We start from the raw sequence: 72089 nt of genomic DNA on the forward strand, positions 1-72089 counted from the left end.
TGTCCTTCCATTTTAAGACACCGCATTTCTCAAATTACTGAACAGCTGATAAATTGTTCAAGAAAAATGACACAACTCTAAATAGTATTTTCTTTTATGATTTAATTTCACAATTTATGAAACAAATGCAGATAAAGGAATGTTGCCACTTTACAGCTATTTTAAAGTAATAGATTTTTTTAAATCACGCTTGTAGTATAATTTTTGAGTGGTAGTACAACGCATTACTCATTTTGAAAACTTATGTTTTGCTCACCTGTAAAATTACACTTTTTCGATTTGTGCCATTTTTCTTGCGAAGGTGCGATATACAAAGAGATTTACTTATGAATGAGCATTGTTTCTATTACTTCTACACAGAACAAAAGATAGAAGTTCAAAACTATGCTAAGCATGTATGAATGTTGTTCTGAACTGTTTATGGTGTATCTAAAATTCTGTTACCTGAAACTCTTTGACATACATTATTATGAACTTGGTCAGAAAAATGTTTCTGAGAGCACTGTAAGTAACTACATTTTATTATTATTATTATTATTATTATTATTATTATTATTATTATTATTATTATTATTATTATTATTATTATTATTATTATTATTAATTTCATAATTTGTGTCTACATGGATTTTATTGCATTTTACTTAGCACAGTTACTGACAATCGAAAGACACTGCATTAATGTTAACCTGTATTTGACCGATGTTATGTGAGAACTAGCCTTCGACTATATAGGGTCTTCGCCCCCACAGCCCCGCAGTTGCTCGGCCTACGGTCTTGCACTTCTCATATCACTAATATATCTCTAATCTCAAGGGATTTCAAAATATTGCCATCTTATTATAATAATTGCAATTCCTACCGTTTTTCTTCCCACCTTTTTCTTCCCTAATAAGAGAAACATAAAAAAATACATCTTTAATTAATATGTCTCTACTCTTAATGATTTCTAGACGCCAAATGATTTTAACAATTACAACCTCCACCCTTTCTTAATTCCCGCCTTTTTTCTCCCCTTGCAAATGATACACACTCACACACAACACACACACATATTGTATATATATATATATATATATATATATATATATATATATATATATATATATATATATATATATATATATAGTGGCGTATTTACGATTTTGTTTCGGGGAGGGCTTTGCTAACTTTCGGGGGGGTTGCCTGAAAATGTGAAAATTCTGCAAGATATTTCATATAGTTTACTATAGTAAGTAAGATTTCGGGGGGGCTTAGGCCCGGAAGCCCCCCGAAATATGCCACTGTGTATATATATATTGAAGTCTAAATACCAAATTTCATGTCTCAACGAATTTCAGGATATGAAAATCCAGTTATAGCAACGCTAACCCCACTGTTTTTTTTTTCTTTCTTTTTCCTTTTGTCGTCCTCTCTAGAGCAAACATCAAAACATGGTTAAATATGTATCCAGGGCCGTCGCCTGGATTGTAAGCGCCCGGGGCGAGAATTCCAAGGGCTCATTCACTGTGTTATGAGAAAAAAAAAAAACAGAGTTTATTCTGTACTCCTAGATTTAAATATCGAATGTGAGATCATAATGTAAGATAAAAGAAGTTAGTATTATGTCTTTCTTTCAAAGTGAATGACTTTTGTAGTTAAAACATAAAAGTTACTGAAAACATGGTTTTGAATTATTGAAATCTAGTGCTATTCTTGTTTACTTTGAACTTGACACACATCAACATGGTAATAGCATAAAATATACAAATAATGATACAAATATTAAATTCCATGATTAAAAAGAAAATTTTTCTCACAGAGGGCTAGATAGAGTTCCAGTTGAATAATCCTAGACGATGTTTTACATTACTGGTAGTTGTCAAGTTCAATACTCTATCGGGGGTCCCGCAAGGATCTAATCTAGGTCCCCTGTTGTTTCTTCTTGTTATTAATGATATTCCTCTGTGTATTAAAACTTCTCAAGTTCTTCTCTTTGCCGACAATCTCAAATTATACTCCGAAGTAAGTTCAATTGATGACTGCATGAAACTTTAATAGAATCTACAGAGTTCAAATATGGAGTGATAATTAATTAGTTCTGATTGTGTCCAAAATGTAAATCTGTATCTTTCACGAGGAAAGAAAACCCAATTAACTTTACTTATATAATAAGTGGCATTTCCTTGTATACTATCAAAGATCTAGGAGTTACAGTATATTTGATAGCAAACCAACCTTTGCTCAACACATTGACGCAATAACGAGTAGTTCTTATAGAAACCTAGGTTTAATTTATAGAATAGGGCAGGATTTCTACAAAGAATCATTCATAAGGTTATATTTTTTATATGAGAGGTCAGAATTAGAATACTGTTGTACTATTTGGACACCAAATGTCACTAAATACTCTAATGCAGTAGAAAATATACAGTTTAATTTTTTGAAAATGCTTGCAAACAAGAAAACCGGTTTCTACTTAAAGTATGTCCCCTATGAAGACTTAGTAACGAATTTTAGTTTTCAAATATTAGGAAAAAGGATATGGGTGTTTGATCTGTTGCTCTTAGATACATAAATTATTAAACGGTACAATTGATTGTCTAGAATTAGTTTCAGAAGATTATTACGTGTCCCAATAGGTAAGACTAGAACAGCAAACACTGGGATATTCTGCTGTAGAAAAAACAATAACTAACATATTATGTAAGTCTTCTTTGTGGAGAATGTGTGCTTCACATAACGAAATAATTAGATTTCATGTAGTACATGTATTTATTATGTACGAAAACAACTTCAAAACAATTGCCAGGCAATAACTGCTAAATAATTAAACGACTTATATTTATGTATAATAGTGTATGTTAGATATTTATGTACACGACACTATAACTGGGCATTAAGCCTGTTGTGTTGTCCTTATGAAATAAGTAAATAAATTTTACTTACCCGTGGCCTGATCATTATTAAAATGTATGAAGTAGCATTATTTAAAAAAATATTTACCAGCATAATGTGAATTCCTTAAGTTTGTTCATTGTCATCCTGGCGCCCCTCTTTCCCTGGCCCCCTGCCCCCCCTGGGGCACGCTATGGCCCTGTATATATCAAATCATTTTAAATCAGAAGTCCAATACCGAATTTCATATCTCTAACATTCAGTAAGATATGGACATTTTATGAGAATAATTTCCACCCCTCTTTCCCGTCGAATTTTCAAACATCCTTACTCAGTGGGACCTTACGTCACAATTCCTATACCCTGTCCAAAATTTAAAGTTTCTAGCTTAAACGGTTCAGCCTGGACGTTGATGAATCAATCAGTAAGGACTGTTTTTTTTTTCATAGACTAGATGGAGATCTAAAAACTATAAAATACGTTTTTATAATTATTAGTTTCAGAGCCGTAGCTACAGGGGAACGAGCGGGGCCGTTGCCTCGGGCACTGATAACAAGAGGGCACCGGACGAACAAGCAGAAAAAAGAAGTGTTCGAAAAGAGTAGATGAAACGTGCCCCGTAAAAGAATTAGCACCCTAGTAAAACAATAGTGTCGATTTTTTTTTAAAGTGAAAATTTACTTCTCTTTGCTAGCAACTCAAACGTTTCTATAAGAGTACAAGTTTTTAATTATTATTTGTTTTAAAAACAGTATGATTACGTAATGACAATGTGATATACAAGGTACCGAGTAATGACTTAATGTTATAGTGTACGCAGGTGCGTTTTCAAAATCAGAAGCAGTCAAAGTTTGAAATACGTTTTCGGTGTTTTAATGGTCATGAGTTTATTTAGTTTATCTCACTTTCCTACCCATCGGATTAATCATGACAGTGAGAATGAAGGTATGCAAGTGAGAGGAATGAAGGAACATACGCAATCTGTTGTTTGCTCGGGAACATTAAAAGTGAATGTAAACAAAGGGAATAACCGTTTCGAACTTGAAGCAGTTCTAGAAAAGGGGCTTAAGGGGTCAGAACTTTACCCAACGAATTTCGTCTTTATCAAAGACTGATTACTACTAGTGATTTTTTTATTCCGTTAATACATAAAATGCTTCCAATTTGAAGCACTCATGCTGCCCTCAGCGATGGTCTAGTGGCTAGCACGTGTGCCTTTGGTGTACTGGGTCCCGGCTTCGATTTCCGGTGGGATAGCCTTTGGAATTCTAACTGTCCTCGATGTTTCTGTGTTCGTGTCCCTGTCGTTCTAGGTTACTGGGAAAAACGAGTAAAAATTGAGTAAAATTAAGTAGAAAACTAGTAATAAGTAGTAAAGCAAGTTAATGAGGTACGTTCGGTGAATGAGTTAACTTTAAAAAAAGTGGCTAAGCCTTTGGCATGGAAGACCTGGGTTCGATTCCCAGTGGGAGTTCATGTGGTTCGGATTCCACGTTAATCAGTAGGTTCATGTCTCATATAGCCTCGCTGCTGAAAGGGACGCTAAACTCAACTTCCATTTCTCCATCTACTACTTGTATCAGCAGGTTTTTTCCTCTGTGTGTGTGTGTATGTATGTATTTGTATCTAGTTTTGTAATAATTTTTCTATCAACATACATACAAAACATACACACACATTATACTGTATACATGTATAGAAAAAAAAATAAGTATTGTGTTATTGTATTTTTAAAATGTTAATTAATAATAAGCAACTTTAAATTCAGAACTTTCATTCATTAGGAAATTAAGTAATTGTTGTATTTTCATATATGTAGTAGCCAAACTATATTTTGAATTTTAAATACAAATATATTCTTTAGCTCCATTGATCAATATTGAGAAATTCGCAAAGAAGGATCCTTCTGAGTTTGTATTAACTAATAATTAATTTTGTGAGTAACATTAGGATTGTAAGGTGGGAGGGGAATAACTCAGGACTTTTGTAGGCAGCAAAATTGAGTCAACCGGACGCCAATAAACCAAGCTACGCCACTGAGTTTTAGTAAACCAAACTCTTAAAAAATAGCTAAAAAACATTGATAATAAATTATTTATGCTAAATGTAGTGTCCTGTATAATGAAATGTTCGTAGAAGACAAAGGGTCACGTATATATTTTCATGTTAAGGAAGAAAATAATGTTAAATTCTGTATATTTGACGTCACTCATTGCGATTGCTGACAATGCACTCGTGAGATCTGCTGCACTCTGCACTTGCGCTTATCAGTCAGAGAATTTCTTAATGGTTAATTTTCTATAACGAATGTGTTATATAAATAACGTGTGATCATGTGGAGACTGAATGGGATGGAACATGAAATACGATAATCATTCATTACTTAAATCCTACGTAATATTAATAATTTATCTACATTTGCACTAGGTCGGTAGGGAAGCATTCAACATTTATTTATATTTTTTCTACCGTGTTTATGAGATATTGCAATAAGTTTAGATATTATTATATTACAAATATTATTATAAGTTACGAAACTGGCCTGTTATTAATATGTTCTTTGACCACTTCGCCTAAAATAATTTATTTTGTCTACGGAAAGAAAAATCTACGATACCATACAGTTCTACAATGACTGGGGAAATGTCCGAAGATGAGGTATATACTAATCCAGGTTGTCTCAATCTATTTTATATCATGACTTCCCCCTCCCCTGCATCACGTTCTCATGTTTACAACCCCATCACTTACGTATGTATTTGTGCGTAGGATCCATGTTGATCTTTATTTTAGTATGTAGTTTTTGTTGCTGTTGTTGTATTTGTAATTTTCTTCTATTCCAATACACAGTCAATGTTGTATTTGCAATTGTTTTATGTTTCAATATGCGGTTTATGTTGTATTTGTAATTGTCTTGTGTTTTCTTTATGCAGTATATGTTATATTTGTAATCGTCTTGAATTTCAATATGCAATTTATGTTGTACTAGCAGCGTTCACCCCGCTTCGCTGCGGTCACCCCGGAACGCAATAAACTTTGTTACTTAGATAATTTTTACTTTTTCGCTTTCAAATTGCAGTAAATGTTAACATTATAGCGCCTGTCATTTATGTTAACCCGCCGAGTGACACGGCCATGCGGGTTGCATATAAATACGTTTATTTTTACCTATGATGAACTAATAACAAAGGATTTGTACGTATGGACACTTGAATGGTCAATTATCTCAAGACACTGGTAATTAAAAATTAAAGTGATATGATAAAAACCATCTAGGGTCCAAATCCTAATAACCCCCCAAAAATAAAAGAAATTGGTTCAGCCGTATTAGCGTGATGAGCTAACAAAGGATTTGTGCGTTCTCTTTTATATAATAGATATAATATGTTTGTAATTGTCTTGTGTTTTAATATGCAGCTATGCTAAATTTGCAATTGTCTTGTATGTCAATATGCAGTTTATGTTGTATTTGTAATTATTTTGTGTTTTATTATGCAGTTCTTGTTGTATTTGTAATTATTTTGTGTTTTATTATGCAGTTCTTGTTGTATTTGTAATTATTTTGTGTTTTATTATGCAGTTTTTGTTGTATTTGTAATTGTCTTATGTTTCAAAATGCAGTTTTTCGTCAGTTTCATTCCTCTCCTATTTCAATGGTTTGCAAAGGTTTATTTAATAGTTTATAGTTTGGTGTAATAGACTATTGTCTGCTGTATTTGGCAATGGGTATAGACTTAAAAAATATGTCTATGTAAATACGAAATTCAATTTTTTTGAATTCTAAATTGTAATTCGAACCACAAGTTGGGTTTGTAAAAGAAGGATGCATCTTTATCGAAAATCAACAATCGTTGTGAATATTCAACGAGTCTGGGTGTGTTAACAATGCAGGTTAGTAATGTGTACATATACGAAGTAGATGAAATTTAGAAATATTCAGTGGTGTAGTCAAGAGTAGGGATTTATGGTAAGTCCCAATATTTAGTAGAGAAAGGAGGAGAAATTAATATCGTGAAAAGTACACGATTAGGATCACAATTGTTACATACAGAAGTATTTTTTTTTTAACATGGAAGTAATAAGTACCATCCTCCTGGTACAAACTTTAGTGTAGTTCTACAAAAGTTATTGTTGCAAATGAGATAATACAAATTTGAAATGGGGCCTATTTTAAGATATTGAAAAGAAGCTTTGATATATCGTTAATTCTCTAAATATTTATGTCCATATATTCCAGTCCTTAAACAATGAGCTACTTGTCCACCAAATGTGGCTCAGGTCCTGCCAGTAGTGATCAAGAAATTAACAGTATTCAGTAACAATTAACTGTATTCTACTACTTTACACATAATGCAAAACTTGTTTGTGTTGGTCACTATCAGTTAAGTGGACAACTTACAAAAAGTAGGTAGATTTACGAAGTTAAAACTGTTATAGGTTATAACATAACTCATTTCTGTAGTAACTGTTATTATCGAAGTATTGGTTTGTGGCTTGTAAATAAATGTAATCTTTGAGTTTTATGTCCCACTCTTATGCCGGTTAGGCTAAAGGAGACGGTGATGATGAGTAATGAAGAAAATGGTGGAATGAAGAAAGTGGGAGAACCACGAGGAAACCCACGCACACGGTGTTTGTCCACCACAAAGTTCACTTGGTGGGTCTGGGATTGAATCCGGGACCCCAAGCACCAGAGGTGAACGTTCTACCACTGAGCCACCGCAGCTCCCTTGTAAATAAATGTAGTACAATTTTTTTCTGCAATATCAAACATTACATGTAATATGATTAGCATACGTGGAAAATCCGGGTTCAATACCTGGTGGAGGCTGATATAGTTTGGATTCCACATTAAGCCGCATTTAGTCTCATATAGTCGTTATGCCCGCTTTCTCTCTTTCCTTTATTGTTCTTCCTAAGCATAACGACCGTAAAAATTATTCTGAATGAATTTCTATGAAGGGAAACTGATGACGTGCATAGTTCAATGTGTAGCTGGTGTCAAACCTACAGACGTAAATTTAACGTTAATAGCATAAGAATATCATGGCTCACGTTCCAAGATAGACAAGTGGCCAGTTTATAGAATAGTATGCAATACACATCTTATTGGAAAATGCAGGTTTCACAAAAATTAGGCCAAGTTAGCCAAGTGGCCACTTAGCAGGTTTTATCTGTATACTAGTCACATTTGTAGCTCAAGTGATGTCATCCTGAAATAATGTATTATTTCTTTACAGGGGTGCTTCAGTGAGCCATATTGTACAATAAACACAACTGCCATCTACTGGTATAAAACATGAACAGTCGTGCGTACGTGTTTATAGTATTAAGGCATTGGAGCTCCGACCCACTGACATGGCAGTCCAGTCCAAGCTGATAAAAAAAAAATACGATTTTCAAAATTTGGCCTAGGAGACCTGGGTTCGATTCCCGGCGGGAGCTCATGTGGTTCGGATTCCACGTAAATAAGTATGTCCACGTTTCATACAGCCTCGCTGCTGAACGGGACGTTAAACTCAAAATCAACTCAACAATTTTCAAAATCTATGGATTAGACGGCTTCCGAAAAACCTCAATCTTCACTTCCCTGGTTTCGAAGATAAATCAACTTCGCTATCGATGGCAATGCTCATTAGAGAAGCATGAGGTGATAACCTAAAGATTAATTTTAGCAACGCTCTCAGAGAAGTTACTGGAACTTTGCTTCAAAATATGATTGTCATCAGGGATGTTGGAGGAGCGCATGTTGATATTACGGATGCTAAACAGGTAAGTGGTATAAATATAGGCTAACAACGATGACTGAGTTAATTATGGATATGATCTGTTGGTACATTGCTGAAACCAATTTTTGATGGTTGGAAACAAGAAAATATCGTTGAGGCCTAGGTCTGATGAATAAAAAGGACTCGGATTGACCCCGCGAGGTTCAATATTCTCACTGTTCAGAAACTCCATTGTTTGGGCTTTATGTTAGAGTTTGCATTGTCATGATGTAAAATGATCATGCATTTGAGATTATATAATATAAGTGTATTGACTGTTCTGGCAAACAAATGGTAGAAGAGATGTGTCCAGATTTTCATTGAAGAATATAGCCACTTTGATCTCTTCTTAAGTCAATCATTTTCTGGATATGTAGGGATCATGAAATGTAAAATCACAGGTAGTTTTGTTTGTAAGGATCACGCTAGCGGAATTTATAATATTGTAATGTTCAAAGGTGTACCCGTTACTCCATATGATAACTCTTGAATGGAAGCTACTTTTTGAATGCGTTTTACTCAATAGGTAGCTAAAGTTTATTCAACGAACGTTCAGTACCTCATGTAAACAAATACACGTGATAACTGTTTCATTTTATTGGTTAAAGACCCTTCAAACGGTTTGGGTACAAAACCTCGCGGCGACAACCCCGCGGACCAAAACCTCGCCTGGCCAAAACCTCGCCTCCCAAAACCTCGCGGCCCAAAATCTCGCCGGGCCGAAACCTCGCCTGGCCGAAACCTCGCCACCCAAACCTCGCGGGACAAAATCTCGCCGGACCAAAACCCCGCCTGGCCAAAACCTCGCCGCCCAAAACGTCGCGGGCCAAAATCTCGCGGGGCCAAAACCTCGCCTGGCCAAAACCTCGCGGGCCAAAATCTCGCCGGGCCAAAACCTCGCGTCCCAAAATATCGCCATACCCAAAATCTCGTCTGACCAAAATGTAAATGTTCCAACAGATGATAAGGATGACGGTATAAAAGACGCCGTTTCAGAAAAAGTATCACGGGTATTTGACCAAGTCCCGCGATACCATATGAAAATTATATTTCTGTATTAGAGGATTTCAATGTGAAGGTAGGGCGACAGGATGTTTTTAAACTGGTTGTAGGGAAAGAAAGTCTGCATAAGGAAAGTAATGGCAACTAAGGGGGTTAGTTTCGTGAACTTTGGAACATCCAAATCTTAAAATTTCAACAAAAATCTAATAATATTTGTGAAAGTATGAAATAATATGTGAGTTTTTACGACGTCCCTTGATTATGTCCTGTAGGTTAAAGGAGTCGTAGATGACCAGGATGAAGGAAACGATCGAATAAAGAAAGTGGGAGGAAACGGGAATAACCCGAGAAAGCCCACGCACACGATGTTTTGTATCTTCTTCTTCTTCTTCTTCTTCTTCTTATTATTATTATTATTATTATTATTATTATTATTATTATTATTATTATTATTATTATTATTATTATTTGTAACGTGGAATTGCATATTAAGAAACTCATTGGGTAAATTTTAAAGAAAAGTTTCATTCGCGGCGAGGTTTTGGCCACGCGATGTTTTGGGTGGCGAGGTTTTGGCAACGCGAGGTTTTGGCCCGGCGAGATTTTGTCCCGCGAGGTTTTGGGCGGCGAGGTTTTGGCCACGCGAGGTTTTGGCCCGGCGAGATTTTGTCCCGCGAGGTTTTGGCCGGCGAGATTTTGGGCGGCGAGGTTTCGGCCGCGAGATTTTGTCCGTATCCCCCTTCAAACATCCATGCGGCAGAAGAAAACAGTCCATTATTAAGTAAGCTGTTTTTCAATGTTTTTGTTACTTATAGGGCTCATTACCGGAAATACAATTTCCTTACAATTAAATAATAGAAACAACACTGTATCTAAAAACTAAATTGAATTAATCCAATAAAAGAGAATACGCATGCGTAGAAAGTAGCTTTGACCCACCTTACGCTTGAATCACAGTTTACAACATGGCCGCCTGCGGGAAATATGTAAATCATGGACAGGGTACAATCACGTGCTTCTCGAAAGAAGCGCTGAACGATAGCCAATCACCCGATGACTGGCGGAGTAATACCATTCTGAAATGTTTACATCAGGATCAGAAGGTTCGTTGAATGAACTTTAGTGCTATTATCTCGGTCAAATTCATATTGGAGTCAGTCCGTTAAAATCAAAATGGGTAACGGTGACTGGCCACATCCCATAAACGTAAGCCCACACGATAACTCATGAACGAAAGCGAACTTTTCAATTCTTTTTTCATAATAGATTGCAAGAGTAATTATCTCAATCTAGTTCGTTAATGGAGTCAATCCGTTAACATCTTAACGGGTAACGGCAACTTACGTCTGTCCGTTAGTCTACAGGATAACTCTTGAACAAAAGCGAATTTTTGAATTCTGTTTTTTTTCTTTCTTTATGCAATAAATAGCTAAAGTGATTATCTCGGCCGAGTTCGTAAACGAAATTAATCCGTTATCATCTTAATAGATAACGGTGATTTTAACTGTTTCTATTCATATCCATACATGTAAGTCGACACGCTAACTCTTGAACAAGAGTTATTTTTTTTAATTTTTGTGCAATAGATAGCTAGAGCGATTATATTGGCCGAGTTCATTAATTGCGTCAATCCGTTAACATCATAACGTAACACTGTCCGTTACTTCACGCGATAAATGTTCTCCGAAAACAAATTATTAAATTCTGGCTTCTGCAATAGATAGTTATAGCAATTATCTTCTCCGAGTTTGTTAACAGAGTTAATCATTTAATATCTTCACTAGTAACGGTGACATTTAACACTGTCTATCCATACCCTATATATGTAAGTTTCGCGTGATCCTTTTTACTGTCTTTAATAGTTTATTATTATTATTATTATTATTATTTCATGATTACCAGTCATAGAACTGTTTAAAGTTACACTACTGGAAGAATATAGTCTTATTTACAGAGCAAAGGTTTTCTATGATGCATACAACAACAGAAGAGTTGATTATTTTGAACGTTAAGAGTGATCTTTTATTTCAACGTTCGCTTACGAGGGATGATCGAAAAAAAAATTGCAAAGCATAAAAGTTTTATATGATTCACTGTAATTTATGTTATTCACTGAAAATTTATTTGTAGATTAATAACATGTTTGTCTTGGTGCATGTTTGAAGACTACGGATTCTGATCATGTATACCCGAGAAGTGGACATTAAAAATTATTCTGAAAAATTGATTAAAAGTAGAAGTGAGATCAGTGGTGCGGTTCTTGTGAGCCAAAAACACTACACCTGCTGACATTCATGTAGGCAGATTATGAAGGTGTATGGGAAGGGTTAAATTTCAAAGCAACATGTATGGAAGTGGTGTCGTGCCTACAAAGAAAAACGGACCAATGTTGTTACTTGTAACTCCGGAAACAATGGTAGGCTCAGTACTTCAACCACTGACGTTTGCGCTTGGAATGACTAGAGCAGTGGTTCTTAAACGTTCCGATAACGCAGACCCCCTGTTCATACGGGAAGTGATCTGCGGACCCCCAGTTCATTCGGGAAGCGATCCGCGGACCCCCTTGCAATGCTATCTGAAATTTCACATGATATCAAAAATATACTAATTAGAATTATCACTGACAAGAAAAAAGATCAAGAAAAATAATGCAATAAGTAATTTATTCTAAAGATACATGATTGTTTCCAAGTGAACGAAATTTCAATTCAAAATACCGTAACTTTCAAGACTACTTTTTTTTAAAAGGAAATTCACTTCATAAGCAACGTTCTCAAATGTGGGGACACTAATGTGAGGAATGAAATTCTTTGTGTTTCCATAATTGCATTGAAATCTAGAATAATTTTTGTCACCATCAATCTTAGGTCTGATTCCACATTAAGACGATTTCGCTTAAGGATTTCGAAGATTTTAATACTGCAAAGAGCAGAAAAGGTCTGTTCACATAAGTAAGTGGTAGAGAATAGGGATGGCCAGAACCGGTTCCTAGTGGAACCGGTTTTCGGGTCTGAACGGATCCGGTTCTAGAAGATCCGGTTTTTCGGATCCAGGTCTGGAACCGGTTTTTCGGATCCAGGTCTGGAACCGGTTCTTCGGATCCAGGTCTGGAACCGGTTCTTCGGATCCAGGTCTGGAACCGGTTTTTCGGATCCAGGTCTAGAACCGGTTCTTTGGATCCAGGTTTGGAACCGGTTCTGAAACAGAACCGGTTCCTCGCAGAACCGGTTCCGCTGGAACCGAAACTTTGTGACCATCCCTACGCTAAACCCGAGCTGCTGGCAAGCTGTGAATAGTATGCTAGATGAAATGGTAGAAGCGACAGGCAGGCGCCCAGGCGGCGGCAGCTTGTCTAATTTGGCTAAATAAACTGGGTAACTGGCAAACTCATTGGTTAAACAAGCAAACTGGCCAACTCATTTGGCTAAACACCCACTGGTGGACCAAAATTTTTTTCTGGGGGCACAAGCGGGTCTGGGCGAGGAAGGCACAAGCGCATGGTCCTCTTTGCATTATTTTCGAAGGTGAACTTTATGCCTCCTTTACGGGTCTTTGGGGGCTTTCGGATCCAGGTCTGGAACCGGTTCCTAAGATCCGGTTCTGGAACCGGGTTTTCGGATCCAGGTCTGGAACCGGTTCCTAAGATCCGGTTCTGGAACCGGGTTTTCGGATCCAGGCCCGGAACCGGTTCTGAAAACCGGATCTCCAAGAACCGGTTCCGTGCGGAACCGGTTCCGCCGGAACCGGAACTTTGTGGCCATCCCTAGTAGAGAAAGGCATCAAATGTTACAATGCCTTTTTTAGACAACTCTTCGTACTCACAGAAACCAATCTGACTCACACGCAAACCAATCTGACTCAAAAGTTACTCGCAGTGGCGGATCTAAGAAAATATTTTGGGAGGTTTTTGTCATCTTCTCCCTGAAATTCCGAGGCGTCGCACAGTTAATGTACAACTGATTTTGAAAAAGTGACCTAACAAAAAAGAAATTTCTCTCACTTGAAGTAGTCCTATATAGCGTTTGACCAACTTCAGGGCAGAAATTTAGTAAAATAGGAAAACTTACAAACGTAGGTATAATTTCTAATTGCTTTGTTTTTAGTAACTGAAAAAGTACTTCTTGCGTAACAGCTGTGAGTTTCATTTTATTACAACACGTCTCAATTTTTAGGCACCGCGGACCCCACTTTGAGAACTACTGGACTAGAGCATCCCTTCTACAGCCTTTACCTAGTGTCCAGTTTCTTTCATCTTTTCTCTGTTCTACAGCAAAAAGTTACTGGCCACCATTATCTGGCATGTGACTATGCCAAAATCGCTGCCTCATGGTGGTTACGAAAACTTGAGATAAAAGTGCAAATGGTATAGAAAACCTTATCTGCCGTTGTGATAAGCGGTTGAACAAAAACTGGGATTACATCGATGATGTTGTTGAGTGCCCTCTATCATCAAGTATTAAGAACTTCCAGCTATGTTTTACACATAAGCCATAATAGGCTTTGTAACTTTGGTTTTCGATCACTCCTCGTACTATAATTTGGTTTTTTTTTTTTAAATGCTATTCAAAATGAAAAATTGCATATTCAGAATTGTAATTTAATATCATTTCGAGATAACTCTTAGTTTTTAAATTTATGCCATGAAAGTAATTTTTGTGCTGTTGCTCAAAACAAAATTGATCCAGAGTTATCTGGGTGCATACAAATCCATTACGATAGCAAATTTGTAGAGGTCAAAGTTCAACCATACATATGCATTTCCGTCAATTTTTGTTTGTGTATTTGCAAGGAACAACATATTTTACGACTAAACATTACTCGACCTTAATGAAAACTCTGAAGACTTGCATCTTTTTCTTTAAAACTGTAGTGTTGATAACATATTATCAAGATGCAGCCAAAGAAAAATCGAGAGCTTTCAATTCAATGAAACATATAGCTTTACACGTAGTGATGTTTATGCTTACATATTTTTTTTTTTCAGTGGTAAATCTCCTTTTTGACTTTGAGATGCATTTGTGTAAGTCACGGCATCCTGGAAAGGTCTTAGCAATTCAGGGTAAGATAACAGTTCATTCAATCCTTACGTTTTGTGACACCTATTTTTTTCTTCTCTAGTTTATTATATAATTGGTTGATTGATTTTGTATTTACTGTTTGTCGTCTATCAGCAGCCCGGTAATAAAGAAGGAAACTTACAGTTCAAAGTGGTCACTGCAGTTCGTTCCATGCTCTTCCGCCGGGAATCCAATCTGAAACTTCGTTCATGAAAAGTACATGCGCTAACCACTAGACCATAACCTTCTCCGATGGTCTAGTGGTTAGCCCGTGCGGTAGTGGTGCACGAGTTCCCGGTTTCGATTTCCACTGGGAGAACACTGGACGCATCCGCACGGTGGTTCGGATTCCACCTGAAACAGTAGGTCCATGTCTCATGTAGCCTTGATGCTGAAAGGGGATGTTCAGCTTTAACAAACAAAACACAACTGACATGTCATGGGACAAGGGCACACCCAGAAATTTTTGTTCAGAAAACTCCAATATTACAAGATACTTCGTCTATGTAGTACTGACCGGGTCAGACTCATAAACAGGAATTTATTTCGGGAAGGGACCAAATTTTAGGGGGATCTGTATTCAATATGAGGATAAATTACATTAAAATATGTAAAATCATCCCTAAAATTAGACTAAATTTACAGAAAAGACAGGATTTCGGACAGAGGGAGTCCGAGCCCCCAGGCCCATCGTTGTGTACTTTCTTGAATCCAGTGTTATTCTACACTCGAAAAGACGATAAGTCTTAATTAAATACTTTCTCCTATATTCTCAGAACAAAAAAATATAGAATAGCTTTTATTAATAAAGAAAAGGTACAGATGAAGTATAAATTCAAATTTTTAGACTATATCAATCATTTCTCATCTAAACAAATGTAGATTTATTAAGAAAATATACAAATGTATGTCAAATTATAGTTTGTTTGTTTTTTTTTTTTTTTGGAGGGGGGAGGGCATCCGGATCTGGAAAATCCCGTGTGGGTGCCGCTGGCCTGGGATCGAATCAAAAACCCCTCGCAATATAGGTTAAAGCTCTACCACTAAATCCCTGCCTCTCTCTGGTAGAATAGGGCGTATTTCAGATCCCCCATAAAGCCCTAAGTTCTCTTTTTACATGGCTTCCAGAGGATCAATTTTATTCAAGAGCAAGCTAAATGAAAATATGTTTCAGAACACTATCTTTTACTGTCATTCGGAAACTGAAACTTTGAAAATTCTTAATACCTATTTATAGCTGATACACTTTCGACTCCTAATAATATTTCATATTAACTATTACAAGATCTTAAAGTCTGGCCGCCATTCGAGTTTGAATCGAAAAATAATAAATAAATAAATAAATAAAACATGAGTGAAACTTTCGGAAGATAATAGAGGACATTGGAAAGAAAACTTTAAAGGCCTCTTTGTAACTTTCTACGAAGCATACAATTCGACAGTTCTTATGAAAATATCGCAAATATAAGGTTGGTTTAGGTACCAGTGCAATTGATAGTTTCGTTCTGATTAGTTCTAGAAAGAGTTTCTAAATGTATTCCTTCAAATCTGGAAATTTAAATTAACATTTTTTTTAAAAAAAGAAGTACCTACATTACGAAGTGGCAAAACTAACTTAGCGTCGAGCAGGCGCGCACGAAGAAATTTTTGCTGTTAGGGGTTCAAGCTTTGGAGCAAAACCATTACGTCCATGTAGTATTGAACGGGTATTACTCTGCACCCGGAAAGACTATACGTAATAGTAAAATACTTCCACCTATATTTTCAGAAAAAATGATACAACTTGATCGTTTGTATAAGAGAAAGAGTACAGATGAAGTATAAAATCAAATTTTCATGCTACATCAATCATTTCTCGGTTAAACAAATATAATTTTATTGATAAAGTGTACAAATGTATGTTAGCTTAGAAAGTTTAGGAGGGTTACGGACCCTTTGGACCCCCCAAACGTGGGTGTCGCCTTGGCCTCGAGACATAATGGCTTTCTGAGGAATAAAAGCTTCAAAAACATGAAAAAGATGGGGGAGGGAATGTAATAACTAGATTAAACAAATGAGTCTCGTTTCATATTGTAAAATTATGGTAGACTTCCAAATTTTGTAAATACAATACTGAATTAGGAAGTAACAGATATATAGGGTGTTACAAAAATTTGTCACAATTTTTTTGGAAATAGATGACTGACATCAAAATAAGAACAAAAGTTCATATGGACCTGTGATCGGAAGTGCATAGTTTCGTTGTTGTTGAGTACCGAAAACGTGAGATAATAAACTTCAACGGTCCATAGTTCCACTACTATAGGACCGATCGTAGTCGGGTCAAGATCACTGAGGTACAGGTATCTGAACTATTCAAAATATCCGTCTTTCAGGACACCCAGTACTTGCACAATCATTTCTAAAGAGGTTGTTTGGGAGTACTTGATCACTCTCCACCTACATCTCTAAAAATTGGTGTGCAAATACTGGAGTATTCTTAAACATGAAAACATGAAATGAAATCTTTGATTATGCCGGTCCCACGATTATGCCGGTTAGGCTAAAGGAGACGGTGATGATGAGTAATGAATGAAATGGTGGAATGAAGAAAGTGGGAGGAAATGGGAGAACCCCGAGAAAACCCACGCACACGGTGTTTGTCCACCACAAAGTCTTAAACATGAATATTTATATAGTTCACATACCAGTTCTTCAGTGATGTCTTGACTCAACTACGATAGGTCCCATAGTAGTGAAGCTATGAACTTCTAAAGTTCATTTCTTTGACGTTTTCGGCACCCCATAACTCCGAAAGTACCCACTTTTGAGCACAAGTCCACATGAACTTTTCTTCTTATTTTTATGTCAGGAATCTATTTTCAAAATATTGTGAAACATTTTTGCAACACCCTGTATAAGTTGTGGTTGGAATTAGGGACGAAATTGGAGAAAAAGGCTGTTCTTGAATTAAAAAAAAAAAAAAACTCGAAATACTTTTCAGTTAGTTAAACGCTCATGGACAGGTTCTTTCTTTGTAGAACCATAGTATAATGTTGCAAGGCGTGAAACATTCTGTTCCAGGTACAACTATTAATATAGATTTGCTGCATCACGTGCAATAATACCAACATTTGACTCATGAATCGATGTGTATATATACATATTATTACATATATATTATGCCGGGTTTTCTCCTCCCGTCTCGGCTACCATAAAAAAAAGCCAAAAGGATAAATGAATGATCTGAAATTTTCCCCTAAAAATATAATGAATCCTATTAATCTCTTCACAAGCAGCTGTATTCTACACTTGAGGTTCTCGTGAATAGCTTTCAGCCACAACAACTTGTCGATCAATATCTTCGCTTTCTTATTGTCTTCTATCTCATGCAATATTTTGTTACGAAGATTTCTTCATTACTATACACGATTTCTCCCTGTTTCACCTTACATCCTTAAGCCATATTAGAAAACATGTTGATAAGCATCTTATCTTAAGGCGAAACAGAAATTCCTGTTTTGCCTTAATATATAATGCAACACGAAGCAAAATTTCTCAAAGTGGAATTTTCTCCTTACATTGGGAATTTCTACATACGAAAATACGCAAACTAGAAGAAACTCAGTATATATTCAAAATGACGTATATACATAAATGTAATTTACACTGTACGTTATTATCACAAGTGTCCGAACCCCTGAAAACTTATAATTCTAAATGAACATAATGTAAGATTGCATTTCCATATGATATGATGTCAATTTCACGTTCTTAAAGTCTTGTCTTTAATACTTGAATCTTCCTATCCAAACGCTTCCAAGCTTCTTTGCAACATTTCCAACTTCAAGTAGATGCATTTGCGATTCATTTTCACGTTGTTCTTGTTTCATGAAGTGTGCCTAAAAATGTGAAGGTGGGAATGAAAATGTATCGGTAGTCGTCTATTTTGACAAAAGTGTAACTGATGTAAATGCTTTGAGGGTTCTTTTAAATCTAAATTATCTCTTTTTATTTCTATTTCAATGTTCCATGAATAAGATTAGGGTAACCAGATGTAGTCGAGTGAATTGTTTTGCTGTTATTTGGTCTCTGTGATGAAGTTATAATGTTAGTGCTTCCTTTCTCGTTGGTTGGTTTACGTCAATATACTGTCTTTAGACAAAATATTTCTGGACACCATAAATACGATCAACTTGCACTTCTACATTTTTCACATTATACTTTTCACATTTTGATATTTGCTAAAGAAAACTTGATCAATATTTCTGAATTAAAATAAAATTATATTTATATAACATTAGAAGCAAAAAAAAGAGAGATCTAATGCTTCTTCTTAATTTCATAATTAAACAAGTAGTCTTACAAAATATGCTGAATGTAATTTAAATTTAATACGTGCATAAAAAATAGGTATAGCCAGAAGTTGACATATGGGTATGCGCAACTAGGCAATTAAAACCTAACTTTTCGTATGGATATGCAAAAAAAAAAAAAAAAACAAATATAATAATAATAATAATAATAATAATAATAATAATAATAATAATAATAATAATAATAATAATAATAATAATAATAATAATTGAATTGGTCATTGTTAAAAGAGGATATGTGCAATGTATTTCAAATGAGACATATCCCCCTTTAACAATGACCGATTCAATTAAAGCTCATCTGCTCTCTTACTATAACAGTCACGTGTTTTATTGGGTTTTTCGTATTTAAAATATAAGACAATAAATTGAAGAATTACAAATAACTTTAGATGCATAACAGTTGAAGATTAGGATGCGCATATGATTCTTTCCCTTGGATTTTGTTCGCTTGGATTTTGTCCATTTTGTCAGAATTTTGCTTGGATTTTGTACTGCACTCGGAGAATTCCCGCTCTGTTTGATTTTTTATATTCTTAATAACGTTCTTCCTTGAAACAAATCTCGCTGAATGAATAGCTTCAACTTTCCATACTGTGTAGACCAATCTCAACCCGCCTTTGTACTTTAAGAACATTTTCGTTTTAATAATAATTTTGTTAAATGAATTATCCCCTTAAAAACTCCCTGATCATATTAAATTTATCTTCAAATTGTAAAGCGAAACAGGAAAAGGCAAAATAGGAATTCCTCTTACGCCTTAAATCAAAGTTTGATCTTGTTATGTTGATGAAGATGCCAGGGGGCAGAAAAACTGGAAAACTTGTGTAAGGCGAAACAGGAAGTGGTGAAACAGGAAGACATCCTATAAACGTACCAGTTAAAAATGAAAACGAAAAAAAATAGAAGTTTCATAATTTTACTTTTCTTCACTCTTTCCTATCATTTATCTCGTCCTTAGTTCTTTACCGGCTGTGAAATAAATAAATAAATTTAAGGAACGGGTCATCACACTATTCATTCGCAAGAGTAAACTATCCCTTGTAGATTTCTCAGAGTAAACTTTCCCTTGTGGATTTCTCAGAGTAAACTTTCCCTTGTAGATTTCTCAGAGTAAACTTTCCCTTGTAGATTTCTCAGAGTAAACTTTCCCTTGTAGATTTCTCAGAGTAAACTTTCCCTTGTAGATTTCTCAGAGTAAACTTTCCCTTTTAGATTTCTCAGAGTAAACTTTCCCTTGTGGATTTATCAGAGTAAACTTTCCCTTGTAGATTTCTCAGAGTAAACTTTCCCTTTTAGATTTCTCAGAGTAAACTTTCCCTTTTAGATTTCTCAAAGTAAACTTTCCCTTGTAGATTTCTCAGAGTAAAATTTCCCTTGTAGATTTCTCAAAGTAAACTTTCCCTTGTAGATTTCTCAGAGTAAACTTTCCCTTGTAGATTTCTCAGAGTAAACTTTCCCTTTTAGATTTCTCAGAGTAAACTTTCCCTTGTAGATTTCTCAGAGTAAACTTTCCCTTGTAGATTTCTCAGAGTAAAATTTCCCTTGTAGATTTCTCAAAGTAAACTTTCCCTTGTAGATTTCTCAGAGTAAACTTTCCCTTGTAGATTTCTCAGAGTAAACTTTCCCTTGTAGATTTCTCAGAGTAAACTTTCCATTGTAGATTTCTCAGAGTAAACTTACACTTGTGGATTTTTCTCAGAATAAATCATCCCTTGTAGATTTTTCCCAGAGAAACGACTCATACTATATTATACAGTTGTTAATGAAATATTAATTTGAGAGAAATAAACAAAATGGTAGATCCATTTTGGAAGAAACAGCAAATGTTTGTGTTCACCTTACAGTAAACTGCCCTTATTTTGGGGGAAGGAAATTCTTTTTATTATACGCACATAAAAACCTTAAGTTTTAAACTTGGTGAAGATATTTCGAACCGTATGGCCTCTAGGCGAGTGTGTACATGCCTACATCAGGATGAACGAAAGGACAGATAGTCACTCAAAATCACTTTTTTTTTGGGGGGGGGGTATTCAGAGCCCATGAAATTTGTAGATTCGTTGAAATCTCGAATTCATTTTTTTCTTTTACGATCACTACACTTTCTTCTCTTCTATCGTTTTCGAAACTAAAAAGAAAGCTAATGAAGCCGTCTATTCGACTCGTATCTCTATATACAGGATGGACCATTTATCTTGATAAGCTAATGGACAAAAAACGCTGAAATTTTGCACCATACAAATATCGGCAGAAAGACATTATTTGACATACTCCGTTTATCAATTCTGTTTATCAGTACTTTCTGTGATCAACTGCTTATCGTATTAAGTTTTATGCTTCATTTTGGGGTTCAAGCCTTGCCCAAACTTGGAGTTAAAGCAGATAAATATTGCAAAGAAGATTCAGAGATTATTTTAAATACCACCTAAAATGTATTTTCTTTCTTTGCATGGGGGAAAATAGGTTTGAGCAAAGTAGCCTTTACATATGCATTTTAATGAAAATATAATGATAAAAGTCCGTAATGTCACCTTTTCTCACCGTCGATCCTGGAAAGTACAGACTGGACACGGATATCGGTCATTTTCGATTACTTTTACATGTCACCCACTTCCCCACACCCAATACCCCATTATTCCGGTAAGGGATGAATTTGGACTTAAAGAGCATTGAAAGTTTCACTATTTACATCAACAACCGCGGAAACTGTTGATTGGACACTACGATGAGTAGTTTTTGATTATTTTTAGTCATTCTTTTGCATCACCTCTCGCCTTCTCATGTAACGAGGGATGAATTGGATTTAAAAGTAAACGAACTTGTCATGGCAGGAATAGTATGCAACCCGCAACAGAGTATCGTAGTTTAGGTTGTCTAGCTTACAGGCTAGAGTACACGCTTACACTTACGAACTCGGCACGGAAGGAATAATATGCAACCCGCAACACAGTATCGTAGTTTAGGTTGTCTAGCTTAAAGACTAGAGTACATGCTTACACTTACGAACTTGGCACGGAAGGAATGATATGCAACCCGCAACACAGTATCGTAGTTTAGGTTGTCTAGCTTAAAGGCTAGAGTACACGCTTACACTTACGAACTTGGCATGGAAGGAATGATATGCAACCCGCAACACAGTATCGTAGTTTAGGTTGTCTAGCTTAAAGGCTAGAGAACACGCTTACACTTACGACTACACGCGAGTACATCTGGTGAAGAATACAGGATAGTCCATAATTGTGTGTATGATGTTTCAAATGCCGAGGTAAAGAAACTAGCGACATAAGTTGAACATAAACACATTACTCTCATAGCATTCCTTACAAGATTTTTAATCTCTGTTCTCCATGGCATAGTCGACCAATGCAAAATCCAAATCGAAATATGCCTGAAGACTAAGAGCAATGTTATCACAAGCAGCTCGGCAGACCCGTATTGGTATCCCGTGGAACTCTTCTGTGATAGATTCTAGTAATTCAGCCAAATTGCGTTATGTGACGTGGTTACACTTTGCCCTTTAAAAGATCTCATAAGAAAAAGTCAGGTGGTATCACATTGGGAGATCGAGATGGCCACTCTACAGACCCAAGTCGACCGATCAAGCGGTTCGGGAATGTTTCGTTCAGTCATTGTCGCACTGATATTGCATAGTGTGCGGTGCTCCATCCAGTGACAGTTATCCCCGCTCTCAGGCTACACAGTGTTACAGTAGCAAAACTTTTTGTCATGAATTACAAATACATCAATCAAACATCATATACACAACTATGGGCCACCCTGTATCTGTGTACAAAATTCGTTGACTCTAGGCGACTTCTTCCTATGCGAAAATCTTACACCAGTCAGCAACACGCACATATATCATATCATATATTAATCTTTAGATATGGTCTATAACTTTGAGAAGATGAACACGTGAAAGAAATGAAATGAAATCTTTGAGTTTTACGTCCCACGGTTATGCCGGTTAGGCTAAAGGAGACGGTGATTATGAGAAATGAATGAAACGGTGGAATGAAGAAAGTGGGAGGAAACGGGAGAACCCCGAGAAAACCCACGCACACGGTGTTTGTCCACCACAAAGTTCACTTGGCGGGGGCTGGGATTGAACCCGGGACCCCAAGCACCAGAGGTGAACGCTCTACCACTGAGTCACCTCGGCCCCAACACGTGAAAGAGAATGATGGTGAAACACTAGGAAGGATGAAACAAAAAGGAGGATGCGAAAGAATCCGAAGTAAATCCGGGGCACAGATATTGTCCATCAGAAACTTACACGGCCTGAGATCGAATCTATGATCGTGGCGGACGATGTACCAGTGAATCACCATGTTTCCCTTCTTAGTTACAATAATTAATCTTGAAATAGAAGACAAGGGAGCATTTACAGCCCTTGTATCTTTCTGACAAGTTATAGTTAGTTGCTATAAGTGTTAAGTGTCAGACGATCAATGAAAACAATTAAACGTTTTGAATGAAGAGCGAAATCAGAAGCTGAATTGTTCTTTTGTAGAATATTCTTGTTTCCCTACGCCACGCTTTCAACACAAAATATTAAACCTTTTGTTCCAATTGATGGTAATAGATATGCTACAAAAGAAAAGAAACAGAAACGTCATCGTTCTTGTTTAGAAAGAAGAAAAAGAGAGAAAAGATCGAATATCAAATTCGGAGAATAGTGCATAATACAATAATCTGTATATACTTCCCAAGAACGTACACATTTGGGTTGCAGCGTCCACACATCATCTTCCCCGAGACGCTGAAGTTTTCTATGGTAAGTACACAATCATCATTTACAAATATATACTGTGGAGTGCCAAATACTGACAAGTAGTGGGATACTTAGTAACATGTAGTTATTGTTAAATTCACCAGTTTAGCACAATCAGTTCTGTCCTTTTGGGTAACATTTCGGGAGCATAGGTATTTCAGTATTTTACGGAGCATCGTGAGGTAATTTAAAACCTATTTGAACAAGGATTTCGAAGACTATGATCCACCAAGAAAGCCATAAAAAAAAAAAATAGGAATAACGTTTTGAGTCGTTTCAATATCCATCTGATAACCCAGTTAAACTTACGATTTTAGCCAAAATCTTTTGTAGGCTGGGAAAGGTTCGTTGAATTAGTTTAGCGTTCCTCTGAGCATCGAGGTTATATGAGGCGTGAAGCTACAGTTTAACGTGGGATCCGTCAATATCAGCTCATGCTAGGACTCGAACCCGGGTCCACTGGCCGAAAAATTTTTCGGTAATCATATACACAGGAGGGGTCTCTGTAGGCTGGAAAAGGTCTCACTTTCTTATTATAAGGTTATAAGTTTTAAATGTTCATTTTTTAAAAGAACAAAAACGAACTCTCTGGAAGTCTTGTGGTGCCAAATGCTAATTTTAGTTGACTATTGAGAATTCTTCCAGACTTTCTTCTTTTGATTCCTTTATTCCATTATCTCTGCCGCCAATCCCTCTTTTGACTTCCTTTGGTGCTACTTTGTATATTTTATTCCGAACTTTCTATTCATCGTTGATTGAGAATGCTGTTTTTGTGCAAGAATTTTGACAATATCAAACAGTATGTGCTTTTTCTGGATTCAAACGATGCAGATGTAATTTCCAAGGAGCATTAACTTCCTCAGCCAGAGAATATTCATGACTTGTAGACAGATCTGTTTTGTATCTACTGTACTTTACAAATATGTTATGACTAGGGCCCGGAAATTGAGGAAAAATCCTCTTTTTTACGAGTGCCCGAAGATGAGGCTTAACATAATATATGTTCATTTTGGGTCATTGTAGGCCAGAAAATGCTGGATTTTATTTGTCCTTTTTTGCCTTTTTCGGCGTTTTTTTAACTTATTGGTCTTTTTTTAAGTTTTTCATAGGTCTTAACGTCTTTTTTTGCACTTCATCTTTCGACAATAAATTTACTGGCCATTAACTCGAATCACCACCACCTTTTAAATATCTTTTCTTTAGTAAAGAAAACTCAAACTATATTTGAGTTTAACACGTATGCACTCAAAACATAAGACATTCTTCAGCGACTGGACTGATAAGACCAGATCTGCAACAATCACAAGTCAGATGAGACATAACAATATCCTTCAGCAAGGGGGAGTGAATTTCGAGAAGTTTTCTTATTTTAGTTAGTACTTCAGTTTGTTGAAGAAAGACAGACCGTTAACCTACCAGAAACTTTTATTTCTTGAACATTGTATTTATTAAATATGTAATTTCAAATTAAGTTGGATCTTATTTTTACGTCCTTTTTTCCAGTTTTTAGGTCCTTTTTTTAGATATCTTTAGGTCTTTTTATAGGTCCCTTTTAGGCAATTTTTAGGTCTTCAACTTCCGAGCCCTAGTTATGACTGTCGTTAGAAACAATTAAGTTAGAAAGAATTATTTTCAAACAGCGACTATGGTACAGAGGACAAGGGGTACACCTCAGTGCCATCATCTATCTCCGACTTCCCCCAGTCGTGTTGCATTGCAATGAATGTCAAGCACTATAAAACTATTATTTTCGGTATACAAAAACATAGCTTCCTCCCAAATAAATGCAGTGGTGCAATCAGGATTTTATTTCGGGAGGAGCCAAGAATACCTGGGACAGTAGTCTGCAAACGACGTGCTGTACCATCATGATATGGACAAAATTGAAAGCTTGAATTCTCCTCATTATAAGCAATTTAGTTATTCCTATTATTAACATGCTAAAAGGCCTTAAAACAAAAATTCAAATTCACAAATTCCCTATTATTAACGGTTAACATTTTTAAAATTTGCACTGTAATTATTATTTTGTACCTCTTTATTTTTTGCATGTGATTACGCACTTTTTATTAACTTTTATTACTCTAAGAAATTGATTTAGGGTTTTCGCTGGGATCTTCCTTTTGTACAGTACTTTGACTTAATTCAACATTGATCTATTTTAGGTTTATTGATACATTACAAACTTTGCAGTACTACTAAATAAAATGTACAAAAAGTGCACTTTACAATTTATAACGACGGACTTTTAAATGTTGTCGTGTAGAGTTTTCAAACTCTATGATATAGAGGCAGATGCTTTCCAAGAACAAACACTTAAATAGGTATGAAAATACAGTTAAGTGCTTTATTATGTACAACTTCACAAAATTATATAAGAAAGGTTAAAAATGTATTATCATTTGGCACATAAACCTCGACAGATTAACAATTTCATACATAGCACATTCTTGTTAAGCAATGAAATATACTTTACCTTATTAAATGATCACTAAAGTTATTCAGTACAATATTCTACAATTAATTCACAATTTGAGAAGTTTCCCACATTTACAGTCTAATATCTAATCTCCTTGGCTTCTTGACAAGTGAATTTATTCGAAAAGGACAGCAGTAAACTATCGCAAGACAACATATCGCACTGATGACTTATGCTTCAATGCAGATTTAGAACATTCTTCGTGCATGATGCGCGCGTGTATGTAAATTGGCGTATTTTTAAAGATATTGGGCAAATGACAAGTAATAATGATTTTTTGGAAATTTCACCAAAATTTGTCTCCAATACTGCTGTATTAGATAGACCAGGTTAGTTTCGGAGGGCCTGGTCTCCCTGAGCTCATAGCTGGTTTTGTCCCTCTTTTCCTCCTACACCCAGAAAAAAATTGTAGGTGGCATACTTAAAAAGATAGGTTACATGTGTAATTCCTGTAGGTTTTGGACTTAACGTACAGCAGACGTATAACTGAAAACGCATTTTTATAATACTTTCTGTATAAGTGTTCCATCTATACGTACTTTCCGTATGAAACAATGTAGGCGGTCAGGATCTTACATACAAATGGACGTATAGAACATATAGCTGACGAAGGTAACATAAGGAAGTGCATGTGATATACGGAAAATTGTTAGATGTCAGACATCCTGCAACAGCATGTAACATCTAAGGGCAGTGCCTATGTAGCATACGGATAACGTATGCTCCGTACTGATTTCTATAGTAAGCAAGAGGATATCGTATATTTGTACAATATACCGCTGTTCGGAGAACGGATTTTTCTCTGTGTAAGAAATTCAAGCTGGGGTCATCACTCTTTCCAAACCTTTTAATCAGAAACAATTTTCTCCCTTATTTTTACATTACTGTGCATGTGTATCTAACTTTGCTTCTATTTCCTGTGGAAGTCGTCTGAGACAAGACTGCAAAAACATTTTTAAAAAAAGGAAAGAAAAAGTTACTTCATTATATCAATGATCCCAACTGTATAAAAATGGTGACACAAGAAATATTTTGAACATTCTTGTAAATACTCAAAAATTCCAACTGCATAAAGATCATATTTCATCATGCGTAAACTGAGAAAAATCCGTTCTTCGGACAGCGTGTCCTGCCCCTCTTTTCTTCGCGTCGTCCACAGCAGATCGCGCAAAATAAGACAGGGGATCTGCAGCTTCCTCTATCCCACTTTCACGAAATACGGGACTTCACGTCGTCGGAAAGGTAGATACAAATCATTTTATGCGCAACTTGATTTTTTTATTTCCATAAATTCAGTTCCTCATAGTATAGCATGAGATATCCCACGAAGAACTAGACTTAGCCCAGTATTTAGTCGCCACCCTGTTCTGGGGAAAATTATGGTTATCTGATTCCAAATTCTTTGATGGAATGTAGTGCAGATCATGGTACTACTTTCTAACAACGTTTGGTAAAAATTAAAAACCAAAACGTAACTTACACCGTACAAAACAGCATGCAGATAAACACACATACTACGACTACAAGTAAGAAATAATCACAGGTTTCAAGGCAAAGTCACAAAGAATTAGATATATTGTTAATATCAAGCTGAATACATGAACAAGGTCAGAAACACAAGGTCAATACATGCAATAGATCCTATATTCTTCGTCTGCAATTTATGGATAGTATTAGTATTGCTATCGTAATTAGTAGTAGTAATAGTAGTGGTAGTAGTAGTGTTATTATTATTATTAGTAGTAGTAGAGATGGATATATATATATGCCATTCTATATGTTACTAGTAGAAGCGACCAGTTCTTTAGTAACATGAATTATGTTGTTCGAATAATAATAGTGTTTTATTTGTTAGTCCTCTATAAAAGCAAGTATCCGTGTTCATATTCTTACATCTGCAACGTCTCACTTCAATAGTAATAGTATTAATAAGCCTCGTTTCACGTATACATATTATAATTACTCGTATACCTTACAGAAACATTTATACATGCGTCAAACACCGGACGCAATTGCCTACCATTACATTAATATATTATTGTATTCTAGATGCAATTTAACATATTATCACTTCACGGTACAGTTCAGCACTATTTCTGAAGATTGAGGACTGTGTAAGCATTTAACGTGACTGCGTAAATATATGCTTTAGTTGAATTTTAAAAACTGGTAATGTCGATCACTCCTGTATTGACTTATGAAATATCCACTCTACATTTATCAGTAAAGAAGTTTACTAAAATTTAGTTAAATCCCAACTGTCTACATTATTTTGAACATCGGAGGATTATAACAAGAAACGGGGAAGCAAATCCCCGAAGCGTAGCTTATTACTCTTCCGTCATGTTTCCTGTATTTACCATCTTTATCAATATTTTAAATACACAACAGGAAGATTACCTTAAATTATTTAGTTGAAAAACTGACCTATGATCTTCTTCAGCGTCTCATTTATATATTCTTTTTAAACACAGATAAATTCTTCAACAATTGAAAATTTATTCATATATTGTACTTTTTCTTTTCCAATGATGCTTCAAAGAAGTGTTAATTTAGGAGATGAAATGGTAAACTGAAATGAGCTTTTAGAATTTTTAAGTACAGATTTATAATACGGTTGCATCTTGAAAATAACTTTAAACTTATAAAATAGAGAAATAATTGATAAAATTAATTATTAAACATCTGTGCAACTACCTGAAAGGTAGAGCAGTACAAGCGGTATATTGTACAAATATACGGAAGCTTCTTGCTTACTATAGAAATCAGTACGGAACATATGTTATCCATATGCTACATAGGCACTGCCTTTAGATGTTATATCATGCCGTTACAGGATGTCTGACATCTAACAGTTTCCCGTATATCACATTCATATACTTATGTTACATTCGTTAGACGTCCATTTGTATGTGAGATCCTGACCGCCTATATTGTTTCATACGGAAAGTACGAACAGATGGAACATTTATACAGAAAGTATTATAAAACATGCGTTTTCAGTATGTAACATACGATTTTACGTACCCCAAATACAATTTTTTTTCGCAGTGTACTCATTTGTAATATTTTATAACGAAAAATACTTTAAAATTAAAAAATTCACTTCCATTAAAATCATGATTCGTATTTTCCCAAGCGTATTCAAGAATACTTCATGACATTTTTTTAATAAAACGATGTTATAAGTCAAAAATCCCAACTGCATAAAAATAATGATACTTCCTCGACTAGATTAAAAACAAAATATTATACAATTATTTTTAAGGAAGGGACTCAAAAGTTGAAAAAATAACTTAAAATAATGACACTTCCTTAGTTGTATTGAAGAAAATATTTTATTTTTAATAAATAAATTTAATAATTCAAGAATTAAAACTTCGTAGAAAGTTAATATTTCATCAAGACTATTCGATAAATATTTCAGTTATAACGAAATGATCTTTTTACAATCTTTTTTATTGAAAAAGTTTAATAATTTAAATGTAACAACTGCATAATAATCATGACATTTCACTGTATTCAAGAAATAGTTTATGATCTTTGTAATGAAAGGATTTAAATAATATTATCTCAACAATATTCAAGAAATATTTTTCATCAAAGATTTTTTTTTTTTTACTTTTTTGATAGATTGAGTAATTTAATTTATTACACGACTGCATAAAAGTCAAGATATTTCCTCAGGGATGTTAAAGAAATATTTAACAATTCTTTTGTAATGAAAGAGTTTAAATTATATTTTCTGAGGCTTACTCAGGAAATAATTTCCAATATTTTCTAATAAATGGATTTAAATGGTATTTGCTGAAACGTATTCAAAAAATACACAGAGAAAAATCCGTTCTCCGGACAGCGGTATATTGTACAAATATACGGTATCCTCTTGCTTTCTATAGAAATCAGTACGGAGCATACGTTATCCGTATGCTACATACGCACTGCCCTTAGATGTTACATCATGCCGTTGCAGGATATCTGACATCTAACAGTTTCCCGTGTATCACATGCATATACTTATGTTACCTTCGTCGGCTGTATGTTATATATTCCCATTTGTATGTGAGATCGTGACCGCCTACATTGTTTCATATAGAAAGTACGTATAGATTGAACACTTATAGAAAAAGTATTATAAAACATGCGTTTTCAGTTATACGTCTGCTGTACGTTAAGTCCAAAAACTACAGCAATTACGCATGTAACCTATCTTTTTAAGTACACCACCTACAATTTTTTTTTCTCAGTGTATTTTGTAGTCTTTCCTAATAAAAGGATTCTAATGACATTTGCTAAAGGGTATTCAAGAAATGTTAATAATCTTTTCTAATGAAAGAATTTAAATATTTTCTGTAGCCTATTCTAGGAATGTTTTATAATGAAATTATTTAATAATTTATTATTTTATTGACCATACAAAACCTCCTTTAACTGTATAATTTTACAATTTCCCCACCAATTTTTCCATACAAGGGATATTTAATTATTTTTAGACTTGACTTCAGTATTTTAATATTTGTAAATCTGTCATATGGATTTTTTATTTAATTGTATATATTCAATGTCATTCTTGATTATAAGGCACATCTTTTTACATTGAAGTCTGCCAAACTATTTAAGTTCTTCATGGTAAGGTGAACACAGCATGAAGGTGACGACACACTTTAATGAGCGTCGCGACACACTTGTTTGATATTTTTATTTTAATTAATAATAATAATATATATTATAATAGTGGAACTAATTAGTTTTTATAATGACTCTATATAGCACTGAGCATTATTGCTACCGCTGAAGGTGTTGACTGGTACAGTCTGTCTCGATTTTAACTATTTATTATTAAGTTCTTCATGATTTTTAAATTCTAAAACTTCGCGACTTACCTTAGGGCTTAGGAGACTACGTGACACATCAGTGTGTCGCTACACATCGGTTGGGAACCACTAGATTAGACATCAATTAGTTGATAATTTATTTTATTAATTGACGAAGCAGGTTTGATTTATTTGACGATGGCCGCGGTGGCTCACTGGTATAAAGTATTCACCTCTGGTGTCTGCAGTCTCTGGTTCAATCTTACCTCCCACCAAGTGAGCTTTGTACTGGACAAACACCATGTGCTGATTTTCTAGGGGTTTTCCCGTTTCCTCAGAATTTCGTTACTCCATCATTATCATTAATCTCATCACCATTGTCTCCTTTAACCACGGTGCATAATCGCGAGACGTTAAGCTCAAAAAAATAACTATTTGATCTATGTATTTATGATGGCTGCTATGCTTGAGTGATCGAAAGCATTAGGTTGGCAATCCAATAAACAGTCTGTCGAGGATTTGAATTCCACTTAGAGGTTATGTAGTATCCATTCATTACGTCATCTTGATTCATTTCCCATCATTCGTGTTAGCAAAAGAGGAGACACAAGACTAGAATAAATAAGTAAATTTATTTGACTTATAAACTATGCAATGCCTAAGTGTCGAAAGCCTTACAGAACGGCTTTGTCCGTTCGTCCGTCTGTCGACAAGTATCAGAGGAAAAACGGTAAGAGTTATCGATATGCAGTTTTTTTTCGCACTCGAAAGATAACATATCCTCCATTATCTCTCTCTTTAAACCGGAAGTGGTTCGAATTATTTATTTCAGATCTTAATTGTATTAACATAAGGCGAAAACAATAACAAATAGCGAGAAGTTTTTTTAAAAAATGATTTAGCGTCTCAAGGCAACCTGTCATGACTATGCCGAGTATTATACCAAAGCCACAAGTGGTTCAATTTAATATTACTTGTGATTTCAAAATTGAGTTCCATAGAGAAAGAACAGTAAGATATTTCGAGATGTAGCTTTCTGTAATCGATTCACTGTCTGCAAAATAGATCTCATCTTCTTCTTTAACCTCCTATTGAAACCGGAAGTGGTTTAAATAAGCTATTTCCGGTTTAAATACTGATTTCCATAGAGCAAAAACACTAAGTGATGAGTAGATTTTGTTTTCCAATCGATTCACCATCCCCAGAATAGGTTCCATCTCCTCCGTTAACTCTCTATCGAAACGGGAGGTGGTTCAAATTAGTCATTTCTGGCTTCAACGTTTATCAACAGAGAACGAAAACGGTAACAAATAACGAGAAATCTTTTGCAAACGATTTAGCGTCTCAAGGCAACGTATCATAACTACTCTGAACACTTTACCAGCACGAAAAGTTACGGTATTCAAATCTAATATTACTTCCGGTTTCAATGCCGATTTCCACATTGAAAGATACGTAAGAGATACCGAGGTGCATATTTCTGGAATCAAATCACTGTTCCAAAAATAGATTTCATCATCTTCATTATTCATTTATTTAAACCGGAAGTGGTTTAAATTAAATATTACTGGTTTCAATAGTGATATCCATAGAACAAAAACGGTAAGAAAAATCGAAATGTGGTTTTTGCAACTTATTCAACTTTCCAAGAATATGTTCGCCTTCTCCATTAGTACTTTATTCAAATCGGAAGTAGTTCAAATTAACTATTTCTGGTTTCAACATTTATCATCAAAGAACAAAACTGGTTACATATATCGAGAAGCGGTTTTCCGCAATCGATTCAGGATGCCAAGGAAACATACCATCACAATCCGGAACTCTCAACCAACACCAGAGGTGGGTGAAATTTACTACTACTTTCATTTTCCATTCTGATTACGGTAGAGCAGTGTTCGAAGTGGAAAAAAAGCATAGGCAGTATGTTCTATTACGATTTTGACTCGACATACCGGCTATCTAAATATTGAAAATACAATGAGAGTATGTTGCCTAAAATATTGCATTTTTATTTATATAATGACTGTAAACCACTGGAAAGCTTCTCTTTAGTTGGGGGGGGGGGGGGGGAGGCATGGATATACTTTGATTCCTCGCCAACAGCTTTTTGAATAAAACAAACATCCCCTGAAAGAAACAAAAACAAATATCTCCTTATATTTTATTCTAGAGGATTATTCACGAAAATGCTCAAGAACCTAGTTTTCATATTAACAATTTCCTGAGGGAAAGCTCCGGAACTTCCCACTCGACAGAAGGGTATTCCAAACCTCCGAAGAATCGCCCACACACCAGACAATCCCTAAATCCGCTCGTGCTCAAAACACGACATTTATATGAATTTAGACAAACACACATACTACCAAAGAAACAATTTAATATGGCACATCATAATATAAACTAGATGAACTTCTTTGAAGACACCTCATTTTGAAAACAAAATGTAGGAAAAAGATAACAAAAATGTCGATGTTGTCGACTTGGAAGTTATTTCTGCGTAAGAAATAAAATCTTTTTACATTTAAAGCTATTCGTCAATAATTTCGCATAAAAATGAATTTATTAAAGGTATTTAGCATCTTCTCTCCAGGGACGATATGTCTTGATCACTAAAAATCCAGAGGCGGTATGCCTTCATCACTGAAAAACCAGTGGCGGTATGGCATACCACCATATACTGTCTCACTTCGACCACTGCGGTAGAGCAAAAACGATAAGAGATATTGAAATGCAGTTTTTTTTTTTTTTCAATCGATTCAGCTTGCTAAGAGTAGATTCTATCTCCTCCTTTAACCCTTTATTGAATTCGGAACTAGTTAAAATTAACCATTTTCGGTTTCAACATCTGTCGCCATAAAGCAAAAACAGTATGGTATAGCTAGTAATGACTTTTTGATATTGATTCATCGTCCGCATGACAGGTTCTGTCTTTGATCGTAATAATCTATTGCAACCAGTAGTTACTTTAAGTTTGAGTATTTAATTCCCGTAGTTTGAAAGTCTACCGGAGTTTCACACGGTGAAATGAAACTCACATGTTTATTTATTTATCGATTGGCTGACTAAGTACGAACTAATTAATTGAATTCATTGTTCAAATGGTTCATTTTTAAATGCCCAGTCTGATCGACGTTGTGATTGATTAAGTAAGTATTAACATTTGACCATTCATTAACATTGGTTGATTGAATATATTCAGTCACATTGCTTAGATATAACATTATTGACTAATTACTTGATTAGAAGTTGATAATTTGTTTATTTTATTCATTATTAAACACATTCTGATCGACGGTATAAGTGAATTAGTCAGTTGTTTTCTTTTTAATAGAATTAGTTGGTTAGAATGAAGAAGCAGTAATATAGCATGTTTAAAGAAGAAGCACAGAGACATAGGTTATCTCAATGCTATTACCGAGTAAAAATATCTCGATAACAAAACAATAAATGCAGAGACTATTGCCAAATATATTTCAGATAATGCAATTTCAAAGTTCAAAAGAACTGCATTTTCAGTTTAGTTTTGTTTGATCTTCTATGCAGAAAGCAAATAAATAAACCTTTTCATCCTGTTTATGCGTACATACGTATACTTTGCAAAATTTTAATTCCCACGTTGCATCTATCACAGATTACAATAAATTTCAGGGGCAGGAAATGGGGACAAACATCTCTTCTGCATCTCTTTACAAATGCTGAGAATTTTTGCTGTGTTCTATTCTGAATGTGTGAACGTCTTTGTATTGAACATGGCGCGCTCTTTTCCAACCATCAATAAGCACCTATCTTGTTAGCAGAAGAATCAACGGTTAACAATAAGCTTACTTGTTTTTGGAAACCACGTCTCACTCACAAACACTATGTAAGCGGTACACTACAAAGGATGTATTGTCATGCATATATCCGGTCAGGTCTAACACTGTCTACCAAAAGGAGAAATCCTGGAAAACGGAAAACAATTTTATATTTAGATTTTCGATAAGTAAAAAAAGAAAATAAAAAAAGAAATTGTGATTGTGATAAGAAGCAAAAATATTTTTCATTGATAATTTGAAATTCAGAATTAATAATATTTGACAACAGAAGAAAATAAATGTATTAGTGTTATCTGTTTACCTTGTTTTGGCAATATGCGTATTTTGAAATGTAGTATGTTCTGTCTATATATAATAAGGTGTGAAAAGAGATTTTTTATAATTAACTCGTGTGAAGTGAGACCGTTAAGAATCAAAAAGTATTCAGGAAACTATCTTTTTTCAAAACTATTTTTCCTGTTGTCAAAAAGGCTGTTTGTAAATCAAGGTATGTTTAACACATTTTTAGGTTTTTTAAATCCAGTTACTTATTGTGTAGTTTAGAAAAATGTCGACTCAAAACATCCTTTCCCTTAGCATGAGTATATTTTAAAATTTCAATATGAGATATCGTCCAGATGATTTTTGTTTAAGAGATTTGAAGTGTTGTATAATTTCCATATTTCATTTTTTTTAAATATTGAAAACGTATTGACAATTTAGTCATGATGTATTATACATATTTGATATGATTAATTCAATATATTTTGTTCTAAGTACACCATACATAAGCTGAAATTTCAAAATGTAAGACTTTTATGTCACGCTTTAAATAGGGCTTTTTCAAAAAAAAAAAAATCCTATATAAGTTTGTTTGGTATCGTTCTTTTCAGACGTTAGCCAACCTTAGTGTTAAAATTTCAAATTCTTGTCAAACTTCATATTTTTAAAAAAATAATAATATGGAAGTTTATAAAACCGCCTGACATTTCAACAATATCATAATCCTTTCCGCCATTATTGGCAAGTCACTTAAAATAATAGAATTAAATAAAATTAGAAATTTAAAAATTGCTTTTAGGAATAATGTCAAAAATGAATTTAACACTGGGACCGTTGTTTCTCAGTGGTACAGCGTTCACTTCTTGTGCATGGGGTCCTTGGTTTGATCCCAGCACGCGCCAAATGAACTTTGTGGTTGACAAACACCGTGTGCGTGGGTTTTCTCGTTATTCTCCCGTTTCCTCCTACCTTCTTAATTCCACCATTTCATGCATTTCTCATCATCACCTCTCATTTAGCCTAACCATAATAATAGTGGGACGTAAAATTTAAAGATTTCATTTCATTTTTGAATTTAATACTGAGTCTGAATATATAAATAGGGAGTTAAAACTGGAGTCAAATATACATCTAACTTTGGAATAAACACTGAATATTGATACATCAAAAAGGGGAATGTAGAAAAATGTCCCCAGCCAAAAAATGCTAAAAAAAAATATAAGAACCAAATGAACATAACAATAAGATAATAAACGTAGTTAAAAATATCATTTTCTGTAAGTTTCTTGTACGACACCATATACCAGGCTTGAACCCAGAAAGTTGGGTCCTGTAGGCGTCAGGGTGGCAGAGTCCCTAGAACTAAAACTTGTAGTTTTTAATTTCCACTATTATGTAATATTTCTGTTCGTGTTTCTTTTATAAAATAAAATTATATGGGCTAACTGTGTAGTTATTTCAATACTTAGACAGTGAATTTAGTGAACTACATTTTTTTTTACCTTTTGTTTACAGGGGCGCCGCGGTGAGTCAGTGGTAGAGCTTTCATTTCTGGTGCATGGGGTCCTTGGTTCGATCTCAGCTCATGGCAAGTGCCTCTGTGGTGGACAAACACCGTGTGCGAGGGTTTTTTCGTTATTCTCCCGTTTTATTCTACTTTCTTCATTCCACCATTTCATTCATTTCTCATCATCCCTGTCTCCTTCAGTCTAGCCGACATAATCGTGGGACGTAAAACATATAGATTTAATTTCATTTTTTAAAATTATATTTTGTTATAACGAATTGAGCTTATACTCATCTATTCTCTCATTTCAAATTCTCTTTCTTTTATTATTTTTAGCTAACAAGAGCCCCTGCATATTATTGTGGTCAATATTTTGCATCCCATGTAGAAGTTCTCTTAGCTCGAAATCTTGCTCAAAATTTGAAAATCTCATATGTGCATCATAGTGAATAACCTCTAGCCCTATAGTAACACGGTAGCTCAGTGGTAGAACGCATACCTCTGCTGTGTGGAGTTCTTGGTTCGATTTCCGGCCTAGTAAGTTTGTGGTGGACAACATCGTGCCTATAAGTTTCCTCGCGATACTCTTGTTTCCTTCAATTTTCTCATTCCACCAATTCTTTCAGCATCATTCACTTGCCTTAATAATCATTTCCCGTAGCCTAAAGGGCATAAACGTGATACGTTAAGCTGAAAGATTGCAATGAAAGAAAATCCTGCCCTTTTTTATACTTTCTAGGATAAGTCTCGGAAATTCCCGGCGGGAGCTCATGTGGTTCGGATTCCACGTTAATCAGTAGGTCCACGTCTCATATAGCCTCGCTGCTGAAAGGAACGCTAAACTAAAATCAACAACAACAGCAACAAGTCTCGGGAAAAAAAAAAACGCTGAAGCACCTGTTTAATAATTATTTTAAATTAAAAGTGTAAATACCAAATTTCATTTCTGTAAAATTAAGGTGTTCTTAGATATAGGCACCTTAGTCAACCAAACCTACTTCCTTTTCCTTCTCTTCTAGAACGCAACCAAAACAATAATTCGAAAATATGTAATGAGAAGTCCAAATACCAAATTTCATGTTGCATAGAAAATGTCAGATAAGAAGAACGATGCGCCTGAGAAAGTTTGGGAAAACCTAGTCTAACTGAATAAAAACTGAATAAAAACTAATATGGGTAGTGGATAAAAGCGTGTTCGTGGGTTTTCTCAAGCTTTTCGTTTATAGCTTCACATTATCACTATTCAAAATCTTCGAAATTCATACTCTTCTTTTTTATTATTAATAATAATACGTACTCAATATATACTCATATTGAATACATTTTCGAGTCCGTCACAATAAATCATTATTTTAACACGATAGGAAGTTAACTTTTTTTAAGTTGTCAAATGATAATTACGTCTTGGATCATACAATAATTTCTTTTTAATTTTCTATTTTTAATATCGCAGATGTAACTGACAAGTCAAATTTAAAACATGCAAGAACATATGGGTTGGTACATTCTCACTTTAAGGCACGTATTTTACCCTCTATAATTTGTCCAAGTCACAACTAACGTTTCTTGAGCGACATTTTTTTTTTCATGTATAGACCTAAACAAAGTTTGTTTCTGTTATCTTGAAATTGCTTAGGACCAACAGAAAAGTTTATTGAACCAGAGATTTACGTAACCATCATAATGAAATCCTGATTTTGAAGAACATGCCACAAATAGGCTATATTTGGCACCTAAGCAATAGCATAGATGTGCAGACCTGTCAAAGTGAACTTAACCGCGTGCAGTTTTATTATCGTCTAAACATTAAGAAATATACATTTTAACTAAACATTTGGTCATTACTGCTGAGCATCAAGAATCAACAAGCACATTTTGAAGTTCAGAGAGAACAATGGAATTTTTAAGTAAGCTGAGAAAAAATCCGTTATTTGGACAGCGGTATATTGTGTAAAATATACGGAATCCATATGTTTACTATGGAAATTTATACGGAGCATTATGTTACCCATATGTTAAATACGTAATGCCTTTTTCCCGCTTAGATGTTACATCATACCACTGCAGGACACCTGACATCTAACAGTCTTCTGTATATTACATACGTATATGTATGCTACATACGTATGTAATATACGGATGCATGTTATATACGTCTATCTGTATGTGACATCCTACCGCTATATATATAGTTCTTTCTTTCATACGGAAAGTACGTATAGATGGAACACTTATACGGAATGTAAGATCCTTACCGCTTATATACATTTCTTTCTTTCATACGGAAAGCACGCATAGATGGAACATTTATACAGAATGTGAGATCCTTACCGCTTATATACAGTTCTTTCTTTCATACGGAAGGCACGCATAGATGGAACATTTATACGGAATGTGAGATCCTTACCGCTTATATACAGTTCTTTCTTTCATACGGAAGGTAGGTATAGATGGAACACTTATACGGAAAGTATTGTAAAGCATACGTTTTCAGGTATCCGTTTTTTGCAGGATGTTACGTATAGTCCTACGTTAAGTCCAAAACTTACAGGATTTAAGCATGTAACATACGTTTTACGTACGCTATATATTTTTTCTTTGTGTAGACTGCTCTATATGTAATGATTCCTTCTAAAGAAAGAGGAAACGTTAGGTCGAGTGAAACTACTATAGAGTTATTGAGTTTTCTTGTTTTATGTCGCATATTTACAACAAACACTTCAATTCTTGTAATCTAACATGATTTAATATGAATGAATTTCTCCTTTTTTCCAGAACATTTCCCCTCTATTTCCTGGCATACGAGTACTCCCTTTGTGGGCTAAATTACGGAAGAAAAGATGAGCTGTTCCCAGTTACAAATGATCATTGTTTTTGGTGTCGTTGTTGTGTTACTGTCTCTTCGTGATGTGGCACCTCAACCGACAGCCAGAAGAGTGAGGTTATGTAGCAGTAGGCTGACTGATACGTTGCTTCTTATCTGTGAAGGCCGAGGACTTGCCCAACATTCGGATGGTAAGAGATTTATCGATACACTCATAACGATTGGTTAATTTATTTTCATAATTCAACACTTTTTTTAAAAGGAATGTGAATGATTAGATGTAAATGGTTTGCAGATGATATAGCACTTGTGACATAATCTGAAAAGAAAATCAATAAAATGTTAGAAAACTAGAGGAAGGGCTGTGACGAATATTGGATGACAATAAATGTTAGAAAGACAAAAGCCATGATGATTAGAACGAAGCAGTCGGTGTCAAATATAGAAGAATGAGAGGATAAAATAGAACAGGTGACTGGTTTTTGATACCTGGGTAGTATTCTTAGTAATGACATGAAATGTGAATGTGAAATAAAAACAAGGATAGGAATGGCGAAAGAAGCTTTTAGGAGGAAGAAAAGTGTATTTTTTGCTACCTTGAATAAAGAGTTGAGAAAAAGACTCGTAAAACGCTTCGTTGGGAGTATTGTATTATATGGGGTAGAAACATTACGCAAAAATGATAGGAAAACAACTGAGATTTTCGAAATGTGGGTATGGAGAACAATGGAGAGAATTAGTTCACGCGGGAAACGAATAAGAGAGTGTTAAAATAGTGAGGGAGAAAAGAACAATTTCATATATTATTAAGAAGAGGAAGAGAAATTGGTTGGGACACTGACTAAGAAGGAACTGTATCAGGAGGGACGTGCTAGAGGGTATGGTGGCAGGAAAGAGAGGGAGAGGCGAAAGAGACTACAATTAATGTACGATATCATTAAAAGACAAATGGTACGTGAAGACCGAAAGACCGTGGAACATGAAGAGGTTAGCGGAAGACCGTGGAGCATGGAAGGTTCTCAGTTGTGGCAAGTAACCTGCCAATACTGACAAGATTAAGAGCATGCGTTTTACTGTTAGGAAGAATGTGTATTATTCTTAATACTCAAGCAGTATGCGTCGTTACTGTTTGCTAGTTTTATAATGAAAAGATAATTGAGAGTATACTGTTTCATCTTAATTGGTGGCGAGGTTATCGCACATAGTCAATTTTTAGGTTTACAAACTTCATTTTTCTAAATTTTCTCGAAAACTACGCATGAGGATTCCATTCATTCGTGTCAGTTTATTCAATATTCAATGAGATCTTTTGGTTGTTTTATGTCTCTCATCTTTAGACATTTTCTATTTTCGTTAGTGACGACTAATATTGTTGCATTTTTCAATTAATGTTTTTTTTTTTTTACTTTTTTTTTTAAATTCTAGAATCATACTTAAACAGAGATCAAGCAACGTCATTGTTCGGCAACAGAGGTGTTGCTGATCATTGTTGCACCTACGGATGCACAAAACGAGACTTGGAAAGCTACTGCGCTAGACCAAGGAATGAAGGAGAAGCTGAAAGGTAATTAACTATATTTGTTTCATTATAAAAGGAAGTATTATTTAAAAAAGAAATAATCGCAAGTTAATTGAAAGTATATAACAAGGTCGCGAAGATAAGCGGAAGAGATAAATATAACATTAGAATTTAATACTAGAAAATATTTTTAAATATTACTTTGAATTTTGTTCTGATAGGCATATTTTTATCATTATGCATACTGTTAGGTTCTAAAGTACAACAACAACAACAACAAAATCTATTAAACTTTTTTACCAGGTGCACAGTTGTTTAAAAATCAATTTAAATGAAAGAGGTACGATATGAAACTACTGAGAACTGCATATTGAAATACCAGAAAAATACAAATGCAACAAAACCTACATATTTAAATATAATTAAAATTGAAAGCTAATGAGATTCCTGAGTATGGTATGATTTCACTAGTATAGTGCGGTAAAGTCCGGTTCAATCTTCGTGACGCACATTATTATGTCACTTAAAATAGTCAATATTTTTTTTAACTGTCCAAGTTTTTTTAAAAACCAAAATTAGAAATCACTTTATTTCTTTATATGACCCAAAATTAAGGGAGTTATGAAGTTGGAAAATTTTCAAACGGCCTCCATTTTGAAACAGTATGAGGATCGTATTCAATATTTGTAATATGAATGAACTGACCAAATTTGCTTGTAATTCATTCGTTTTTAGGGAAGTTACTGTATCCATTATATAGATGAATTGGATTCTAGTATTATTATAGAAATGTAGATGGATATCGTGAGATCTCTGTAATAGGTATATTAAAAATCCCACACAAGCTTATTAACAAACCAGAAATTGTAAGGGGGTCACTGGCAAGACGATGTGATAAAATGAGGGTCGCGATAGGAATTAGGTTGAGAACCATTGGTAATTAATGTCCGTAAGCACCGAAAGAAAGAAAATATTAAAGAAAATGGGCTCTAACTTTGTCCATTAGAGGAGACAATTTTCATGACGAAATACAGCTCTTCCAATAAATGTACTTTCCGAGACAAGGCTATACTTTCATATCTTTTTGAGACGAGACAGCCTTAACTTTCGAGTCGTAGGCAGTACAAGGGATCTAAGTTATTATAAAATGGAATAAGAAAACTGTTAGATGTAGGATTGATTGCTTCAAAACCAACTAATCTTAAGCAATTGCAAATTCACACAATTCTTAGCCTGAACTCATTTATCCTGTGCTAAATAAGAAGTTATACTCTTCCAGTTTGCTTAAGAGTCTTCATCCCGGCGAAATTAAAATACCGCTAATTTTACAGTAATTATGTGATATCTTCAAATAGATAAAAGATAATTGAAATATGGAACAAGAGCGCCCTAGACAATATTATTTTGCGTGAGGTACCGTTATCACAACTCACCTAGTGGCTTTATGTTTTCAGCTGTTTAGAAACGCGAAAATAAATGCCGATTTTCAAAATGGATCGAAATCGAAAGCAGATAAGTGAGTCGTGATAACGGTTTCTCATGTAAAATGATACTGTCTAGGGCGCTCTTGTTCCACATTTCGATTATCTTTTATCTATTTGAAGATATCACATAATTAATGTAAAATTAGCGGTATTTTAATTTCGCCGGGATGAAGACTCTTAACTGTATTTCCATTCGTTCTCATTGATACTTAAATGTATATCCTGTCCCTGTTCGTATGCAATGAAATGAAATCTTTCAGTTTAACGTCTCTCTTATGCTTTTTTAGGCTAAGGGAGGTTGATGATTAAGGCAAGTGAATGATGATGGAAGAATTCGTGGAATGATAACATGGGAAGAAAACATACCTTAGTTGTTTATAGATTTGTTGTCAAATGTGTGGAAATATTTATGTTTATCATTTAAGGAGAGGATTTTCAAAACTTTTTTTTTTTTTTGTTTGCTTCAAGAACGTGGTCAATGTGGCGAGGTTTTAGTAGCTATGATTTATAACAATTATTCCCAATCTGGATGAGCACGCCCCTGGGGGGGGAGGCGTCAAGAGCAAATAAGAGAGGCGAAAACTACTGACGGAAATACGAGTAAACTGAAATTTCTAATTACAAAGACGTATTACAAATGTTGTAACAAAGAGACATTAAATTAAATGCCGAACAAGTACAAAAAGCTATGGAGTTGGAAACATTGTTGCACTAATAACAAAATAGGTATAATAATAATAATAATAATAATAATAATAATAATAATAATAATAATAATAATAATAATAATAATAATAATAATAATAATAATAATAATAATAATAATAATACTGAACTACAGTGGTATGAAGAAGTCTTGGTGGAACTAAATATAAATTGATAAGACTGGTTATTATTATTATTATTATTATTATTATTATTATTAGTAGTAGTAGTAGTAGTAGTAGTAGTAGTAGTAGTAGTAGTAGTAGTAGTAGTAGTAGTAGTAGTATTTAGTGGTTACTTTGAAATCACTTGAATGATCTACATTGTATAAAACATTGTTAATGTATCATCTAAATAAAATAATGTAATAAGAAAGTTATTTATATTACAAAACAGAATGAATTTTAATTATATGTTCAAAAATTATTAAATTCCGAGATACTGAAAGTTTGAATTTCATTAAAATGAAATTATTTATCACACATTACATAGGGAAAACTGAAGAGCCCTAGAAGTACTTTCCCAATTAAAAATATTTCATTATATTGGCGTTCATTACTATGACATTTTCTTGTATGTTTTTATTATCATCTTTTACAATACTTTCTTGTCTTTCCTTCAACAGATCAGTGTCTATATTTGACAACGTGTCCGAAGAGAATGAGGAGAACCAGAACAACCACACCAACAACATACAGGTCAGACAAAAGAAAAAAAGACGTCGTAGGCCTAACCGTGCTAAGAGATGTCGTTGTCGTCGTCATCGTCGGAAGGTGTCGTTGTCTTTTGTTCTGTTACGTCTGTGTTGTTTACGTGTGTTTAGTGTTTAGTGTGTGTGTTTTATTTGTTTTTTTTTTTTGTGTGTGTAATTCATGTATGCATAAATAACAGGGCACAAAATTTCAGGTGTGAACCCAATGGCCAAATCATAGGGCTTGGTCACCTTTTGGCACTTGACAAACAAAGTAATGTGTATCCAAAGCTCATGTTATTATTATTATTATTATTATTATTATTATTATTATTATTATTATTATTATTATTATTATTATTATTAAGTATTCTACCTTTCAGCAGGTCCTGGGACTAGTGAGGTTTTTTCCTTCTTTTTTATTTCTTCTTAATTTTCAGTTTGGACCTGGAAATGTTTCTTCCATGTTTTACGATTTTCAGCTACTTCTTTTAACTCCCGATATTTTTCTCTATTTTTCAAATCATCGATCACTTCTGTTCTCCTTCTTCCTATTCCTCGCTTTCCTTCCATCTTTCCTACTACGGAGGTATGTAGAAGACAACTTCTTCTCAAGATATGTCCAATCCAATTGGCTTTTCTACGAAAGATGGTGGCTAGAAGCGTCTTCTTCTCTCCTATCCGTTTTAAAACGTCTCCGTTTGTTACTCTTTCCGTCCATTTTATCTTCTCCATCTTCCTCCAACACCACATTTCGAAGCTCTCTAAATATTTCTTCTCTAACTTCTGTAATGTCCAAGTCTCTGAACCATAAAGTCCAATGCTACAAATATAGCACTTGACCAATTTCTTTCTTGTTGGTCGCCAATTGTACCGTGTTATGCAAAAATGAACTAAGCGCCAAACTTTGAAAATCCACGTAAATGCGACGATTGGTTCCTGATACGCATTAGAACGTTTTGCACAATCGAAAAGAAAGGAAAACCAACACCTTTCCAAAAAAAAAAAAAAAAAAAAAAAAAAAAACATAATTTCACTTTTGATTACGGCTACATTAATGTTGGACATCAACCTTTATACGTAATTTTCTTAAAAGTATAAAAGTGGCGCTTAGTTCGTTTTCGCAGGACACGGTACAATTGTGACTTGACAATAAGAAATTTTGCATTCTGCGTAACAGCTTGAGAGAATAGGAATACATGTATCTATATATGATATACAGCATGGGCCATAAGTCGCCTGCCACTAGCAGTTATTCAGCTCTCAATTGAAATAAGTTAATAATACAATTCAATTCAGCACGCAATAAGTCAAATTAAAGGCTTTGTTCACCGTGTAAAACAATCAAATCGAAGCCAACGAAAAGCACGAACTTAAGTGTAAACGCATAATTAAGGTTGTTGCTCGAATATATGGTTTTGTGTATTAATTCAGAGTTGTGGTACTGTACTTAAATGTGTTTTTCATGTTACGAATAGCCTAATTTATGTGCAAGTAAGTAAATGTGGTTTGTTTGTTTGCGGTATTGGATCATACAAATAATATATTGCCTTAAAGGTTAAGTACGTATACTAGACATTATTTTTTGTTTAGGTATACGGATGCTTTGTTCGTTTGATATTTCGTATTTAAAAATGTATGTTTTTTGATACTTGAAATATAATTCGAATGTTTTTGAAGTCCTCTTGGACTTCGAATTAGAAAGAATAAATTAAAATTAAATATCTCAGTTTTACGGGTCATGATTATGCTGGCTAGGCTAAAGGGGACGGTTCGAATTAGAAAGATTGTTGATTTGATATTTGTGTGTGCATTTACACGTACTTTCTTTCTGTGGCCATTTGGCTACAATTACCCTATAATGTTAATATAAATAATGTAGGCCTACTTATTATATTTTATGTTGTGTGATTAATCCTCTAATATATGTGCGGGACATAAAAATGCTTTAATGTTTGGTGGTGGATTTCTGTCCGTTTGTTATGTATAGGCCTATTGTTTTACCATTTTATTCATACACTTAAGTCATTTACGAGTTTCAGTAAATATTACGAGAGGTTAAATTAAATTCCACAAGAGCCAAAAATTTTGAAATTATATACCTTACATTTTTTTTAAAATTAACATGTATATTTTAGCCAGTTTTTTATTGTTTATCAGTAGTAAGTATATATATCATGATTAATATTTATTATTTTGTTATGTTTATTATTAATTACCAGTAGATAATATGCCTCTCTTCGCACGGGAAGAATAGGTTTTTGAAATATATTTGAGATTTGTTTCAGCCCCTTTCCCTTTCTTTAGAATTCGTATATGAATCAAAATAAAATTATAAAAACTCAGCTTGACCCAAGTGCTATATTGCAAAATTCATTTCAAATGGTGCGGCTGTTTTTTTTTTTTTTTTTGTTTTTTTTTTTTGTTTTTTTTTCAACTTCTCCTCTTACTCTACGCATTTGAATCAAAGTGTAATTACAAAAACCCAGGTCAACTCAAGTGCTAATTATTTAAAAAAAATCAATTTAAAGGATTCAGCTATTTCCTCACTCTCCTTATGTTATGAATACAAGTTTAATATTTTTAACGACACCTCAGTTAGATTTATTTATTTAAAATACCTCGTACATCTCATTACAATACCTCGTAGTATAACTCATATGTAAATTGATGTTACTTACTGCTATGAGAGTTCAATAATTAAACACTACTTTCGCTCATTTAAATGCATTATATTTCAAAATAATTATTAATTGCTTTAGTAGCTATTCAATACACTTTTATATGATATGGCGTCTTGTTTTATTATATCTTGATAATCATAGATAAACAAGCACATGGCAACGGAATTGTTACCGTAGTTAACCGGATTACTGTCCTAACCAACATTTATATCTAGCGACAGAAAAATAAAACATTACCAAATCAACATTATTCGTGACATTAATCATAACATTTTCTTCTGCCGCTGCTAATGTGTAGCTAGTGCATGCATTAAAACAATTTTGCCCTGAATACTAAATAAAATTAACCAAATAAATACACCTTATCGTTGTATATTCTTTCCTTGGAAGCAGAAAACACTGGAAGAGGTGCCAACTTATTTTAAGTAAGGAGTTTATATTTTGAATTTCGCCATTGCCTGTAGTTCTTCAGTGTATTCTTAATACTTTGTCTTCAATATCTATTGAAGCTTCAATATTTTTCTGGTGTCGTATTGCAAACTGGTCTTCTCGGGTTAGCAGCCAGGTAAATACTGTTGTATCTCGCAACGTTTCGAGGGTTGACATTGCTGTCGTTTTCAGGCAAATATGAGAACAGCAATATTATTTGCCTAAAGATGAAGACAATGTCAGTAATCGAAACGTTGCAAGATACAACAGTATTTATCTGGCTGCTAACTCTCGAAGACCATTTTGCTGTTTTGTCTTCAGTGAAATGGTTTATCAGGCTCTTTTTGGAAACGCATCATGTTGCAGATTGAAGCATTAATTTGCCATTGATTCTGAAGGAATGTAACTTACAGTATTAGTTAAAAACTTTTTTTTTTTTTTTAATGAAATTAAAATCTTTCAGTTTAAGGTCCCACGATAATGCGTGTGTGGGATCTTAAACTTTACACATATGTAATTAGTAATATTTCTCATTTACGTATGAAATATAGTATCAATATCTCCATTCCCATTGATTTTCCATACATTTATACGCTGACATAATTATTGATAATAATAACCTTTGTAAAGATGTCTCGGATCACTCTTCGGTCTGGTTAACAGAAATCAATGAAAGATTATTTTTTTTCAAACAGGAAAATTTCGTGAAGTGATTTGAATCAAGAGATTTTTTTTCTTCCTGAACGTTCAGCAAAAAGTATTCCACTCCCCCCCCCCTCCTCTCACAAAAAAGTAATTTCTGAACCATGTTAGCGCTGCACAAATAAAGAGTATGACTTGGTTTTACTCTCTCTTCTTTCCTTTCTTAAAATATTTCCGATATTTAAACCATGTTTGATGTAAAATTAATTTTACTTACATGACTAAGTAGACGGACATACTTATACAAATATGTATCAAGCTATAACAGGATTGTATTTTTATTCTTCCCAGACCGAAAATATGGTGACAATCACTGACGAAGGAGATGATGATCACATCGAAGTTGGAACGATCCCTCCAGAATTTTTGGGAACGCCGGTCATCCTAAGTAGGGGACGAGTCTACAGATCTCCATTAAATCTTCAGTAATGAACTACTACTGAATTCAGTATCTACAAATACAACATATATATATATATATATTTATAAAATAGTATACGTGATACTTTTACACAATAAGTATTATATCAAGATTTTGTGTGTAATTCATCCTTGTTTGAAACGAGTTGATGAATTCATTTTAGCAGCTTTTGTCAAACTGTTGTCTCGAGGTTTGCTATTGTCGTCTTCTTAGATTAAGCATGACTCAAAGAAAGAAAATCCAAGAGAATTGAGTATTATGCACTATGGTTCTGAATCTCAAACAAATATATAGATTGCACAAATCATAGATTATTCAACTTAATACGGTAAAGATAATACAAATTCTCCTTATTTAGAGATATCGTAAAAAAATGTTGATATATTTCAATTATTAAAGAAAGAACTAATATGCACTCTATTGTAATAATATTAATGTAAAATTAATGGCTTTTAATTAAGTGGAGAACTCAGTTGAGTTGAGTTGATTTTGAGTTTAACGTCCCTTTCAGCAGCGAAGCCATATGAAACGGGACTGATTAACATGGAATCCGAACCACATGAGCTCCCGCTGGGAACTGAACCCAGGTCTCCCACACAAAAAGTGTGTACACTAACCGCTTAGTCATGAAGGAACTCAAGTGGGGAATTTAATAAATTGTAGAAAATATATATTTATTAAGAGGCCCAATCACAGTGAAATTAAAATACCGCCAATTTTACAGTAATTATGCGATATCTTGAAATAAATAAAAGATGGTCGAAAAGTTGAACGAGAGCTCGCTAGACAATATTATTTTAAACGAGATACCGTTATTACGACTCAGTTATCTGCTTTTCACTTCCAGCCATTTAGAAAATCGGCATTTATTTTCGCGTTTCTAAATGGCTGCACACGGAAAGCTACTAGGTGACTCCTGATAACGGTACCTCATGTAAAATAATATTGTCTAGGGCGTTCTTGTTCCACATTTCGATTATCTTTTATCTACTTGAAGATATCACATAATTATTGTAAAATTAGCGGTATTTTAATTTCGCAGTGATTAGGCCTCTTAAACATGTTTTTATGTAAGTATTTGGTAATTACTATGTTTAGTTTAGGAAGAAGGTAACTTGTAAGCCTACACAAGAGAAGGATTTAATAATTCGTAGTAAATTTATATAAGCTAAAGAAACACCAATAGTTGTTGTATAGTTATTATTTGTTTGTTAATTTATATATAAAGTATTTTGCATTGTATAATTGTTAAGTTATTTAATTTTAACGAAAATATTTATATGTTAATATCTGTCACTCTACAGTATATTTGATTGTATATTTGTACTATCCTTTAGTTCGTACTACTACTTTACCGTAAAATGTGTAAGAATATAGAATAATATACGTATGAATGTTCACACTACCTGCCTCATCAGAAACATATATGTATCTGTGTTTGATGATGTACTTTTTTGCCGTGTAGATTTGTTCATTAAGTGTGTATTATTATCTGAATCCAAAAATTTACAATAAATGTGTTTCCAAAATGTTCGTGTTTTCTTTATAAAATAAACAAATTTACCGGTCTTATTTTAATCTTCTTTTTTTTCGGATTTATTCCCACGATTATGCCTTTTAGACTAAGGAAGACGGATAAATGATGATGGAAAAATTGGTTGAAATAAAATATAGGAGGAAACGGAAGTACCCCTACAAAACCCACAGACGGGATATTGTCCACCACAAACTTATTTGGGGCCGCAGTGGCTCAGTGGCAGAGCGTTCACCTCTGGTGCATGAGATCCTTGGTTCGATCCCAGCTAGCGTCAAGTAAACCTTGTAGTGGACAAACATCGTGTGCATGGGTTTTCTCGGGGTTCTCCCGTTTCCTCTCACTTTCTTCATTCATTTCACCATTTCATTCATTTCTCATCATCACCGTCTCCTTTAGCCTAGCCAGCATAACCGTGGGACGTAAAACTTAAGGGTTTCATTTCATTTTCAAACTTACTTTTGCTGGGGATCGAACCAGAACCTCACGCACAAGAGATAAGCGCTCAACCAGTCGGCTACTGTGCCCCCACAGTCATCTAATGGAAGTCTTATAACTAAAGGGATCAAACGATAGCAGTTACACGAAAGAAGTCTAAAGTGTTTAAAATGCAAGGTGTTATCAAAAGATTTCAATACTAATTCTGTTTGCAAGAAAGTACTTTATTTATTTATCTACATTTACATTTACACACTATCACCTTTAAAATAGACGCCTTGTACAGCAATACAGCCCTACAAGCATTTCTTTCACTGCTGCAGTGTATCCTGGAAGTTTTCTTTCCGAAGTGAGTAAAACACCTTCTGCAATTCGCGCTGGATCTCCGCAATGGTGTCCAATCGGCAACTTTTCAGCTGGATTTTCAGCTTCGGGAAGATAGTGAAGTCAACAGAAGTCAAATCTGGAGAATTGGGTGGGAACGGAAGTGCAATCATATTGTTTCTGGCGAGAAACTCAAGTGCGAGGAGAGAACGGTGACAGGGTGCAATTTGGTCGCGCGCCACAGATCACGTCACTTTCACCGAGTGATCTCCTTTTGATGCCTTGAAATCTAATAGTAGAACTCGCTATTAATCGTCTGGCCCCTGGGAGTGAATTCGTGATACTTCTCATTGAACTGAACAAAATTATACTGGTGAATGCAAGTCCCTACGCATAATTTTCAAGAAAATTTTTAAAAAAATGTTTTTTTGTAAACTTATAACCGTGCTATCTATTAAGATGAATCTGATCATGAAGAAGCATATGTTCATCAAGCTTCTCATTATAAGATTAGGATTTAGGATTTAGATTTCTGGGCTTTCGGCATCTATGGCCATGTTAGCCCGTCACGTTTTGAGGGATGACGTCCCTCGGCGAGCACATTATCCGGGGAAAGGGAAGGAAGAAAGGATAGGGGAAAGAAGGAAGCGACCTGGGACCTATAAGTTAGATACCACCCTGGCATTTACCTATTGTAATGAGAAAAATCCAGGGAAACCTCATTCAGGGTGGCTGGCCTGAAAAAGTGTTTTTACAGTTTTTCGATCGAGTGCCCCACCGCGAATCGAACCCGGGACCGCTCGCACCGAAGGCGAGAGCGTTAACTATCATTATAAGAATAGCAACATGACAACGTACATTATGGCTCATGAGATATAACCCAAAATAATTATTAGATCTTAAACTTCAATTTCTTTAATATTGTCCAAATATAAGACACGTAGATTAAACGATAGGTGGAACTGAACGAAATACTGTCCGTAAGAATACATTTTTATGTGTAGTTTTTAAGGAAAACATTTTCTATGGCGTTCAAAAGTTCGTTATTTATTGTCAATATGTTACAGTTGTAGTCTGCTGGGAGTGTCCCGTAAAGAACGCAACGTTTGAAATGCCCGCCATTTCTGTTCTAGTAAGTTGGCAGCACTGAACGTTTACACGATTGCCATCTGTTGTGTTTGTGGTTAGTAGTCACGGAGCCATGAAGAGCACACGACTATCATCTGTTTTCTGTACGGGTACACTGAGAAAAAAAATTGTAGGTGGCGTACTTAAAAAGATAAGTTACATGCGTAATTCCTGTAGTTTTTGGACTTAACGTACAGCAGACGTATAACTGAAAACGCATGTTTTATAATACTTTCTGTATAAGTGTTCCATCTATACGAATTTTCTGTATGAAACAATGTAGGCCGTCAGGATTTCACATACAAATGGACGTATATAACATATAGCTGACGAAGGTAACATAAGTATATGCATGTGATATACGTAAAACTGATAGATGTCAGACATCCTGCAACGGCATGATGTAACATCTAAAGGCAGTGCCTATGTTACATACGGATAACGTATGCTTCGTACTGATTTCTATAGTAAGCAAGAAGATACCGTATATTTGTACAATATACCGCTGTCCGGAGAATGGATTTTTCTCTATGTAGGAATTCACAACTTTTACCACATTTATAGTAAGCTTCCACTATGCTGTTCCGTCGTTAGGGGCTCCATTCCTATCCGTACAGAAAACATATGACGATCAAGCTACAATATTAGCTTATATTTACATTTATAAATATTGTATATACTGTACAAGGCCGTATTTGCCCCGGGGCGCAGCTGGTTAAGAGCATGTAGGGGGCGCCATTTCGAGGCAAGATTAATGCTGGCAAGTTTGGAAGGCCGTATGGACGATGATGGGATGGTTGGTGGAATGAAGAAAGTGAGAGGAAATCAGCTGAAAAATTTTCTTGCAGCATTTGATGAAAGTACAACCACTTTCTCTAATTCAGAAGCCAAATTAGTTGACAAAAACTTAATGAAATCAATAAAAGATCTGAAGTTTGTAATTAATTTAATATTTTGGGACTCAGTTTTGCATAATGGAGTTAACAAAGAAATACAGAATAAGCAGTGTTTCTTTCAGAAAAAATGTTCCTTGAGGGCGCACTTAGTATTTGGAGGGTCATATATTATTTTCACATGGTGGAGGCGCGGTGGCTCAGTGGCAGAGCGTTCACCTCCGCTGCTTGGGGTCCCTGGTTCGATCCCAGCTCGTGCCGTGTGGACTTTGTGGTGGACAAACGCCGTGCTCGTGGGTTTTCTCGGGGTTCTCCCACTTTCTTCATTCCACCATTTCACTTATTTCTCATTATCACCGTCTCCTTTAGCCTAACCGGCATAATCGTGGGACGTTAAACTTAAAGATTTCATTTCATTATTTTCACATGGTACTATTTTATTTATTATTATATTATAGATGTATAATTTTGGTCTCCTCCGGGGGACAGTGCCCCCCTAGAAACATATCTGGAAAAAAACATTGAGAATAAGGATTTGACTTTGCAAAGGTCTCTTGATTTGTTATCTGATATTTTGAACACAATCTCCAGGTTCAGAATTATAGATTTGACAGATGGCTGTCGGAAGCGAAGGTTACTGTTAATTTCATAGATGTGGAAGATCAGTTCAAAGAAAAGTGTATGTTGAAGAAGAGAATGTCAGGAGAGGATAAAGCAAGACTTTTTACTGAAAAGGATCGCCTTAGACACTCTTTCTTCAGAATTCTTGACCTCTTACGGGAAGAAATCTTTAGTAAAATGGACTGGATCAAAGAAGTAAGCAAGGACTTTAGCTTCCTCAGAGGAAGCTCTTCGTGTAAAATGTCTTCGGAGGACCTGAAAAAATCGTGTGCAGATCTCACTTTGAAATACCAAGACAATTTGAATAATGTAGAATTATGAGTAGAAATTGAGAGACTTAATGACCAGGCTGTTGTATTCTTGCCGGACCTCAAGAAGTCCACCCTAAGGAACGTACTCGACATGATTACCGAAAATGGCGTTCAAAGTATCTGTCCAAACGTCTCAGTGGTTTTTACAATTTTTCTTATCCTTCCATGCAGTGTGGCAATTTGTGAAAGAAGTTGACTCATTAAAACATATTTACGTTCATCCGTGGGACAGGAAAGGCTCTCAGATTTGGCAACATTAGTTATAGAGAAAAAGGCTGCCCAATCAACATCTTATGAAAGAAAGTATTGAGGACTTTGAATAAAAGAAAGCCAAAAAAACTATTTTTGTGAGCGCATGTTACAAAACGAGAAGGGAATTATATACAATACCCTTATTAATAGATACTATAAATAAAAACACTTGTTTTTTATATTTATTGTTACATATAAATGGATGTGAAACGTGTGTAACTATCTACCTTAAACTTAAGCATATATTACTAGAAGAATTATCTATATACAGTTGGAAGGCCCACACATAGAGTGAAGCCAAGAGAAACGCCAATATCACATGAGAAAAGCCAATATTACTTGATAAAAGTCAATATATATAATTATCTACACACAGATGGAAGGCTTGCACATAAAGTGAAGCCAAGCATACATCTGAAAAGCCAATATACACACACACCCAGGAGGAATCATAAAGAAAGTCAATGAAGAAGAATTTCTTGAGCCAACAGAAGAAGAGGAAGCTAAGGTTATCAAGTTAAGGGTCCGTATTTATAGAAAAAAATACTTGAAAATATAAAGGTAACCAAGGAAGTTCTGTCGCTTTTTCACCCAGCACATTCGAACATCGATATGTCACCTAAGACGTACCTGGAAGATCAAAAATAGTTCCCATTAACATCGACGACCTTCTGCCAACACGTTCGGGAAGACCATGGATTCCATCGCTGTGAGTCGTAAAGCGAACAAGGTATCAAGTGCATTTTGCACCTCTACTAGGGATTTGAACTGGTGTCCTCCAAGATGATTGTCCAAGGGATGGAACAGGTGATAATTAGACGGTGCAATGCACGGAAAGTATGGCAGGTGCAATAGTGTTTCCCATTCAATTCGTAGAATGGTGTCCCGGGTCATCCTAGCGACGTGGGGCTTAGCGTTGTCCTGTAACAGGAGGATCCCTTTGCGATTCAGGAGTGTTGGCTGTAGAGTTTTGAGTTTTTCTTGAACACGGCTCAACAGCTGACACAGTTGAATTGATGCTCTGACCAGCTGTACGTGCACGATGCCGCGAGCAGTCCACCAAACACACAGTAGGACTTTCTGGTGTAGTGCTGGTTTCGGCTGTTTTTGAACCGGTACATGGGATGCTAACAAATGATGACGACGCGTGGAGCTTCGTATAGGACCCACTTATAATCACATGTCAACACCCTGTCCAGAAATGGCTCCTTCCTTAGACGACTCCTGCCTTCTGACCCGGAGTCAAATCATGTGTGACCCATGGACCCAACTTGTAGTGCTTTTTTAATTTGATGGAGGTGTTGCCAAATGATTTCTCCATTCACACTGAATTGTAGTCCCAGTTTCTCACATTTCTGGCCACTGCTCACCTCAATTGCTGCCTGAAGATATTCATTTTGTTTTGAGATTTTTCATGTTGGTTTTCTGGCACGTGGTGCGTCTTCGAGTGTTTCATCACCGTCCTTAAACTTGATAAACAACCACTGCATTGTTCGCGTAGTCACAACACCCTCACCAAAGGCCAGGCATATCTTCCGCCCCGCTGCAGCGGCGTTTGATCCCAGTTTGAACTCATACAGCATACACACCCTTATGACACTCTGTATAGGTTCCATGTTCACTCTGTCCTTACGCAAGTTCACGGTGTAACTGAACTGCCACAACCAGATAGTATGTTGAATGTACCCACACCAACAACTGGCCTTCGCTTTATCACCATTCGCATTCAACTCACGGTGTGAGGACCAGTGGAACACAGACCTCCACAAAAAGCGACAGAACTTCCTTGGTTACGTTTATAGCTTGTTTGAATTGTTCTGTATTTTTTTTTTATTACAACACTAATATTACTTTGCGTTAAAATCTGAAGGACGTTTCACAATAGGTCCTAATACAGGTATATAACAAAATTGCATCTTCTACAACTATGTATTCTTACGAGTAAAATCGTGAAAATTTTGTTTTGAGTATAACAGAGTATTTTATTTTCGAAATAAGTGAGCTTCAACAAAAGACCCACTTTTAAAATTTAAGTTTTAAAAATATCATAAATATTTTATATAAATAAAACGTAAACATTGCATAATATATCGGTTTGTGTTTCGATTAAACGATAAAATGACTTTTAATACTTCTCACTTTGTAACTTTTGGATACGCTTCGTAATTGGTTTCAAGCTCGTATGTGTGCATAAATTTCAGTAAAAGTTATAAAAGGGAGAAAGATAACAAATAACTTTTTTTAAAATGTGACAAACTTTTTAAAATATATACTTTAACCTAAGATTTGCTCCAATTCCTGACAAAGGATATTTAGACTTGGGAGGAAGGGGGCGCCAGAAAAACTTATTTGCCCCGGGCGCAATATTTCGTAGATCCGGCCCTGATACTGTATACTGCATACAATTACCACATAAACTGTGAGTAACCAAAATTTGTGAATCCTTTCTTTAACGGACACCTCCAGTTTATAACGCGTAATCATGTCCCATCGACGTTCGTTATTTAGAGATTTCACTGTATATTCAAATATATATTGATTTAGACAACATTAGAAGAGTTAAAATTTGCTGATGCTACTAAATTGAATGCTTTGGAAAGAACCCATCTCCCTATGGAAAAGGGAGTAGACACAAACGAGAAAAAACTTGACGCAGGTGCAGGTTTTGAAGGTTCAGGTGTTAGAACAGCATTATTTTCATAACTTGGTTTAGAGTAGTTAGGTATGTGTTGGACATTCCTCATATTTGTACCAGATGGTATAATAGGATATTCAGAGGGAGGGAGTAATTTGGAATTTTCGATAGGAACAACCAGAGGAATTATCCTAACGTCTTTACTGTTTGTTTGCTGAACTGTTGATTCCATTTCATGACCACTGCATCCCACTCGTGGCATCGTACCATGGCTTTGGATAAATTCTTTTCGTCTTTCTTGAATATATTCCAGAGCAGAGGTCATACGATTTAAACCTGAAAGATAATTATTAATAATTAATTGATATGTTAGAAACCACATTCTCGTAGTATACGTAAATTATGCATTTTTATAATTATTTTGGTCACTGAAAAATCAATGTACGTAAAATATGCGGACTGAAATTGAGAAAACAGTACCTTTGTCAGTATTTTGTTGTAATATGACAGAAATTAGTTGATAAGAGTAAAAGATATTAATTAAGATCTCAATACTTATTTTTTCATATTTTAAATGGAAACAAAATTGAATTCCCAGTCTGATAGTGTTAGGTCGTTTACATTTTAGAATAATCAAGGGAATCTCGCAGTAACTGAAAACTATATCCAAATAAAAACATTCCTTTTAATAGGAAATATAATTTATGTTATGTAGCAATGTGTCGACTCAATAAAAAACACTTTCTAATTCGAGTGATGATAAAATTCTTGTAATGTAATGGTAAGCGGGAAAGAATGTCTCCACCAAAAACTAGGAAGAGAAAATAGGTGGACAAAAGGAGTCGTGAACTCGACAGAGTATTCGACTGACCAATACAGTGCAAAGTTCAACCTCATCATCCTCTCCGATCAATCTTGGTGAGTACAAGCTGGTTCTGAATTGCTAAAACACATTGCTAACATTCGATTTAAATTGCTAATCTTTCTTTCATCAACAGTTCTACTTCTGTATGAACATGTTAATCATTGCCAGGATAACCATAAAGCCACAGCACCAGTTTTGGGTAATTGTCTAAATCTGATGTCTCTAGTTTTATTTGATAAATTAAGTCAATTCCAACTAAGTTAATTATCTGCTCTATTCTCAACTTAATGATTGAAGTTGTTATAAATATAAATATTATCCCCTATAACTTAACATGTTTATTATTTTCTGAGCTACGTGTGGATATATACATGTATGTCAGCGTCTGGATTTCGATCCAAATAGTTGACATATGTTGTTATTGTAATTTTGTAACTTGGAACTAATCTTAGATTATCAATAATTAAAATTATGACGGTCATAATAAATCAAAATATATTAAGCCTATTATTCTCCTAGTAGGACCGATAGTCTTTAATTATTGAGAAGATTGCACGGGTAAATACTCTACAACCATATATTTGCCTTACCTTCTCTGAGTACGTGGGGTTCAGTAGCAATAATTATACGGAACCATCCATATTGTGCCCAAAATTCGGATCCTCTGTTTAAAACAACCCCATACTCTTTCAGTTTGTTGAATAAACCTAAAATGTGAAAGAGATTAGAAAACAGGTGGAGACATAAAAGATAAATTGAAACTAATTAACGATTACAACGAACTGAGCTCAAGCTACTGGTAAAAAGTGTCCACGCTTGAATAAATATCTAATTGTGATTTTTCTACTACAGGGTCCGACAAAAATATTTGGAGAGGGCGCTGTATGAGCGTGTGGTGGGCATACGGTGGCGGAGGGGTAACGATCGATAGCCATATACGTGCCATATTCACTAGTCGCAATGGCTTGTCGCGGTGAGCATTGTGCGTTTGTTGTGGAGGAGTATATTCGTAATGGTGGTTCTGTGATTACTACTCAGCTAGCATTTCGTATTCGTTCGGACTTGGCCGACATGATTCTGTTCCGTATAGAAAAAAACTGTTCAAGTTTGGGTATCAAACTTTAGACCAACAGGTTTCGTACTGAGAAAACAATCGCCTGGCTGAGTGTTTAAGTGTTGAAAGCTTCGGAGATTGCTTGAGAGACGCTTTTACACGAGCCACATTTTCTGAATTTGTTACGGTCCGTGGTCGGAGAGGCGATTTGTTTCTCAATGCAGAACCTGCTGTTTTAAAGTTTGGGTATTAACCTTTAAAATAACAGGTTTTGCACTGAGAAAACAATCGCCTGGCTGACTGTTTAAGTGTTGAAATCTTCGGAGATTGCTTGAGGGACGCTTTTGCACGAGCCACATTTTCTGCCTTTGTTACGGTCCGAGGTCGGAGAGGCGATTTGTTTGTCAATGCAGAACTTGCTGTTTTAAAGTTTGGGTATTAACCTTTAAAACAACAGGTTTTGCACTGAAAAAACAATCGTTTGGCCGACTGTTTAAGTGTTGAAAGCTCCGGAGATTGCTTGAGGGACGCTCTCACACGAGCCACATTTTCTGCCTTTGTTACGGTCCGAGGTCGGAGAGGCGATTTGATTCTCAGTGCAGAACCTGCTGTTCTAAAGTTTGACATCAAAACTTGAATGGCTTTTCTATCTGGAACAGAATCGTGTCGTTTAAGTCCGAACATAATGTGAAATGTCCGCTCGGTAGTAATCATTGAACCATCATTATGAATATACTCCATCGTAACAAATTCACGATGCTTACCGCGTCACGCTATTGCGACTACTGAAAATAGCACGTATACCGCTATCGATCGGTACCCCCTCCACCGTCGGATCTCCACCACAACTCACACAGCTCCCTCTCCAAATACGAGAGCTCTTTTTGCCGGACCCTGTACTTTGAGAATATTGAACCAAATAAAAATATTTTTAACCATATCGATTCATGTGGTCACGAGAAAAATTACCCCAAACTTAAGATACAGATAAATAAATATAAATATTTCTACTTTGAGATCATTTTTCTCCTGGCCTCATTGACGGATATGGTTTAAAATTATTTTATTAAATTCAAATTCTAAAATTAGCATAAACAGAGAAATTAGAAATTTATTCAACTATGGGCACTTTTACTGTACCATTGACAAGAGAAATACCCAAAATTTAAGATATTTTTTCTTGAAAGCCCTTAAAAGGAAATGGTCAAAGTAGCGTATTCAGCGTCCTCAAATGATTACAAAAAGCGTAAGCATGGGTATTTTTACCACTGCCATGAGAGGTAGTTCAAATATCCCATTTTCAAGTCATTTTTCTCGTTAGCTTATGGACAGTGTTCAATTGGATTCCACATTTTCAAATTAATATATAAAGCATAACAAGAAATTTATCCAAGCGTGGATACTGCTACAATATATCGACACCAGCACTAGTTCAAATATTTCAACTCTTTAAAGACTATTTTTCTCTTGATTTCAATAAAGAATACGTCAAAAAATAGTCCCATCGGATTTAATGTCATTAAATTAATATTAAAAAGTACAATTAGAAATTTATCGAAGCGTGGGGAACTTGTCACCAGGAACATGAGCATTTGTTCTTTGCATTTAAAAGAATATGGGTGGGCCTGCGTAGCGTAGTCACAAAAGCTTTAGTCTTTGGTGCTTGCGATCCCTGGTGGGGGCACTCGGTTTCTCCCAGGTGTAACGGTTGTTTCCAAGTCAGTCATCCTGAGTTTTCCTGATTCACACGAAGCAAATGTTGGGATTGTATCTAGCATACAGGTCCTAGGCGGCTTTCTTCCTTTCCTATTTCTTTTTTTCCTTCCCCTTTCAGTTGATAGTATGTTCATCGAGAGACGTCATCTCTCATACGTAACGGACTTAAGTCCATAGATAACGGTAATGTGCAGAAATATGTATAAATAAATAGATAAAAAGAATACGGTAGCGTAAAATACATTTAGAAGAGAAACTTATCGCTGTCAACAATGCTCTTTAAAACTAGTACACATGTTAATCCGTATAGTTCCCTCATTCTTGAGTGCAGTTTACCAAGAGTTGTTCCAGTTTCTCAAGCTCATTATAAGAAAATGGTGTCTTATTAGGTGTAACCAGTAATCCGTGACAGCCTTATGAGTTGGAAAATGCTTGCCTTTTTAGATGTGTCTTCCAACCAAGGAACAGATGATAATCTGAAGATGCTAAATCTAATGAATAGGGGGAATGTTGGGTAATTTCAAAGCGACGGAGATGCAGTTGTTGGGATTAGTGACGGGTAAATTCCCGAGAAGATTCCCAAAAGTGGGAATATTCCGGGAATTTATGTACAAATACAAAGAAAATTGCACTCTATTACTATATTACGATTTCAAAATAAAATTCGTTTTTTTTTTTATCACAGTATACTTATTACTGTTGTCTTCATAGGATTCTTTAAAATATATATTGTGCATGGTATTGTGATATTTTATTATTATTTTATGCTATTTAGAGACTACGCATAAATGTATGTTTACTTACAATATGTTTTAAGCTAGTAAATATCTAGGAAAAACATTTGGTATAGAAAGTCCACATAGCCACGATGGAATCTGTCGTGACTGTTGTTTTGTCTCTAAATGGAAATGAAATCATATTTTATTCTGAGTCATTAGCCTACTGAGAAGATCTTCACGCTCTGCACGAATCTGCTAGAAATTTGCACTTGAAACAGTCTTCGTCCATGCTTTTGGCCACTGTCAAGTTTCGAAAAACCTTATGTGCAACAAACTCGCGCAAGCCCAAATGGTCTCGAATAATAACATGAACGCACTCCTTAGAAATCCCTAGAAGTGTTCCAACAGTTTGTTGTGACAATCGATGACCAATATGATCATACTTTGCATTTTCATGATGTTCTTGCCATCAGTAGGACCACGCCTGGGAGCCTGGTTCGAGGTTCCTCACTGAGTGACTGTTATCCACGTTTTACTTCACTGTAGCATAGGATTGTGCATTGTCCTACAGAGTGCTTTGTATGTCCTCATGAATCGATTTCGCCCTCCAACTCTTTAAGAAGAGATACCGCATCTCTGTACGATTGGCGATGCGATGCCATTTAAAAATGACTTCATTCTGGCTCACATTTTTACCTGCAGAGTAGGAGCTGTTGAATATTAGAATATGTATTAAATAGCTTCATAAGGATCTAATATTCAAAAACTCCAAGAATCAGAAATGAATAAAGCTGGATCAGGTAAAAAAAAAAAAAAAAAAAAAAAACTTTCCAGTTGACTTTCGGTTATATAGAGATAAATCTTGTTTCTTCTTCAGAATAGGCTACCAAATGGATGATTTGCATGTATATACATCTTCAAGTTGGCACAGAAGCCAGCTCCACGCTCTGTTCGTCTTTAATCTTCCTTTCCCCAATAGATTTTCCCATATAGTTTATAGTGATTGGGTGAAGCTTTCACATCCATCAGAAATCATAGAATGAGAAATAAAGTTGTGTTCAATTACGCTAGTTAATAATGAAAGAGAATTAGAAAATCGGATATCATTCCTCAAGACTTATAGCTTCGATCAGGAGGTATAATGTTCATGAAGATGACCTACGTCACGTATTTCTCATGCAAACCTATTGGTTCTCTGTGACCTTACGGTACTCGTCATACACAACATGTTGAAACGATTTTGATTTTTCTTGTATCTCTGGGACAAAAGAAAATGTATTTTATGTACATACGTGTATTTTGTACATAAAATATGCTATTTTGTTTTATCGATGACTCTGCATTTGAAAATATTCATAGTATTTCTGATAACAACCTTACAAAAGAACAACTTGTCCTACCATTAGACTGATGTTTTTCTCCCGTTAATAAAATACAATTAGGATGTTAAGATTAACATAGAGTGAATTCCTATTACTTACGTGTTTCACATGTTGAATTCCTTGACAACATGATGTTACCAAAATCAGCCCAGACGAATAAACCTGCAGATGATGGCTTCACATATACTCCGTACGGTTCTAAAGCAATACGTACAGATTCCGCTGCCTCTCTTAACTGACGGAGTACACGAGGAACGTAGGTGCCGTAAAGCCATGCTAAAAATAAAGAAAATACGAACATAAAGCATAGTATTCATTTTCTAACAATAATAACATTCAAGGCAATTGTATCCTCTGATTACCCTACATAACATCCAGTTAACTCTGAATTGAAAGAAATGTAGCCAGATCATCACTTACTGAAAGACGAGGCAACATTTTTTTTTTGTGATGTGTTGCAAATGAAAGCGGTAAAGACACCACTGCAAGGAATATTTTACATACAGGGGTATTTAACTTAAAATACACAACACTTAGTACGTTACACATATTCTCTGTTGGATTTGTAAAATGGATAGCAAGCATTTCCTTATTTTTGACATGGACATGAAATGTCAAGAAGCGGGTTAAATTTTACACTGACTATGAGCATTTTTTTCTCAAGAGATACCTCCTTGTTCTTAGTGAATATAAGGTGAATAAACTTAAGTACCCGAGCATAGTTACAGCAAATACGAACAAAACCACCGAGAAAACAAAACTACAATAATTGTAGGAGATACATACATACTACTTAGAATAACACGAGCGTGGCGCGTAGCTTGGCTGGGAAATATACACGGCTTGCAAAACTGTAAATACTTTCAAATACTTAAAACTGTTATGACAAATACTTTCCATCTGTGTTCTTCCCTGAAAGTAAGCGATTATGTTTCGCAACCATACAACACAAGAGGCATAATTATCGGGTTATATATTTAAAGCTTCAAATTCTTTGGCATAATCTGTCAAGATTAGACTTTTGACTAAACAGTAACACGAATTCTCTGATATCAGTTGGCATTTAGTTTCGTCGTGGATATGGTTTTTGTCTGTTAATGTATATCCTAAATATATGATTCAATATTACTGGTCAATTATCTCAGTAATAACATTTCGATCAGCAAATTAAAATTATCAACGAACACCTGCTGCTTTAAGAGTATTAATATAGTACTCATTATAAATATTTTTCAGCTATTAAAAGTCTTTGTGTGATGCTATTAAAAGACATTCTTTTTCTATTATACATATTCCCATAGAAGATTTTAATATTATACTCGCATTAGGTAGGTCTAGTAAGCAGTGGCGGCTCGTGCTTTGAATTTTAGGTGGTGCATCATATATGACCTCGTTTTACATTACTGTTAATATTATTATAAATAATAATAATTTAATAATAATATTAATAGTTAGTGTAAACAATAATAAGCATGCAATGGAGAAGCTCATTTTGTATGATTTTTGACGTACCCGTAAAAAAAATGTTGCGTTTTCTAAATGACTCTTGAGAGTGCTGTCAAGTTCAGCGCTGAAATTAATTAATCCACTAAATACGCATGCATTTGAAAAAGAGTCTGTTTCATCATGCCCTGTTAAAGCCAGTTCGAAGATGCCACAAAACCGATTTGATGATTATATTGAGCACGTGCCTGTTTTGTGTCACTTTTTGATTGTGATTCTCAATGGACCGCCTATAACAAGCATCTAGTTGACCAGCAATATTCACATTCCCCAACACAGTGAGATTAATAACGTCTTTTATATGAACTGACGAATTTTAATATTTTTTTATTTCCTCTTTTACTCCATGCACCTTCCCCCGCCCCGAACAACAAACATGGAGAACAAAACAAAGCATTCTTAATTTCACATCCATATAATCACTTATGCTGTTCGTACAAATTAAGATTAAACTTCCTTGTAAATGTTCATTTCTGACTTCTAATTACTTGCGTTATATTAAGTGTTGGAATCATCCCTCCGATGTTTTTCACAAGTAGCTTTGCTTCTAAAGTTCTTTTTGAAAACCGCTCATTCAACAGAGACGTTACAGAATTCATTGTCACTTCACGTTTATCAGGGACAGACACGTAATTATGCAATTACAGCAACCATTAAAATGAACAACAAAGACCGGCACACGCATACACACAACACTACCAAATACGAACAGATTCGACAATTTGATCGTGAACATACTCCCGTCCGACTCTAAATACATGCTTTTCTCCGGTTTGATTTATTTTGCGCCAAAAGGAACCATCCAAATACTTCCCCTGAAAGATGTTTTAGTGAGAGGGGTGCAAGCCCCTATTTAGGCAGCCAAAGGCGTGGGCGATAGTAGGCGGAAGAGAAAAGTGAAGAAAGACAAGGGTTTTCTACATTAGACATTGGTCAGTTGAGTTGAGGACAGGGCTTGCAGTCCCCTTTAAAATCTCACCCCTTCCCCCAATTAATGCTCTTTTTTCTAAAAACTACTCTCCAACTCTCTCATTCACCCACACACACATGAAAAAGAAAACATTCTCTCTATGCTGCCAAATGTCTACTCATTCAAACACGAGTGTATTAGCTATTGACACCCTCAATCTGTCTTCACTCTTCACGGGGTCGCCTTTACTGTCTCCATAGCAGCCTTGACCTTACTTGGTTAACAGAACCAATAGTTATGACCACTTGACAATCTCGCGTTTAGGCAAGGCGCAAGTTTTTTTTCTTCTCTGTGTACGACTTGAAGGAAAGGACCATCCCCCTTCAGGCGATAACCGTGTCAACCAATATAGCAGGGGAGAAGACGGTAGAGAATTCCCAGTTCCAACGTATTTTGTTTTGGAAAAGTTGTTTTTGTTGGTAGACTTGCTTGCAAAAGATCTGCAAACATATAGATTCCTATGAGGCACTATAAGGATCCTCGCACCTCGCAACAGCCGCAGTAGCCCAGCTGGGGAGTTTGTCAAACTCCCATACCAAGCAGAAAGCTATTAGCCAGCCCCGTTTCAAACACACTTCTATAAGGAAAGATGATGTTGACAATAAGACGAAAAGTGATTTAGCATAAATAAAAAATAAAAATATTGGAAGGAGGTTTGTACAAATATGCAAACATTAAGAGAAACCGCCACTGCTAGTTAGTATTATTCAATACCTGAAACTTCATTTTAAAACTATTTCTACATCACGCTACACCACATCTAATTAATCAAATTACTTAATCAACAAATCTCATGATGCAGCAAAAGGAAACATTTGACAGTCTAATGGTAATAGTAAAATTAATTAACAAAATTAGTAATTTTATGTTCTGTAACAATGCAAATATGTTTGTTATTACCTTCGTCTCTGAGAATGTTCAGTGATGCTTTAACCATGAAACGAGGCGTTGCTGTTAAATGACCATCTCTTTGAACTAATTCCTTTAATCTTTTGTTCTGAGTAATCAAGATGCCAATCCGGAAACCAGCTATTCCAAATGCCTGGAGGAAATCAAAGTATTAGCAGCTATTACGTTTAGTAGTAGTTCATCTGTTTGTCATCTAAGAATAAATAATACTATACTATGTATATTATGAAAGTATTCTGTATTACATATTGACAGAAATATTCATTCATATTTAGAGAAATAACAACAATAACGTTAGGCATAAATATACATAGGTACATGAGGATGTCTACTTACGTATAGGTACAAAGTAGAGATACAATTTAAAGTTTAATATAAGTAATATCTTGTTAGTAACTGCAATTTCAAATATTATAACATCTGTTTTTGGTAAGAGTTATAATATCAGATTCCTGTGGAGTTAGATTCCTGTGAAGTTTTATGTAGTTTGGATCTGACTTAAGTAGTTTTATGTAGTTTGGATCTGATTACCGAGTTAAAATTTTCTAAGCGTAAATTTGAGTCGGGGCCTCGGCAGGCCGATGTTTTAGAGGAAAATGTAATATTAAAGGTTCCTGATTTTAACAAGAGATTTTATCTGCAGGCGGATGCATCTCTAAGATGTCTGGCTGCGACAATTTCACAGAAAACAATTGATGGTTCCATGGTCCAAGTTGCTTTCTACTCTAAACGTTTAAAGGAGGCTGATACTAATCGTACGATCTTTGAACTGAAACGGCTTAGTATCTTTAATGCGGTAATTAGACTTCAGCAGTTCTTGGTAAATGAATTTACAATTCTAACTGAAAATATGAGTTTGGTACACATGTTACGCAATCCTAAGAAAATATCACGTTATTGCTTATAATTCAGAGACGTTTTGAATTTAATTTTAAAATCGAACATATCTCGGGGCAGAAGTTGATATCACTTTCTCACCTGTATATACGACACTAATTTGTATGACGTGTTACATGGACCCTTGGACGAATACATTTACCCTAAAAACTTTATATGTAGTTTGCGAGAATTGCTTTTAGCCTATGGCAATATTAGAAATTATCAAAAAACTGAATCTGACATGAAAGATTTATATCAACAAGTAATAAGCTAGGTGACTATAGAATAAAACATGGTATCCCTTACCAGCGAACAAAGTCTCGTAACTTTGAGTATAAAATATTGTTACCCTCACGTTTGAGATGATTATGACTTACTACCATGGATTTCGGCTAACTGGCAACCATGTTGGTTATTTTAAAACTGTGTATGGTTCGTATGTACTTCACTTGGTCGAATATGATGGCGGATATTAAGTCTTTCGTATCCACTTGCCACTTGTCAAATCTCTAGACTATCCAAACCTCAAGGGAAATTAATATCGAAATATAATAAGATTCCTCATGGACACCTTTTAGCCGACTTGGCGGGACCCCTTCCAACTAGTTCTGGCTATTCTTACGTGTTATTGGTGCTTGATAACTGTACACGTTACTTACATTTAATTCCACTGTGGAAGGCCAATAGTACTACTATTAAACGCGAGCTATATAACATCTTTTGTAAATTTGGTTTTGCGTTTTCACTACAAGCATGATCTCTTATTTTGCCAGTTACCACTTTAGGCCATTCCTGTATGGACTAGGCATTAAACAAATACTTAGTTCAGATCATTTTCTTGGTGGAAACGCCGTGGAACGCTATGTGTAAGTTTCAAAAACGGCGATCTGAAGTTATTTTCATGACAAACAAGACAAATAGTCAAGTTATTTGAAGGAATTACAATTTGGAATTAATGCTGCAGTCCATTCAGAACTTTGATATAGTCTGTTTCGTTTACATATGGGAAGAGAACCCCATTGGTCCCTTAATCGCTAGGTGGGATATTTCTGATAACGATACTGTAGCTCAAGAGGCCAATAATATTTGGCCTCATGTATTTCACAGTACGGAGAAGGTATGGAATGAACGAAGGCATATTTACAATAAACGAGCAACTCCAGTTACCTTCTCAGAAGGAGACAGAGTGCTGTACCGCTCTCACATTCTTTTGTCTAAGAAAGATGCTAGTAATAAATCCTTGTCGCCCTTATTTGGCCCGTAGTTATTGATTCCTTTCTGAGTAAAAACACGGCGTTGCTGTTTAATGAATCTCAAAATATGAAGTTTCCCTATCACGTATCGTTATTAAAACTGTACTTACCTCGAATGCATGTTGATGATGTCTAAGGTTCAAGAAGGTCTGGTGTGATTAATATATATATGGTTACCTTGGTTTTGTTATGCTATTTCAGTTTATAGTCTATCTGTTTTTGTGGCCACAAAAACGCCATAACCGTCAATAAGTAGTACTTTATTTATTTGGTTATATTTGGTAGTAGCTTCATATACTATATATTTGTGGTTTATATACGTATTTATCGCAACTTAAAAGGGTTAATAGTCTATTTCTGAATAATGTTAGTATCATTCTGGACCTGAAAAAGTTCAGCCTGATCACCTGAAGTTTTTCAGATGGAGGAGAGTGATATGTAATGTATTCAGAAACTAGCTATTTATAAATTATTATTATTATTATTATTGTTATTATTATTATTATGTTCTGTTAGTCTGGTTACTATTTTATTTTACGACAGTGTGTAATGAGATTACGAATTTAACTTCTTATTTGTTATCAACTGAAGCATGCTGGGAATTAGCTGGCCCGCCATGTAAATTCGAAAAATGCTTAAGTTGACGTAATTGCCTAGTGAGTGAACTTCCATACTTTTACTAAACTTAAAATATTTCTCTATATTTGTGAAAGTATAATTGAGTCCTGGTATCTACACTTTGCAGATAAGTTATAAGAAAAACTTAAGAGTGCTGTATTTTATACATTTTGAGATATACAGTGGAGTATCGTTAATTCGAACTTGGATTATTTGAAATATTGGATAATTCGAACAGAAGTCCATTCCCCTTGAAAACTGTATTGAAAACAATAGTAAAAAATCGTACATAAATCGAACTTTTGAACCTATATTTTGGATAATTCGAAGTAAATACAGTTGAAAATTTTTAATGTTAGACCTATGTAAAGACAGTTTTAATGTGTTTCCAGTTATTCAGATGCAGCCATAGGGAAGAGTAACACAAAAGATAAATAGAAAATCTATGAAATGATAAAGATGAAGGTGAATTGGAGAAGAAGTAAAGATAGAGAACGTGTGCCAATCTCATGTTGTTTCAGAATTGATTGAAAATTTAAGATGAATTAAAGATAGAGTCAAGTAAATGTTATTGATATCGTATTCAATGCAGTACATGAAATTCAAGATTTATTGACCGTACAAAAACACCAAATTTAACCAAATGAGGTTTACGACTTCTTAAAAGGAGAACAGAATATTCAAATTGTTACTGGTGTTTAATTGTTTGTGCTATTCAATGTATGTTGTAGTGTTGTACGTAATATATTATCCATTGTAGACGTAGTTTTAATTATGTGGAGTCAATGTCGTTTGTTAGTTTGCGGTATTCGATCACTCAAATAATAAGCTGCTTTAAAGGTAAAATCTACACCATATGAATATGTTTTAGATGCACAGTACTTTGGTTTGTTTGTTGTTATATAAGTGAAAATGAATGTTGTTGGATAATTCGAGTTTGGATAATTCGAATTTTTTCCGTGTCCCCTTGAACTTCGAATTAAAAAGAGTCCACTGTAATTAGTTTTATTATTTGTCATTTTTCTTTGTAACTTAAAATTGACGCCATTTTTAAGAAAAGGTCTACTGTGTCGTCGTGGTATGTCAAAATGCCTGTAGTAATAATGGACTCAAAAATATTGCACATAGCCTACATGTAATGATTAACAAGTGTTTTATCGGAAATTAAATAATTTCGTAGCTACGTCTTTTTTATTAGTTATTTTTTGTTAATAAATATATATGTACATTTGTTTTCTGACATTTACAAAGCCAGAAGTAGCATTAACAGAATATTTATGTATATTTCGTTTAGTACCAGAAACCTAATTTGATTGCTTGGGAAGGTTTTCCACTCATCCAGCTGTGTGGCTATTTTGTTTCTTCGGCCTTACAACGTGCTTTGTAACACATTTTGAATTTATTCAATTTGTCTTCGGTGGGTTCTGAGGTTGGGGAGGGAAAGTGGTTGTATAGTACACGTCTTACATCCTATAGCCTGTGAGTTAAAAGAAAACTTTAAACTCCCAACATTTTTATTTATTTAATCTGTTTTGCTAAGACCAAGATATTACACCCACTATTGTTTAAGGACTTGTGTGACATTATCTTAAATTTACATATAATTCCAAACATTGTAAAACATTTTTTAACATGTACACTCCGCATCAAAAAAATCGCGACAGCTAACGTCGTGTAGCTAGGCCACCCAATATACACCTTCTTATCCCATAATTGCGTCTGGTAAAGAGACCCCCTCTCTCCTCCTTTTTTCTCTCAGATGCTAAAATTAGCTAAAAACATGAAGGCAATTCTAATTTCAAAATACACATGTATCAGTATCGATAAAATGAGAGTATCGATAACAAAACCGAGACGAAACAAGATTCATAACTTGATTTAGGGAGAAACTGAAACACGCACAATGAAATATTCAAACAAATGGATGTCTATTACACAGAAGTTCAGAAATAAGGCAGGGAGAGAGAGAGAAGGCGAGGGAAGGAGAAAAAGCAAATGGAGAACAGATAAAAATGCGGAATTTTAAACTTAGTAAGAAAAGAACCTAACATATAAAGTTCCGTTACCAGAAATCCAACAGTAATATAGAAATAACATTTGTTTATTATATATATTTTTCAGGACTGTTCGAATATATAGAGAATGCTTGAAACATTCATTAAGTCATTTTCAAAAAGGATAGCATCATCAATTTCCAGTAGAACTGTAGATCTTACAGATACATCTATTATAATGTCAAAAGTTTAACACACATGCTTTGTTTCTGTGTGGTTCGGTTGTAAATTCGGTAGTGTTCATTGGACGTACTGATACAAACTACATTCTAATAAACCCAGTAGGTAGCATAGGCCATATCTTCCATTCCAGATTACTAATGCAAAGTGAACAAAAAAAGAAAAAAACGAAAAGAAAAAGGAAGAAAGAAACATAAACTTGAATCAGTGCTATTTTAATGGTAATTTTTTATCAGAAATATCCTATATTAAAAATCCAAACCGTATCATACTGAAAAGTTACAAAAGTTCAAATGGAAAATTCGATGTTCCTTATAGATGTAGCAGACCTTGCATGTTTCAAATTTCAACGTGAAAAATCACATTGAATTATAGGATGGAAACAAATTTGTGTCGAACTAGTATAAATAAAATTTGTTTTTAAATAACCAAAAAGGTTGCCATTTTCTAGTCTTTTCCGAAGATTTATCTGTTCCGAACATCCAGCATCACTTTCATCTCTTGCGAATATAACGTTGTAATTTGCACAGATAGAATGAACACGCTAGAGCTCAAACATATCATAGTGTCAGTCGATGAGGTTGGTTAGCTTATGTACCACCACTGGATCGAGAATTCAAACCCGTAGTGACCCGGTAATTCGACTGAGACTCGGTAACCCAGATGATAAAAAAGATGTTTTGCTTATTTCGTTGGGTTTAAACAGTATTTCTTTCAGAGATTACCAGGACTGGAGATGTTATCGCCAGAGCACGAAAAACTCGAAGTTTAAGTACCAGATGATTATATTCTCCAGATCAGGTCTATCGGTCTCTTGCTCCGTTTTAACTTTGGAACATGCACACGCACATGAAGTGCGTCTGTACGTGAGAGAGGGAGCGTAGTGAAAGATGCAACGACAGGATAGAGAAACGCCAAGAAAAAAAAGAGAGAGAGAAGGACGAATATAAATGTGAAACATACTTATCATTACAGTGTATGATGAAGAATGCAAACACTGTTTATTCGAATTCTCGCCAGTGATGCTTTGCAAGTTCTCCAACAGAAGATAAATCTCTGTTTGCAGCTATATTTTATGCGAAAAAGTTATACTACTTGACGAAGAATCGAACCGAGATTTTGCGCTTGGAAGTCTGGTACTTTACCACTACACCACCGATTGCTTTACCCTAACTTTGTCCAACAAATGCTGTAATATTTCTCTGTATATTTGAACAGTCCTGAAAAAATATATAAAACAAACGTTATTTCTATACTGCTGTTGGATTTCTGGTAACGGAACTTTATATGCTAGGTTCTTTTCTTACTAAGTTTAAAATTCCGCATTTTTATCTGTTCTTCATTATCTTTTTTTCCTTCTCTCGCCTTCTCTCTCTCTCACTCTCTCTCTCTCTCTGCCTTATTTCTGAACCTCTGCAATAGACATCCATTGGTTTGAACTTTTCATTGTGTGTGTTTTAGTTTCTCCGTAAATCTACTTATGAATCTTGTTTCATCTCGGTTTTGTTATCGATACTCTCATTTTATCGATACTGATACATGTGTAGTTCGAAATTAGAATTGCATTCATGTTCTTAGCTAATTTTAGCATCTGAGAGAAGAAAGGAGGAGAGAGGGGGGTCTCTCTACCAGACATGATTATGGGATAAGATAGTGTATATTGGGTGGCCTAGCTGCACGGCA

The 72089-nt window shown here is 35.0% G+C and overlaps 1 protein-coding gene across 4 annotated transcripts; it reads left to right on the forward strand.

Annotated features, from left to right (window-relative positions):
* The first annotated feature begins 8443 nt into the window (after window positions 1-8443).
* On the forward strand, window positions 8444-49691 carry LOC145670326 (uncharacterized). Of its 4 annotated transcripts, XM_081738850.1 has the most exons (6): window positions 8444-8649; window positions 14632-14706; window positions 39485-39724; window positions 40959-41097; window positions 43867-44014; window positions 48039-49691. In XM_081738850.1, exons 3-6 carry the CDS (start codon window positions 39550-39552, stop codon window positions 48174-48176), a joined length of 600 nt encoding a protein of 199 aa, XP_081594976.1. In that variant the 5' UTR covers window positions 8444-8649; window positions 14632-14706; window positions 39485-39549; the 3' UTR covers window positions 48177-49691. The 4 variants fall into 4 exon arrangements, with proteins under 4 accessions (XP_081594976.1, XP_081594975.1, XP_081594978.1 ...); XM_081738849.1 differs by lacking the exon at window positions 8444-8649 and having other exon boundaries at window positions 14438-14706; XM_081738852.1 differs by lacking the exon at window positions 8444-8649 and having other exon boundaries at window positions 14445-14706; window positions 43867-43939.
* The last annotated feature ends 22398 nt before the right edge of the window (window positions 49692-72089 follow it).

Source organism: Thermobia domestica, chromosome 14 (assembly GCF_964235325.1).
Source record: "Thermobia domestica chromosome 14, izTheDome1.hap1.1, whole genome shotgun sequence".
NCBI classification, from domain to species: Eukaryota; Metazoa; Arthropoda; class Insecta; order Zygentoma; family Lepismatidae; genus Thermobia; species Thermobia domestica.

Bases quoted from the DNA above. Each gene is read 5' to 3' on its own strand.
- LOC145670326 (XM_081738850.1), top strand. From the start codon at position 39,550: ATGAGCTGTTCCCAGTTACAAATGATCATTGTTTTTGGTGTCGTTGTT. The intron at 41,098-43,866 runs GTAATTAACTAT...TTCCTTCAACAG, and splicing joins AATGAAGGAGAAGCTGAAAG to ATCAGTGTCTATATTTGACA. The intron at 44,015-48,038 runs GTGTCGTTGTCT...TATTCTTCCCAG, and splicing joins GTCGTCGTCATCGTCGGAAG to ACCGAAAATATGGTGACAAT.